Genomic DNA, 60948 nt, shown 5'->3' with positions numbered 1-60948 from the left:
ATGCAATTCTAGAGAGACCTAATAATGTCATCAAATAGTAATGACAGTGCTGGAGACATCAGCAGGCATGTGTCCCATTCCACAGCCTTCTGATATCCCTAGCTAAGATATCCCAAAATAGGTACCTCTTCCATCAGAACCATGTACCAACTATCATCAATACATAACATTCTTAATCAACACAGTATGTATGTAAGCAAGACAAACAACAGTAAAATAACAAGATTTATATTTTAGACATGAATACAGCAGCATATATAAAGAAATACAATTTTTAATAGACACTAGATTAGCATATTTCATGTCTATACAAAAGATAGGATGAGTTGTCCTTACCTGCATATAAGTAAATTGTCCGTAAAAAGAGATCCGTTAACTATTACAAGACTTTCTTTTCAATCAGAGTATACCTAAACAAAGTGTTACGATGTTATATAAGTTAATTGAATCAAGGTGGATGAAAACCAAAAGTCATTTGGTCACTGTTTACCAGCCGTTCGCTTGGGCCGGTCGCTTAAGTTGAGCGACTGCCACTAGTGACCGCCCCAAAAACAGAGAGTTTCAATCCGAAACTCAGGCTTCTGATTACTCGTTTTCAATCTGGATTTCGAGTAATCATGACCTAAGTCTCAAATCTAATACTCCCAAAGCCAAAGGGTGAAGGAAATCCTAGCAATTACCATCATTGGGTTACCCAAAACTCTCCCCTTGACTGGATTATCCTTCTCACGAAAATAGGGTTTCGTTTACGGATAATTCATCTCAAGTAGATTGGAAAGAGAGTCACAATGATCAAAGAGGGTAACCACCATGACGAGGGGATGGGTTAACACTAAATTGACAGACAAAGAGAGTAAAGAATAAAGATAAATTCATTACCTCACGTCAGAAAGTCAGAAAAAGGGAAGGACTGATCTCCAAGTCACTGCCAGCACTTCAGATCCACTTTCGGAACTTCCCCGCAGCCGTCTAACCTCCAAATTTAGCAACCACGAATAAAATATTCGTTACTTATACGAAGGTTACCTTTTATAGAAGTCAGGGGCAAAATAGAGCAAAATCCCCGAAAACAGACCGGGCGGTCGCTCCAGGCGGTCGCTTGGTTTGATCGACCGCCACTAGCAACCGCCCCCATGTAATTTGCCATACAAGGGTGCTTTTGCTAGTGGGTTGATATCTAAGGCCAACCTAGCCCTAAAGAAGAGATGGGGGAGATCTTACCTTCATTCCGAGCATCTCCGAACAACACTTGACTTCCAGAAATCCAAATACCAAGCAAGGCAGGCTCTTCAGACAAAGGATCCAGATCCTTGGGTTCAGGGTATGGATCATGGACTTCTATCTGGACACTCCACAAATTTACCCGACTAGACCTTCGGGTTCTCGGACCTGAAATACGGATCTCGAGTTAGAAATACGGGGGTTGTTACACGACTGGCCAGTAGACCAAGCAGTCGACCAAGCCTGAACAGCAACTTCAGTCAGGGAAATGGAAGGCCAGACTTATCCAAATTGAGTTGGGTTTTCTCCTACAAGTCAATCAACAAGTCTAGAATAGATAAATACCTACGGAACGAGATCGGAAGTGCATCACGTACTTCAACTACGCTTCCCCCCTTCTAAGTGCAGTTTCTCACTGAACACTGACAGTGTATCCAAGTAAGGGGCATCACTGTCAATATCCATAGGCTCTGAGTCATACACCGAATCTTCGATTATGAGGGCCCACAAGTCTCTTCTTCCACTACTCCGGGTCTTCGAACCTACAAACACCAATGGATCCGGGTCAGGGTCAAGGTTAGGAAAGGGCTGGATTTCACACTATTGGTCATCCACAAATAATAGACGGAAAGCTCTCACGTCCTCTCATGGATTGGTTACCGGTCTTAAGCGCCCGTGAGCCCCAGTCTAGCTATTTGCAACCCTACCAATAAATGGCCTCTAACAAGTATCCGCAATGTGATCTATGTCCTCTCACGGATTGGTTATCGGTCTTGAACACCCACAAATCCACATTACTACCATGGGTCATTCGGTCTCAATATCCTTCCGATTCGGGTCTGATACAACAAGGACATCCTAGCCAACACCACTAGACAAGTCCTATGTATGACATCCAATAATCTAGGAAAGCATCAATGGGCATCATCGGAAACATCCCATACTATTCCCTCCAATGTCCAAGGACAGAAATGTCAATAAGATATATAATGTAACATGATCAATCACATATGTAATTAACAAGGATGAACAATCATGATAATCAAAAGAATATATATAACATGGTACTACTGTCCTGAAGTACATACAGCAGTCATATGATGTTAAGAATATAACAAAGAAGGTGAATCTACTAAGTTTCCAACATAGAGGCAAGGTTCACATAATCCGTGTAATTATGATAATAACTGTCCTTACCTTAAATTGAATTGAAGATAATCCCAAGATTAATTAGAATGGTCCCAAGTTTAGTTCTTGCACCCTAGACAATCATAGATGCAATATTAGAAGAAGAATCAAGCAAATTGGAGGTCAAACGATCAAATTGGGCAAATGCAGCAAAGCTGTGTTCAGCTGGTCGACTGGCTGGTTGACTGACTTAGTCGACCAAGCAGTCAACCAAGTGAACAATGTCGGGGCTGACTTGAGATTTTTTATCCGAAACCTATCTTTCGGGGCTCGGATCACTCCGAAATTTGAAAGGAATGTTAGGAACAGTAAATGAAGACTATCTAGCAAAGATTTAACATCAATCAATGGTCTGATTAAAAATCCCCAATTTGAAACCCTAGCTTCTATATGCTAAACATCATGTTCTTTAATAAAATCAATTGTAAATGCAAGGAACATTAGGGAATCAATTAAGGGAATGATAAGCAGTAGATTAGAATCATATACTAATAAGAAATCAGACTTAGCATACTATAGAAATCAGTTTAGGAGATGAAATCATGTTGCTATGAAGAGAATCATGAAAATGCAAGGTTGGGAATCAAAATGGGGAGCATAGCATAGATGGATTGAGAGAGTTTTATGCATTTGCAAGGAGAGAACACAAGAAGAGGTGGTTGCAAGGTTGCAACACCATCTTTATGGTCTCAACAGCAAGAAAGAGAAGAGGTGAGAATAGATTAGAGAGAGAATGAGAGAATACATACCTTGTAGAAGAAATTTGAGAAGAGAGACAATGATTTTTGATAGAATACTTCACCACTACAAAGGAGAGGTCTTAGGAGGGTCTCTCCACGTTCTCAAGAGGCTAAAGGAATAGAATAGGGTTATAACTACAAGGTTCCCTTATGTAGGCAATAAAATAATCCAAAAATCACAATTTTCGCATTTAATAACCAGCTGGTCGACTGGCTGGTCGACTAGCCCAGTCGACCAAGCAATGACAACAACTTAGATCAAGGAAATGGAAGGCCAGATCAACTCAAATTCACTTGGGTTTTCTCCTATAACTCAATCAACAAATCTAGGTCACAGTGTTACCTTCGAATCAAGTCCGAAAGTGCATTAGGTATGTCAACTAATCTCCCCCTCTTCAAGGTGCAGCTTCTCACCAAACACTGACAGTGCATCCAAGTATGGGGCACCATCATCAATGTCCATGGGTTTGGAATCAAACACCATGTCTTCTACTGAGAGGGCCCACAATTGTCTTCTTCCTCCACTTTGAGTCTTCGGGCCTACAAACATCAAGGGTTCCGGGTCAGGGTTAGGCTAGGGCTGGATTTCACAATTTGAGACCTACTCAGAGAAGTATGGTGCTATGATTTAAAGCAGGTCTGCCACTAGAGACTAGCATACACATGACCTAATTTACAAAAACAGAATCAATTGGTCGATTGATTGGTCGACTGGTCCAGTCGACCAATGAGTCGACCAATCAGACAAGGAACTTCAAAACAGGGAATTGAAGGCTCAGATCAAGTCCAAACATCAAGGGGTTTTGCACACACACCTAAAGTGACATACCTAGTAGGTAGAAATGCCTTCGAACCAATACAGAGAGCACTCCAAGTCCATCAACTAATCCGATCTTCATCAGGGTGCAGTTTCCATAAATGGAACATTGACATCAACACTCAAGGATTTCAATTCAGTCACCAAGTCTCCTACTGAAATGGCCCAAAGCTGACTTCTTGCCTTACTTCGGGTTGCTGGACCTACAAACAATAGGGTTTCCGGGTCAGGGTTAGGGCTGGGTTTCACACATATTCTTTCAATTGCTATGATGTGTGAAATGAGAGTGATTTTGATACCCATCGTGAACACATAAAAATCCTGTTGAGAGGAAGGTAACTTGTATATATATTGAGATAGGACTTTCCTTAGAAAAATAAAGGCCCTTAACTTAAGGCGTTGGACCATCTATTGGTTTTGTGGGTCCTTGTTTCTTGGCTAAGAGTTGAGATCAATTTTTAGTATGGCATGACAAAAGTTCTTAGGAAAAAAAAAAAAGAGTAGAAAGTAAAAGTTGAATTCCTTGGAACTGGACAGGGCACTCCGACTCAGGAATCGAGGTAACTTGATCGAAACTCTTAGGAATGAGATTATTGAAAAGAATTCTTACATCACTGTCTATGTGGGCATATGCAAAGCCAAGCTACAAAGTAACTTGGGTTTCTGGTGTATGCTCCACCATGTCATTCAAGCCAACCATAGTGGAGTATAGTAGTGTTCACTACTCAAAAGAAAAGAGAGAGATAAATACAAGTGTCATCAAATGCCTTGGTAAAATTGTTTGGTCAAAAATAATTCAAAACTTTAGTCCTTGGTCCCCTTACTTTATGAGTGGTTTTGTTTAAAGGAGAGGTGTACTTGAAAGATGTAAGGTGAGTCTTTGATTGAGATATATGCTTAGTCTCAAAAATCAATATGGGGTAATAAATTTCAGTGTAGGGGATCTTAAATCAATGGTGAGAAAAATTATCATAGCTATTGATCCTGTATGAGTACTTACCAATTGTTAGAGTTGGAATTTGCAATGTTTTATTTTGAGCTAAATTAGAATTTTGGATGCATATTTTCTGCAAACATCCACGAGAAAACTCGTCCTCTAGGGGTAACTTAGTGGTTTAAAGGCTTGTTGCCCATGCTAAGTATAACCATGATTCCTACGAAAGTGAGTTAGAATATATTTTGTTGCACTAGTTTCTTACCTGCATTTGTATTTTTCTTTAATTTTTGCTTGACGACAAGCTTAGTCTAAGTGTGGGGGAATCTAATGAGTACATTTATGTATGAAATCTTAGGGCATAAAGCATGCATTTTACACACTTAGAGTGGAGCTATCTTGGGTTTTATGTTGTTTTTGCAGATTTTAAGACTTTTCAATATTTAAGCAAATATTTGGAGTTTTGGGTATGATTCATGCAATTTTACATGTCAAGAGGTCCATTCAAATTCTCAAATGCGAAAATGGGCCTGATTTGGAGCATGATGGGTTAGAGATGTGATTATGGGCCAACTTTGAAATATTTAAGAGATAAAGAATGCAAATTTGATCTACGGCTGAGATTATAAATTATCAATCAAATTTACAAAGATATTATTGAGAGAGTCCAAATGGAGAAAAGAGTCCTTGCATACTTCAATATCTTATTTCCTATTTGTGATTTGATTAAAGAAAGAAAAAGAGGGAAAAGAATTATATTCAGATAAGGAAGAAGGAAAAATCCCGTTTTTGGATGTCTTTGTTCAATGTCGATCAATCCCTTCATCGAACGGTCATCCAATGTTTGATCGAGCTGAATTTTGGAGGAGACCTTCATGACTTCTTGATCCTCAAATCCAACGGTGGAATTATGCATTTGATCTCTCTTAAGATAGTTCGATTAATACGCCAAAACCTTAATTGGTTAAGTCAATAGGAACTCCGAGTTATATCCCATGTAAACTTTATAAAAGGAGAGCATACTCCATCAAGGGAGAGGTGTTTTAGAGTTTAGTAGAAGCACTCTTTCTTTTCTCTTTAGTTTATTTAGGCTTTCTCTAGTTTCTTTGATTGCTTTTGTGAGATTTTAATTTCTAGATTGAATGTTTAGGTTTAATTTTTCTATGTAATGTAATGCAATTTCAAGTTCAAGATCAAGTTCAAGTTTCAAGATTCATTTTTCTCTGGGTATAGCAATTGCAGAATGATCTAGATCTGGTTGTTAGGGTTGGTTGAGATTCGAATCGTTTATTCAATCTTTTTTTATTGTTTGAAGTTCAAAGATGCAAGTAAGTAACATTCTTCAATAATCTTCTCTCCCCCCTCCATTCCTGCTTCTATCTACCCCTCAATATTCTTAATTTATGATTTACTTTCAGCATTTATTTGTTGTTCCCTCTTCACTTGGGTTTTTGATTAGAGATGCTTACAATCATGTCTCTCTTTGGTTAATGTTTCCTTTTCCTTTTATTACTCAATTATTTACTTTCAACATTTATTTATTGTTCTCCTTTCCCGTAGGTCCTTAATCAGAGATGCCTACCGTCATGCCTCTCTTTGGTTAAGGTTTCCCTTGTCTTTTATTGCTTTGATTATTTATTTTCTGTAATTTATTTTTTCTCTAATATCCGTTCCCCCGATCGGTGGACTGTAAGCTACGGTAAAGGGTCCACAGTCAAAGTCATTATAATTATACTCCCTTCCCTAGATCTAGAGCTGACACTCGGATCACTTCCCTTTTATTTTTATTTATTTATTATTCGCATTTTTTTCTTACTTTATTAATTATGCATTGGTTATGTTTGCTTTATTTTTTATTTCAATTCGATTGCATTAGATGTATGGATTATGACCGTTCGTTTAGTTTAATTAAGTAATTAACAAATTTGAATCATTGCACTCTCGCATTATCATTAAGAAGTTAATTCTAAAGTGACATATTTCCTTGAGATCGACCCGTTAGCTACACGATACCGTGCTCTTGCGGTTACTTTTAATTTAACAAACAGAGACCACTGATGCTATTGCCTTTCCCTCTCTATGTGTTTGTTCTCAGAAGTTAAAGAAGAATGAAATGTTCGTTTTCCCTTTGTTTTGGGTTTTATAATTGAAATTTTAGAGGTTGGGTCCGATCCGGTCCGGTTGAGTTAGGCTGGGTTTGGTTCGAATCGTTGAACCAAACCCTAATACGGTTGGGCTTCACTGAAATGAGCTGAAGTCATGTGTGATCAACGGCTAGGATTGAAAAATCGGTGATGTAGTTAAATCTGGGCCATACACTGCTCAGTCTACACATTTGTTACGAAGTACTGGGGCAAAACGCTAGAAATAGAAAAGGAAAAGAACGACTAAAATATTTGTATTCATTTTAGGAAAAACCAAAAGTCATCGCTGCAGAGGACTTGAACCCACAAAAGAGTGCCCAGTTCCTCTGTAAGTTTATTCATTTTTCTTTCTAAATGAATAAAAAAAGCACCCATTTAGAGGAGATTTATCAAGCCCATTTCCTTGTTAGAAATGGACCATCCATTTCCTTGTAGATGTGTGACATGTGTTCCAACATCACATCAAATAGTTAAAATCTATTTATAAATCACATCAATCAACTCTTTGATGTGACTTTTAAATGGATTTCAACCATTTGATGTGATGTTGGGACACATGTCACACATTTACAATGAAATGGACCTGATATGAGTCCCCCGTTTAGATGAAAACACTCGACTCTTGAAATGGAAGATGGAGATTTGTTTGGGTATGCCTTCTCTTGTATACACCTTATAATTCAAGATGGGATGAAAAATACCTGATTTAAAAATGGATGGTTGAGATTAGCTCTCACTTATGTCTTCTCTTATATACAAACACCCGTCCAAACCCTAACGAGAGCTCCTCGTTATAAGCATATTTTTTTAGGGCCTGTTTGGTTACATGAGTTTGGTGATTTCAAATATCTATAATCATAAATCACAAAATTAACCATTTGGCTAACCTGAATATAGGGAATGAATCTGTAAATTCATTCGAATAAACTATTTAGTCGATATGATTTTTGTGAATGCACAAATGTTTATCGCTTTTATAGTAGGAGTGAAATCCATAGCTATAAATCTATAGATTCACGTTTTTAGTGTAAAAAGATAAATCTCTAAATTTTATGAATCCATGGATTTTACAACCAAACAGGTATAAATCTCGCATTCATGAAGTAACCATATAGACCCTTTAGAAAAACTAGAAATGCAGCATTGCAAAGGATTTGAACCCATTAGAGAGTGCCCAGTTCCTCTATAAGTTTATTCATTTTTTTTCTTTTTTCTTTTTTCCTGAAAGAATAAAAAGGCACCCATTTAGTTGAAAACACTAGACTCTTGAAATGGATGGTGGAGATTTGTTCTGATATGCCTTCTCCTGTATATACCTTATAATCCAAGATGTGATGAAAAGTACCTGATTTAAAAAAAGGACGGCTGAGATTAGCTCTCACTTATGCCTTCTCTTATATACGAACACCAGTCCAAACCCTAATGAGAGCTCCTCGTTATAAATTTTAGGGTAAAGCTCTAAGTTGAGCCGCTGCGACGTGTGTTATTGCTGCGTCGATCCATTCCGCCATGGGTAAGCTTCACCATCTCGTCTTAGGGATGTCTACATTTGACGAATGTATTATCTTTTCATTGCAGCTGTTATTTGCTCTCTGTTGCTTGGCTATTGTGTTGTAATTAGTAAACAGTAAACCAAGATTCAGCTTTCGGTGCAGATCTTAACTTGATAGAGGAATGGATCTTTTTCTCGTTTATGCTATTTTTTATGATTCATACAGATTGTTCATATTATAATCCGTTTGCCCTTGTCCTGTGGGAATCCAATTTTCTTTCTTTATAGATTCGTTTTGTTCATGGTATTGTTTATCTGTTTGATATTTTAGGGGCTTACAAGTACGTCTCTGAGCTATGGAGGAAAAAACAAAGCGATGTCATGAGGTTTTTGCAGAGGGTTAGGTGCTGGGAATACAGGCAGTTACCTTCGATTGTCCGAGTCACCCGACCTACGCGCCCTGATAAGGCTCGACGATTGGGTTACAAGGCAAAACAGGTAAATCGCCATTTTGTGATTTTCGTGTTCTTTTTAACCGTTCCTTTTATCATTGTTGTATGATTTCTGTTCTCGCTTCCCCTCACCTGTTACTTTAATTTCGTCCTTTTTCTGTTTGGTTATAAAATGCATAAAACAGTCAGATTAAAGCTATCGGCCAGGGAGTTTACAAACTTATGTATGATTTTGGTTTGACAAGTGTTCTCTGTTGTTGTGCTATTTTGTGCTTTTGGACCAACTTGTATTCACTCTACATGCATCTAGGCTATTATGCTTATTTCTGTACATTTATTGGTTCGCTGTGCAGATACTCTACTTGTGGTTTTAATTCTTAAATGTTATGCTGTAACTACTCCTATCGTCTGTTTTTAAATGTCGATTGTAGGCATATCATGGTGAGTCCAACAACTTTGTTCACTCCCTCACACACTTATGAATTAGAATTATAGAAGGTTGTTGCACACACCAATCATAGGGCTTGATTAGTAGGGTAGAGGTGTTTTCAAAATGAAGATTGACATATGCTGGGCACTCTGGGAGTGTTCCCTTGAATTATCTAAACACTGATTTGATTTCCAATGGGCTCTACAGTATTGCATGTGAACTCATCCAGTAAACTATACCAAATCTACCTTTGACATTTGAAGTAATGCAAAGCACCCCCTGCTGAATTCAAATAGCGATTGAACTTCCTAAACTCATCTTTTCATGGGATACCAATAATGTGAATGATTTTGTTTCGTTGTCAGTCTCTGTATAGGATGTTATAATACCTCTGCATTCCAGGTGAAGTAAAGCATTGATGCCTTCCACCACCACTCTTTGCTACCTTGTTTTTCTTGTTCTACAATTACCTCTCCCTGCTAGTAGAGTTAATTTCTCTGCTTCCGGTTTATAAATCCTTTGCATTTTTTGTTTTGATTTTGTCTAATGGTCAAGGTAAACCTTCTTCCAGGGATATGTTGTATACCGTGTTCGCGTTAGGCGTGGAGGGCGTAAGAGGCCTGTACCAAAGGGTATTGTGTATGGAAAGCCAACAAACCAGGGTATCACCCAGTTGAAGTTTCAGCGGAACAAGCGTTCAGTTGCAGAGGAACGCGCTGGTCGCAAATTGGGTGGGTTGAAGGTCCTCAACTCCTACTGGATTAATGAGGTTTGTATAAACACATCTGGATCTCTCTCTTATACAAAGATAATTTCCTCTGATGCTTTGTAAGTAAATGTAGCTTCTTACCTTAAGTTAGAAATGTCTAGTTCGTAACATATGCCTATTCTTCCGTGTAGGATTCAACTTACAAATACTATGAGGTAATCCTTGTGGATGCTGCTCACAATGCTATTCGTAATGACCCAAGAATCAACTGGATATGTAAGCCTGTCCACAAGCACAGGGAGCTTCGTGGGCTCACTTCTGCTGGAAAGAAGTACCGAGGCCTCCAGGGAAAAGGACACTTACACCACAAGGCACGCCCATCCCGAAGGGCAACCTGGAAGAGGAACAACACCCTCTCCCTCCGTCGTTATCGTTAATTCCAGTGATATTACTTGTGCATTTTGGTCTGTTCTCGTATTCTAATCTGGAGGCTATAAGTTGTGGGGCTTGTTGACTTTGTTTTGGGGAGAGGAAAATTTTGAGTTTAGTGCCCTTGAACATGCACAATATACTTTTCATTATTTTCAACCTAGTTGCAGACAGATTTCAGTTGCTCGAATCCTTGATTTTTTGTTTTGCAGTATCGCATTTCGTAATTAAAAGCAAAAAGCGCTTTACATGTTCCTTCTTTTTGCATGGGATTTTGTCAATTATATGAGAGGAAAAAAAAAGGGGATGTATAAAAACCTTCGGCATCATTCATTTACAAAAATTTCATGATGCCGTTTGGTAATCTTACCCATGGTGTCTGCAATGGCAGCGATGGCATTGACGGCCTGTGTAGAGTAACAGTATCCAATAGACAAGGATCCTCAGTGAGTGGGGCGTTTCCACTGATGATGGTAAACCTGTTCACTTGGACGGCTTATTGCCTTACCGTCTATACTGAAACAGAAAATGTAGCAATTACTATTCATAATATGATTTATTATGTGTCCTTTACGTTTCAGTGGCTACAACATGCTCTGTTGGTGCCTTTGCTTTACTTCTTCACCTGCCATAGACAATTGTATTCTTTTTCTGCAGTAACCTCCTTGTACCCTCAATTGATACAAGCACTTTTCACGGCCCTTCAGCTTCTCCCTCTTGTCACTGCTTCAAGGGTTATTTAATGCAGATCTTTTGAAAGTACTTCTCAGTGGTGATGGATATGCAACCATGCTTGCTGTTGGAGTGAAATAAGACTCAAAATTATGTCTAGGAGCTGGTATTATTGAAATCCTGGATGTAGTAGTGCAGATGAATGCTCTACCAGTCTTGGGTGGTGTTTTCTTTTTCGAAAGGGATTGCCGAACCAGCGGTGGTTGATTTGAACTTGTCTGGTAGTTACAAATGCTGCTGTCCTGTTATTTTTGTGATTGCTTGCTGTCTTGCTAGTTTTCTGGCTCTACCACGGTCCCACCTGTATAAATATCATGCTGTATTAGCTTTCACTGAATCTTTGATGTGCATATTTCTATTGACAAAACAAGATCTTATCACATTGATACTTACTGAATTGGCAGTGGATGACCCCAAAAAGAGGACCAAGAAATCAGGTGCTAAAGAAGACCAATTTTGCTGAGGTCCTGCATAATTAATGCGCAGGACCGTCAAGCGACATGGCTCGCATCATCTTTCTATTAAAATAATGTAAACAACCTGTTAAAGCTGCTTTTAGGGGACAGTTCGGTCCAATGACGCTAAACCGGTTCGAGTTGGGCGGTTCGACTTTCTCTTTTGAGTTGTAGTATATGTTATAAATACATTTTATAAAACACAACATACATACAATTGTTTTATACCTTTAACAAAATACAATTGTATACGATACGATATGATTTCAAAATGAATGACAAATACGTTTTCAAATTTGAATCACAAAAGCGTTTGTTTTCTACAGTTTGTGTTTCAGTTCAAAATCAATAGCCCCAAATCCATTTTTCATGTATTAGAGGAGAAGATGAAGACGAAGACGAATTGGAAGGTTCTAGCGTTGTTGAAGAAGAAGTTGCAGAGGAGCATTTCCCAATTTAAGAAGTTCTAGCGTTGTTGAAGAAGAAGTTGCGGAGGAGCATTTTCCAGTTTGATAGGTTACAACGTTCTTGAAGAAGAAGAAGCAAACCTAAAAGCTTCAGTATTTCATTCATTTGAAAACTCATTTCGTTTTATACCCAGCGTTTGCTTGATTCCAAGCTTTGGTCGCAGATCATTTTATGTTAAACACAGCTTTGGATCGAAGCTTTGACAGAGAAGAAGAAGAAGAAGTAGCTTGAAGAAGTGGCTTGAAGAAGAAGAAGCCGTAGTTTGGGTTCTCGTTCCAGCGTTCTGCTCTTAAAGAAGAAACACGAAATGGTGCTATTATTCTCTCCTAAAATGCTCCTGGTTTATATTATTCACATCACTTCTTGCTCATTTTGTCATTTACCCTAATTTCAGGAGACGTTGTGATGTTGAAGAAGAAGAGGAAGACAACGATGGGAGTTAGGTTGGAATCGAGTCGTACGCGGTTGAGTTTTCATTGAGTGGGGAGCTTCTGGTTTTGGACTCTATGAAAGTAAGATTTACCGGTGGGTTTTCTGTAATGACATCTGATTTTTAATATTTCTGTTGAAATCATTATTTTATTATTTGCTTAAGTGTTGAATTTATAGCTTTCCATTCGGTTTCTGATTAGATTGGGTACAGATTTTTTGGCAAAGGTGATTTGTTCCCAAAGTCTGTTGTACAGGTTGGTTTTGTTGAACACAATAGCTTCACTCGGGCTTTTTATTTTACTAATAGAGAATACCCTGTTTCATATTTTTGGAAATTAATGACGTTTCCCTTTTTCCTAAACCTATGCATCTTCAAAGACAAACTTTGCATTTCATGATCTCCTTGATTCATAAAAAAAAAAAAATCCCCTACTTGCCTTATCTGAATTTCGTGTGTTGCTCAAATTCTATGGCATAGTCCATTTTGATTTCATCCCTCAGACTTGTGCTCTCAGTTGGATTTCTATGATATTGTTAAACAACCAAAACATAAGTAAGAAGAAAATTTGTTTGAAGCAGTTCCATTGTACAACAATAAGAGGTGAGTAATCAGCACCATTTTTTGTTTATTAATATGTTATACATCATTCACCTATTTCCTTCTTTTTAGTTGATCCTATAACCTCCTAAAGCATGCTAACCTAGTGCCATATAGTTGTTCAACATTTCAGGCTTTTGATATTTTATTTTTTCCCCATCATTAGTAGTTCTTTCAATGGTGATAGTAGTTGGTTGTAATTAGAAAGCATTATCTCTATTCTCAAAGTCATGGTTATATGCATAGTTTGTATAAACATTCTGGAAGTAGTGGACAAGAAACAATATGGTTGGTTGTAGGTTTGTCCTAATGGTGGTAAAGAGTGTAATTACAGACATGCTCTTCCTCCTAGATATGTATTAAAATCTTAAATGAAAGCTTTGTTAGAGGAAGAGGCTGAAAGGCTAAGAAGATATCGATTGAGGAAGAGATAGAGAATCAAGTAGATGGAATATTATTTCTGACAATAGTTTACTGTTCTATCCTGAAATTTGGATTTTAGTAAACTAGTTCCGAGTAGTGTGATATTTTGGTAGTAGTGTTCAAAACTATGGTTGAGCACTCCCTCTTTGAAACCTTACATTTTTTTGGTGTCTTTTGTAAGCTCCAAGGGCTCGAGTCATGTGAATGAAAAGTTGAAATGCGCTCTCAGATTATAAGCCTAACATTGTACTTGGAAATTGGAATTTGATTTCTACGTTTAGGTAAAATATGTTGGAGAACAGTGGGATAATACTTTTGTTGCTGTGGCTATTTGCTCTATCATGAGTGCAGTATTATCTGACAGAAGCTTCACTCTTTTTACAATTGAAATATTTATCGGTTCTAATTTGTTGGTTTCCTATGAAATGTTTTTTTGCATTTAATATGGTGCTGTTTTAGCCTTGGCTTATTAAAACATTTCGTCCGTGTTTAAATTAAATGGTTTCGTGCTCAGTCAGGAGATAATGTTCTTATAATAATTGGAGCTTTATGTTAAATCCAAAGTTGGTCAGGCCTATGTGGCTGTAGGGGCCATTCCATATGATATATATAATCTGATTCTATGGTTTGTACAGACTTGTGGTGGGGAATGATTTTTGAATTAAAAATATAAGTTCCTATAATCATGTATGGATTAGTATTTTGTGAATTGTGGTGGTGTAAAACCCAGCCCTAACCTTGACCCGGAAACCTTGTTATTTGTAGGTCCAGTGGCCCGAAGTAAAGTAAGAAGTCAGCTTTGGGCCATCCCAGTGGAGGACTTGGTGTCTGGCTTTGAATCCATGAGAGTTGATGATGAAGTTCTATTTATGGAAACTGAATCTTGATGAAGATCGGATTAGTTGATGGACTTGGAGTGCTCTCTATCATGGTTTGAAGGCATTTCTACCTATTAGGTAAGTCCCTTGATATGTGTGCAAAACCCCTTTAGGATTGGATTTGATCTGGGTCTTCAATTCCCTGTTTAGGAGTTGCTGTCTGCATTGGTCGACGATTGGTCGACTGGACCAGTCGACCAATCCACTCGACCAATGGGTGCTGTCTTTGGCAATTAGGTCTTGCTTGCTCTATTTAAGTCCAATCTCGAGTCTACTTCGTATTTTTTGCCTCAAAACTCTTTGGAACGAACCAAAGACCTCTGCAAGTCATCTCCCTTGCATCCTTGGTGTTTTTCTTGACGGATCTTCGTCAAAACTCTTCCTTTTGCATCAAAGGTATGTCTACACTCTCTTCTTCTCCTCCATCTCTGTTTTTCTTTCCTTTTTGAGTTGAGACAGTAGAGGAGATGCTGCATTCTCTGTTGCAAACATCTCTGGACTTGTCTCTCATGATTTTCCTAAGGATTAATGGCTAATGCAATGATCTTAACCATGATCATTGCAAGCTTTTGAAGGAATCATGATCAAATCATGATCTCGTCTTTGTTTATCTTTTGATTTGAATTCTGATCTCCTTAGATCTACTATATCGATCATGTTAGTAGTCAATTGCTGTGTTTTCTTTTCATGATCCATGATCTATCAATCTCTAGTTGTTTCTCTTCTACCATACCATGTTTTCTTCATGAATCATGATAATTACATATATGGTAGGTTTTGTTTCCTTATTTAGATTTATGCTCTTAGGTCTATTTTCTTGAAGATCTAAGTATGCTGTTCATGATACCTTTACCTGAATCAATGATTCATTCTCCTATTGTTCTTGTCTTTGATTTCTATCTTGAATTCTTCAAGAACCATGATTGATCTAATTATGGTAACTTTTTGTTTCCTAATTTGTATCTTGATGACTTGATTTGATTAGTGTTTTGAGATCCCCTATATGTTAGGATACTACTAATGTAGTTTACCCCTTGATTAGTACCCTTTTGAACCACCAAATTCGGATTTTATATCTCAAAACTCTGATTTTATAGGCTACTGTCTGCATTGGTCGACCGATTGGTCGATTGGACCAGTCGACCAATCCACTCGACCAATGAGTACAGCAACTCCAGAATTGGTCTGCTTTGGATGTTTTGGTATCTTTTCTATTAGGGATCTTTCCTAATATGTTGTATACACTTGTTTAGGACCTTCTTCTCAAGTTTGTCAAGATCTTACTTGATTTCTTAGGATTCCTTTGCGAGTTATAAAAGGTAAGGATGGTTACTTCTTTAACAACATAAATTGCATATCTTAGTTTCTATATTTGAATCTCGTTAAGTTATTTCTTTAATTAGATTCTTATAATGTTATACTACTGTAGTACTGTCTTGATATCAGTAGCATTACTTATTTATATTGAATTGACTCATGTATGATTTACTTACCAGTTATATACAAAGTGATTGTAATTATTGATTTCTTTCCATATATGAAGTTACCATATATGTGATGTTATGAATTGATGCTTGTGTATGCTTAAGTATGGTTTGGAAAGGAGAGGTGTCCTTTTGACACTTCTGTCCTTGGACAACTAAGGGAATATTATGGGATGTTTCCGGAGATGCCCTCTGGACACCTTCCTAAACTGTTGGATGACATATCTAGGACTGTCTAGTAGTGTTGGGCTAGGATGTCCCGTTATGTCAGACCCTAATCGGAGGGGTATTGAGACCGAACGACCCGTGGTAGCAATGGGGATTCATGGGCGCTCAAGACCGGTAACCAACCCGTGAGAGGACAGGAATCACATTGTGGGGGCCATTTATTGGTAGGGTTGCATATGGATAGACTTGGGCTCACGGGCGCTCAAGACCGGTAACCAACCCGTGAGGGGACGTGAGAGCTTCCCGTTTACCATATGTGGATGACCAAGTAGGGTTGATGAGTCCGTAGTCGGGGACTATGAGGACTCTAGTGTGAAGGATACCGAAAGGGATCGTCGGGGACGAGGAATGGACGTATCTGGATCTGACTTGATGTAACTAAGTAGAAGACTTGCATTTGGCTAGGCTTTACCCTGACATGCGCCAGTACTTAGACCAATGGTGATGTGAGAGAGCGGTGACCTATACCCCCAGCCATGGAATGTCCCGAGGGATGCCGGACCCATTACCAACTGATGATGAGTGATTGAGACTTTCCTAAAGAAGTACGGTGCTATGACTTAAAGCATGTCTGCCAATAGAGACCAGCATATATAGAGTTAGATTCATACATTCATAGTTTGTCTCATACCATATTGCATCTATGTTTGTTTTGTAATCCTGCCATTTATGTTATTATGGATTTAACTGCCTTACTGAGTTTCTTTGAAACTCATTCCTTTATTGTACAATGTTTGTTAGACTATTCTACAGGTTCTGAATATCATGACGGCCCATATGAAGAAGCGCAAGGAGAAGAGGCATATCTCCAGGAAGGTGATTGCGGTTACAACAATTACACTGAAGATCCCGCGAGTGGTTATGCTCCGTACAATGCTTAGTCCGACCATAGAGTGGAAGCGCCCTTGTGCTATTTATGAGATTTATACTTATAGGGATGTTGTCTATAAGATTGAGAACAATTTAGTTACCTATTGTACTTGCTATTGGGATTAGATTCTATCTTGCTTATTCTCTTTTAGAACTACTTTTCCGCTGGTTGTAGAGTGGGATTTCGCCTCACTTTACTTATCTGATTTAGACACTCTGATTGTATCTAGTACTCTGAGTTATATATGATTCATCTTTTTCTTATTTGGATCTATGGTTTATCTTCCGCACTTTTATTATTTATTGTTCATGATTATGTTATTGTTTATGTGGGAGGTTGATTACTCGATACCTGATCTTCGGGCTGTGGATCACACTCTCGGGTATGCCAGATAGGGTACCGGCTGGGAGGGTGTGACAGGTGGGGAAGGGAGGCATTATATTATCTGCATCATTGCACTAATTTAAGGATATTGGTTGAAGACTTTCGATGATGTTTGGCAGTTTGTATTGTTTGATCATATTTGTTTTGTTTTATTTTGACATACTTGATCATCAAACCTTGACTTAAGAAAGGGGTTAGTATTGTAGATCTCCATATTTGAGTCACTGTTGTGCTTGATGAGTTGTCAATTTGGTGCAGTTGTGTTATTCATTTGTTTAAATCATGGGCGGATGCAATTGTGAAGAGCAATCTTTCATGTTAATGGAGCAACCCACTCCATTATGCTACTATGGGCAAGGCAGGATGTTGCTGCTGACTTCAAACACAACAAAAAATCCTGGTCGCAGATTTTATAGGTGCCTAAATGGTGAAAAGCATCCACATTCTTTTCTTTGGGTAGATAAGATGTGTGGTAGTGAAACAGCGATGTACATACATTCTAGAGCTTCAACGTCATATGACATTGTGAATAGTAAGAAGGAGGTGAGATCGCCAATAATATATGACGACCAACTAGGCAATCAGCTGAATTTCGGTGCTACATGGCGAGCCCCTACTCATCAAGTGCACAATCAATCAGTGTTGGCCCAAATCACAATGTTGTATCATCTAGTATTGTTCTTATGTGTTTGGGTTTTTTTACTTTCTTGTTATGTACTTTATTCAACAAACATGTAAAGGCCCTACTTTTGTAGTATTGTAAGCTAGACAAGAGGACAATGGTCAAGTGGTTGGGTATTACATATTTATTGTTATGTACTGTATCCAGTTTAGACATACAAGAATTAAAGTTTCTTAGACAACCACTGTCCTTAATGTAAGGCACCACTTTTAGTGTCATTCGGATATAAGGCTCATTCTGCTTGTTTGTTGATTCCTGTATTTGGCTGTTCCTTACTGTATGGAAGCTTACGAACATTGAGAAGATACAGGCTAATGGCTACTGATAGTCATCATATCACACTAATGGGTCCAACTGATAGTGAGGTTGCAGATGATTTATTTTGATCAATCGACCTTGTGACAGCAAGAGTGAGCTGTAGTTCAGGTGACTTTAGGAGCTTAGGCAATCTTGTTCTTGGAAGGTCTTATCGCAAAATCTAGTATGGCAATCCTTTCTTGAGACCTATAGTGTACACATTTACTATCCACTCATATGCTCAGTTAATTTGAGCAACCAACCACTGTAATGCTCACTGAAATTTTAAAATGAAGAGTTACATTCATTGTGACCAAGGAAACATATGTCCCTCATTGTTTTATTCAAATTAGTACCACCATTCATATACAAATTTAATGTGCATTAAAAAAATGTGAAGTATAGTCACTCATGTATGAGCGCAACATTCTATTCCTGACCAACCGCACATGCTCAGAACGCTGACAACATTCTATTCCAATCATGAGTGGTGGGCCTTGTAAGCCACCTACTTCCTATAATCAAACAACAAATATGTAAGAATCACTCTTAATTAAAATAAATGAGCAATACAGAAAGAGATCCGTACATGCATTTAGCTTAGTTGATCAATGATCAGCACCCTGACCAATATGCACTGAATTTTGGGAGGAAGGTACATGCTGTATAATCCAACAACAAATAGGTAAGAATAACTTTGAAATATAAATAAATGAGCAATACAAAAAGAGATCCCTACATGCATTTACCTTAGTTGAAGAATGATCAGTAGTTACACCATTTTGTACTGAATTTTGGGAGGAAGGTATATGCTGTATAATCCAACAACAAACAGGCCTAAGATTAATTATGAAATGAGGTAAAATAGATGTACAATACAAAAGGTGTGTAAATGCATTTACCTGAGTTGACCATGTATTAAAACCCTCAAACATTGACAAATAATCAGACTCTGGCAATGTTACATCAATGGAGCCCTATCCTTCTACTAGCCTGACAGACCTCTTCTTTTGTGTTTTTTTATGCCAGGGCTTCATTCTTTTTCCTAATCCCCTTTTGTGAGACTCTTTTGGTTTTAACTGTAAATTTCGGTAGGCTTCACCATTTTCTTCCGAGGGATGCTCAGTAGGTTGCACAACGTCTACATCTTCGAGCTCTTTGAGAATCCCATTTACATGCTTACATGGTATGTTATAACCAACTTCTGTTTCACATGCTTGGTTAATGACTTTCAAACATGTCGTAGTAATCAGCCTACTTCGCTGTAAGCAACTTAATTTCCCATCAACGTCATTCCTTGCCTCCCCATCTCTTCATGTACTGACAAGTACTGTTAATTCTCGGACTGATCTTCTCCATCTCATAAAAAAAATATTTGATTGGGATGCACATGAGTTGGAGAAAATTGAGCACCCTTAAGATATGGACACAAAGGATCCCAACAGTCTCAAATTTCTTACAACTACATGTTAGGCTTTCTTCTACTGTATTATGCAATACTGTGTATGCCTTACTTGTATAAGAACCAGTCGCATTTGCCTTCAAAATCACATATTCAACATAAATACTTGAGACATTCTGGCTGTTGATACCGTGACGATCCACCAATTCAAACTCGTTCAAAAATTGTTTGAATATAGTTGGGAGTATATAACCGGTAAGCTTGAATCAACATAGGTTTAAACCTATGTGCACCTCCAAGAACCTCATTTCGTGCATCAAATTCATTTTTCATTTCATTTGCACGTTTTGCCTCCACAACATCCTTGAAATGTCTCATAAACCTTACAAGATCTAGTTTGCGTCCAAAACATTGTTTCAAATCAGCATTCAAACTTTCAGCCAACTGTGTGCTCCTCACACCTAGTGTGAAACAGTCCTTCATGTAACAATAAGCCCATTTTTTTCTTATTTCATATGTTCTATCTAGCCAACCAGTGTTTACAACCCCATGATTTTCTCTTAAATTCCTCAATGCATATTCAAATTCCTCAACTTCTGTATAATTGTAGATGCATTTGTACAAAATTCTGGAGAATTGTGACTTCTCACTCATCAAATATCCATGGTGTTTCTTTGCATTTTGCCAGAGATGCCAAGTGCACAATGCATGGAGTGTATTAGGTGCAACCTCAGTTAGTGCCCTTGACATTGCAGCGTCCTAATCAGTGAAAATTGTCTTTGGCTTCTTGTCACCATTAACTCCAAAGAAAGTTTGAAATAACCATTCAAATGACTCAGTTGTCTCATCATAAAGCAAGGCAGCTCCAAAGATAACCATAGATAGTCCTATGATGATTAAATCCCACAAACACAGCCAACGGTCTATTTTCTTTGTTTGTGCAGAAAGTAGTATCAAACACAACTACATCACCAAATAGTTGATAATCACATTGCATCTGTGGATCAGCCTAAAATACATTTGTCAACTTATCCTCATTGTCCATTTGTATGGAATACACAAATGCATGGTTTAAATTTCGTTGATTGCCTAGATATAACATCAAGCTCCGGCATCCCCATATGCCAAATCACGTTGCCGTTTGCTATTCGAATAATTTTGCAAGTCTTTCTTTGTGAAACCTAGATTTTCATTGCCCCCTGCTTGCAAACCCATCAAATTATATGTCAATATGGTCCCCAATCCAGTTCTGTCTGCCATTTCTATTTCTGTGGCTTGGTAGTTGATATTGCACGCTGGGAGCGCAACAAATGTGCAACTTCTTCAATCTGAAGAGCATGGTTGTGTTCCTCACAAAATTTATCAATTAGTAATCGTCCATCATTATCTTTTTTGACAATCAACCTTGCTAAACAACCAGTTCTATTCTCAGGACGTTGTCCTTTGACTTCTACTTGTTTTTCTCTTTGATGTCCTTCTTTACTACACACGTAACACCGTTGCACGATGATAGTTTTATCTATATTGCACCTGTGCAAATAATTTTTCCTAATCCTGAACCCAATCATATGTGCATACTTGTTATAACAGTCATATGCTTCTTTAAAAGATGTAAATTCCATGCCTATTCGAGGTGTCACATTGGCATCCATGTCCACCAATTTTGACACTTCACTAGAAAGACACATTTACAAAACTTAGTTATGAAAAACAATTTAACATTATTCAAAAACAAAGATGAAGCCAACAAACATTATGAGATGACAAAAATTTAACACAAACTTTCCATTGCATCGGACTCATTCGTGATCAAATCGATGAGATAACAGGAATTTGGCATCCGATCACACATTGATCTAGTAGTACGCATGTATACAAGGCTGAACATTTTGACAGCTTTGTCTTACAAGAACTCAAACAAGTTGTCCCATTCTACTGCATAAGCCTTTTCTGTTCTAATATAATATCTCAGTTGTTGCTTTCTAAACTAATAAAAATCTATTGTTGATCTCCTTCTTGCTTTTTATAACTAATAAAAATCTACTGTTGCAGGGTTCACCAATGAAAACCCATGCTGTACTGCAAGCATGGAATCTCTGCAATGCCTAAAAGACTTACCACCTTGCTTACCACCTTGCTTGGGTAGGAGTAGACATACCTACTAGGATGAAGTTCATCCAACACTGAGGGTCAACATGGTGATTGAAGCGGGTTGCTTCTATGACAGATCTTTGTGTTTACAACATCAATGCAGCAGAGTTATATACATTTGATTCAAAACAATTTACAAATAAAAATATAGAAAAAAATACCAAACCTTAAACACAAACAACCGAAAGAGGGAATAGCCTCGGAAAACATAGTCTGACGAACTGATACACACATATATCAACTGAACTTAATCACATATTAAAAAAATAATTGTTTTCACAACGCAGATACTCTTTAGAGGAAAAAGTAGGAAAAAAAGGGATCAGACTCACCAAATGCACCACTTGATTGGAGCTCAGCTGATGGACCTTACTTGCACTATTGCGCTGCTTCAAATCTTGAGGGCAAATGGAATATTGAGATTCGATTGGAGGGGTACTTGAAGAATCGTGAGGGAGAAATGTGGGAGCCGAAAATATATCAGAGACTTATTTGCGTCGAAGTTTCATCCAAATCGAGAGTGACAGACGAAAAATCAGAGAGGTTCAACGAACTGTTTTGCGTCAACGAAGAACAAATAGAGTCAGCTAACCAAAAACCTAGAGATTGAATCGATTCAAGAGACAAAGAGAAATCAGATCTTGAATAGGGACAGAGAACGAAAAAGTTGCAGGTTTCAAGCCTTTTTGGTTTCGCGCCTTTCTGTTTCATTATGTCTTTCCGTAGCTGACCAGGCGTCATTCCTTCCGCAAGGGTGGTCCTGACTTTCCATGTGTCAGGCTGAAGTAGCCAGGCTTCCGATGCCTAATAATGCTTTTCGAATGTGATTAACAAAAGTTATTATGCAGATTGAAGATTATAAATTTGCGGAGAAGCTAGTCAGCCAATTACTAAATGACAACAGGTTTGATAAAAAAAACATGAAGAAAATCTTATAAAAGATACAAAATTCAATGTTCAGATACAAAATAAGAAGGAGATAGATAGACCAATACATTAGAAAAAGATTGACTTAAACAAAATAAAGGATTTCTTCAAGTATTCTTTCCAAAACATTAAAACATCAGATATTTGGGTCAGCAAGAGCGTTATTAGCGGGAGAGTCATCATCAACTGGCTCATTATTTTTGTTGGATGCTGATTCATCGTTGGAAGCACCATCCTTGCTTGAACTTGACGTTTCTCCCTCTTCAGAATCTTTATCTTCATATTCTTCTTCACTTTCTTCATTGTCCCCTTCAAGATCATCAGAGTCAGGATATTTCAGATTTCTAAGGTCAAAGAATTTCCGGGAGGGGAGAATCCCAGAAGGAAGCAGCTTGAAGTCAACACCAGGACAAATTTTAAGAATTTTAGAGAAGATTTGATCGGAACAAACCTTCACCATATTTTTGCAGATTCCAAGAAAGACTGGATTATCTCCAGCTTCTTCAATTGCTGATGTAACTGTACTCAGAACAACTTCATGTTCATCTTGAATTCTTTTCTTTTCTAATTCAAATTTTTTCCTCTCTAACTGAATTTCTTCAAGCATAACAATCTTGTCCTTAACAGTCTCATCCAAAATAAAATTCAAATTTTCCTTCTCTTTAGAAACCAAATCTAAAGAGACTCTGAGATTATCCTTCTCCATAGAAGTCTCACAGAGGGTCAATCCCAATTGGTTTTTTCTGACACTCTAAATCGGATTTTTCCTTTGAAACTGAATCAAAGGCTTTCTGCAGACATTCATGTTGTTGCTCCAAATCAGACTTCAATTTATCAATCTTCTGGAATTTTTCCAGAATCTCATTTCTTTCTTTCTCAAACCCTTTAGACCAAGGAATGGCCCTTGCTAATTTTTCTCTCAGTTCATCCCTCTCAAGTGTAGCAAGTCTGGCCCTTTCCTGACCATCGTTCTTCAACATTTCAATCTGAAGAAGTTCATCCTTATGATTTAGAACTGAGGCCCTTAAATTTGACACTTCTTCCTGCAGATCAGTGCATAGATCAGAACAGATTTTAAAATCACTATGTAAAGCATCTATATCGGAACATAGTTCCATTTCTTTGAAATGAGTAGCGTCTAATTTTCTTTCTAATGATTTCAAGCTTTTTCTCAGTTCTTCTACCTCATCAATCAATTCAAACTACCGCTTTATGAGACTGTCATTTTCCAAAGAAAGAACCTTCTCTCTTTCCAACACTTCGGAAAAGGCATTAAAGGCAGCAGCAAAACATCTGCATTCAAAGTGATGAAGAGTTAACAATATAAAAGAAAAAATAAAAACCAAAATTCAATCAATCAATCTGAATAAGAGAAAATGGAAATTCATTCCTTACCCCCAGGCATGTGAGTACAGAACAGGATCAGTCATGCTGGATGTCTCTATTTTATCTCGAGGAATTCTGCCTTTTGTTCCCCATTCACGTGCTACTTCCCAGTTCCAGTTAGCCATGTGATTTTCCTTCAAATTCCAAACTAGGTTAAAGTGATCCCTTGAATCAGCATCAGTCTAAGCATCATCTAATTGCTCGGTACCAATCGGATGAGGATTGGCGGGTTCAATTACTTCATGGGGGTTAACATCAACAACAACATCACTAGAAGGAACTTGTATGTCAACAACTTCAGCCGCAAAATTTACATGCTCCTGATGACCATTGGGAGGATCAACTTGGATAACTAAAACATGGGGAGCAGCATTTAATGCATCGTTATTAGGGACATTTGGGACAATCTCTTCAACAACATCGGGCACAACATTGATATCTAGAATAATATCTTCAACAACAGGGACAGGAAAAATGAAATTTGGAACAACTGGATGATCACCAAGTACTGTATCATTGTCGGGAACATCCATTGGGATATTTTGTTCATATTCATCTTCATGAGGCGGAACAGAACTATTCTCACCAAACAATTGATCAGCCACTTGATCGATGATATTACCTGCAACATGTGTACCAATTTGTTGAGCCATTTTCTCCAGCTGATCAATAAAGTAACTAGAAAAGTTCTCACCTTGATTTTCGGAGTCAACTGTATTTTGTGAGGGGGCAGCAGTAATATCATGGGGAAGATGAGGTGACATGGAGGCAGTAAACGCCTCATTCCCAGCAGAAATTTTAGGATCAATGGCTTCTTCAACAACTTTTTCAACTGAACTTTCTTTCTTAATGGGTACTATCTCAGGGGATACTTCAATTGGGGGAGAAACAGAGGATCTTTTTCTCTTGCCTTTTTTGGCAGTATGTAACTCTTCACCAGAAGGACCCATGGAGTGAAGTCGACTTCTCAAGGTCCTTGATATTTGAATCGGAGTTTCAGTAGGGACAACTTTGACAAACCCAATATCAGAATTATTAGCATCTTCATTTCTTTCAACCTGATCCGGCTCCTGCCGATCAGATGGAATTTTCTTGTCAGCAACATCTTTTTTGGGGCTTTTGGTTTTCTTCTTTGAAGTTTTCTTAACATCTTGCTTTCTTTTCTTCCCTGACTTTCTTGACTTGGATTGAGGTTTCTTTTCAGATTTGTTTTCTTCGAAACAGCCTTTTCGGAGTTAAGAAACATTGGGAACTTGGTATACATTGGTTCCTAAGGAAAAAAAAAATGTAAAGGTGCAAAACAAAAAATATTTTATATTAAAAAAAATTCAAAAAATTTAAAAACAATTTCATTGTATACCTGGTAGAAGACCATGGCTGGCAAGACCTGCATCAATTCTTAGATCGACTGGTTCTCTAGTTGGAATTAAATCCAAAGTCTCTTGGTCATACTCATTAAGTTTAGGATGCTTATTCAAGGGAAGAAGAGAAATCAGAGAGTGCAAACACCATCGGGAACGATAATTTCGATTAGGAATGGCACAGAAAAAATACTTTTCTCGCCAGTGTTTGTTGTCACGAGGGATGGAGGAATTAGTAAAAATTCGGGTTTCTGTACCCAACTCATTTGCAATACATGTTCTTCTGGCGAAGTGGATGTAACCATGCTCATGGGAAACTTTCAGAGTATAATAATTTCTGAAGAGTTCTATAGAAGGGAGACGCCCCATTTTCGTCTCCATTCTACGAATAAAAGCAAAAAAGTTGTAAACCAATCTCCAACTGTTTGGAGTAAGTTGACAAGGACAGACGTGGTAGTAGTCAAGCAGTGACTGAACTATGGGAACCAAAGGAACTCTAAAACTAGACTCAAGATGGTCAAGGTAAACAACAATAACTCCAGGTTCTGCATCATATGGACGTTCAGAGGATCCAGGAACCCATACCTTAGCATCGGAGGGAAAGTGATAATCTTCTAAGTATGAAGACAGATGCGATTTTTTAAGCTTACTTGGATACCACTCCGGACCAGCATATCTTGGATCTTTCTTCTCTACAGACATATTTACAGGTGTGTAAGGAACGATATCTTCATAATGAGCATAAAGAGTGGGTTTCCGGTCTAAGGGGACTTGATCAGACGAGAAAATAGTTAGGGTTTGCTCTGTTTGATCAGCATTTGAAGGATTATTAGGTCGGTTGGAAGTCTTGGTGCTTGAAGGATTACTTGCACAATCCATGTCAAATGAGAAAAGAGAAGAGTAAAGATTCGAAGAATGTAAGTAAGAGCAGTAAGAGCAATGCAAATGGCGGATGAATACAATTTGTTTTCAAATGAGCGAGAGCATAACAGTGGATGAATAAATATAAGGACGACGTAAGGCGAAGGAGGAAGGAGGTTTCTTGAAAAATTGGAGGGAAGTATACGATGTTTCAGATCAATGGCTATATCTATTCGTACTCGATGCGTGGAGTCAATCAGTTGATTTAAAAGCATTGCCTCTAAACACGTGGATGATATAAAAGGAAAGAAGAGAGATATGATAACCGCAGGTTGGGAAAAATTTTAATTTATGTTCAAACGGCGCAAAGGAGGATAACGTCAAAGAAGACAAAAAGTAAAATTGAAGACAGAGAACAAAAAGGTCTGACAAATGAAGATTTTGGCTGATCTTATAGAGATCTGTGGGTTGAGCACAGTAATCTATGGTTAGGGTTACGAAGCAATGATGGATCGGCTCCCGATAAAATTACTGTTTTATATTCATAAATAAGGGATGGATCACCCATCAACGTTCGAGTTAATTATAACGATTAAGTCTAAGGTTGCAGTATTTAAAATATAATTTATTTTGGAAATTACAGGGCGTTGATCAAGTAAATTTCTGCGACGTGGAGAGAATATTAAAAAGTCTGATATGTGGAGAAAATATTTTCTTAACAAAAACGACGAAATCTACAAGATCATGAGGTGCACAACATTCTGGAATTACCTAATCATTTATTCAAACCTCCTGACCAGACTCTCAGATAAGTTGAACCTGATCAGCAGGGGGCTCATGTTGTCAATAAAATACCCCAACCTCGGTTCAAGGTGGTTCACTCCGGTCTAAATCTAAGATTATCAGTTTAAGTCCATTCAATAAAGCAGTCTCTGGGTTCACCCAATAGCTAAGAAGAAGGCCTAATCATGGTGGATGCTACTCAACCAACCATTAAAAGACAGAAAGGAGGTTATATTACAAAAGACAATAGATTAATTGATAAAGAAAAAGGAACAAAGGGGCAAGATATATTAATATATCAGAAAAATACTGAAACTGACTTTTTCTAAAACCAAAAATAAAAGAAAGGACTTTCAAGTATTCTATTCAAAGTTAAATATCAAATATTTGGGTCTGCAGGAGTATGGATATCATCTTTCTTGGATGGTGATTCATCGCTAGAATCACCATCCTTACTTGAACTTTTGGTTTCTTCCTCTTCAGAATCATTATCTTCATACTCTTCTTCACTTTCTCCATTATCCTTTGCATAATCCTCAGAGTCAGGATGCTTCAAATTATTGAGATCAAAGAACTTCCGAGAGGGAACAAACTCAGGAGGAAGCGATTTAAAATCAATGTTAGGACAGATCTTGAGTATCTCAGAAAAAATCTGATCAGAATAGACTTTCTCTACAGTCTTGCAGAACCTTAGGAAACTTGGGTTGTCTCCTGCTTCTTCAACTGCACTGGTAACAGAACTTAGGAGAAGTTGATGTTCACCCTGCATTCTTTTCTTCTCAAGTTCAAATTGCACTTCTGCTTCTTTTTTCTCTTCATGAAACTTCACAACCATGGAAGTCTTCTCTTTTACACTTTCTTTCCAGGCAACAGCTAATTTATCTATTTCCATAGATACTTCCTTGTAAGAAGTCTTTATATTGTCCTTCTCCAAGGACATCTCACTCAGAGCCAAACTCAACTTGTCTTTATGGAATTCCAGATCATTTTTCTCCTTCGAAAGAGAATCAAATGCTTGTTGCAGCAATTCATTTCTTCTTTCAAAGTTCAAATTCAATTTCTCCACTTCTTCTAATTTGATTTTAAAATCTGCTGTTTCTCTTTCAAAACCTTGGGACCACACAATTGCCCTTGCCAACTTACCTTGAATTTCATCTCTTTCATGAGTGGCAAGTCTGGCCCTCTCCAATGCATTATTCTTCAGCATCTCAATCTGCAAGAAGTCTTCCTTATATTTCATTAACGAATCCTTTAAACTTGAAACTTCTTCCTGCAGCAGTGCATAGATCAGAACAAATTTGAAAATCATCTTGCAAATTATCTATCTCAGAACATAATCCTTTTCTTTGAACTGAGCAGCCTCTAATTTCCTTTATGAGGATTTCAAACTATTATTGAGTTGTTGTACCTCATCATTCAATTCAAAAGTACGTTTCATCAAATTGTCATTTTCCAAAGACAGATTTTTCTCTCTTTCCAAGACCTCAGCTAAAGCATTGAAAGCAGCACCAAAGCATCTGTAGAAAAAGTGATAAAGACTCAGCAAAACAATGGATAATGAAAGGAAATTTATCTTAACAAAAACGATAAAGGTTTAGTTTTTACCCCCAGGCATGTGTGTAAAGCCCATCATCAGACATGCCAACAGTCTCTCTTTGTCACGGGGAATTCTACCCTTGGTCCCCCATTCACGGGCAACTTGCCAATTCCAATTGGCAGTATGATTTTCTTTCAAACCCCAAACAGACTGAAAATGGTCACCCAGAGTCAGCAACAATTTGGACATCTTCTAATTGGCCAGGGCCAATTGGGTGTGGGTTCACAGCTTCAAGCACATTATCAGGATTAACATCTACAGCGGCGTCATTAGAATCTACTTGAATGTCAACAACTTTAGCCGCAATGTTCTCTTCGTCCTCAGATCCAATAGGAGGATCAGCTGGCATATCAAATTCAGGGGGAGCAGCATGAACAAAATCTTCATTTGGCGGAGCAATCTGTGCATTCTCTTCACCAATATAAACAACAATGTTTATGTCTGAAACAACATTGTTAAAAACAGGGGTAGGCAAAGCAGGATCATGTATAGGGGGAGCAAAAATAGGGGTAGGCAAAGCAAGATCATGTATAGGGGGTGCAAAAACAGGGGCAGGCAAAGCAGGATCATGTATAGGGGGAGCAAAAATAGGGGTAGGCAAAGCAGGATCATGTATAGGGGGAGCAAAAACAAGGGCAGTCAAAGCAGGATCATGTATAGGGGGAGCAAAAACAAGGGCAGCTAAAGCAGGATCATGTATAGGGGGAGCAAAAACAGGGGCAGGCAAAGCAGAATCATGTATAGGGGGAGCAAAAACTAAAACAGGATAATCATCAGCAACAACATTTTCATTTTGAGGAATATCCTTACGGATATTCTCTTCATAAACAAATTCAGGAGGAGGAGCGGGAACAAAAGTGTTCTCATCAAACACCAGATCAGCTATTTGTTCAATAATATCACCTGCGGCATTAGCAAGAATTTCTTCAGCCATATTCTTCTGATTTTCAAAAGAATTATCAGGGATTTCCTTACCTTGATATTCATTATCAACCATATTGTTTGGGAGAACAGAAACATCATAAGGTAGCATGGGTGACATAGGAGGAGTGAACACTTCATTCCTAGAACAATAAACGGGCTCACCAGTCTCTTCAGCTACATTGTCGAAGTTCCAGCAGGAAGGGGAAACCCCTAATTTTTCTTTCTTTCTTTTATTGGAAGCTGATACCTTGTGGCTTGAAGAGGGACCTGCTGAGTTCCGATTACATCTTAGGCTTCTGGAGGTTCTTGAGGTTCTTGTTCGAACAACAGGGTTTTTACTGTCAATCATTTTGACAAACTCAATATCGGGCATTTCTTCATCAGCATTTTCTTCAACAATTTCTTCTTGTACCTGGTCTACCTTTTGCTGACCAGATGGACATTTTCTCTCAGCAGTCTTCTTAACAACCTTTCTCTTGGGGGAATGACGAACATCAGAATGTTTTCTTTTCTTACCTGACTTCTCAGGTTTGGAATCATGCTTCTTTTCTTCTGAAGCAACCTTTCGGAGTTCATAAATGTTAGGGATTTGATAAACATCAGTCCTTGTAAAAGAAACAGAGGTCAACAAAAAAAAACAAAATTTATAGTATTAAAAAAGAAGAAGAAGAAGAAGAAAAAACCTCTCTTATGTATGTACCTGGTAAGAGGTTGTGAGTTGCTAATCCAGCATCAGTCTTCAGTTCTGTTGCATCAATGGATTTTCCAGACGGGATCAGGCTCCATGTTTCCTGATCATATGCACTCAGCGTAGGACACTGGTTTAGAGGACGAAGGGATTCCTTTGTATGGAAACACCATCGAGAGCGGTAATTGGGAATGGGGACGGCACCAAAAAAAAAAACCTTTCTCTCCATTTCTTGTTGTCATGAGGAATAGAGTAGTTGGTAAAGATTTTGGTTTTCTTACCCAACTCATCAGCAATACAAGTTCTTCAAGCAAAATGGAGATAACCACGCTCACGGGAAACTTTGAGGCTGTGAAAATTACTAAAAAGTTTGATAGATGGGGTGCGGCCCATTTGACGGAAGAAGGCAAAGAAATAGTAAACCAACTTCCAACTGTTGGGAGTAAGTTGAGAAGGGCAGACGTGGTAGTAGTCAAGTAAAGACTGGACAATCGGATTCAGAGGAACTCTAAATCCAGAATCAAGGTGATGGAGGTAAACGGCAATAACGCCAAGGCTAGCATTATATGGACACACAGAATGTTCAAGAACCCATAACTTGGCATTAGAAGGAAAATGGAAATCTTGATGGTAAGACGACAGGTGAGATTCTTTGACCGTAGTTGGATACCATTCTGGTCCAGCATGTCTGGGGTCCAACTTTTCTTTGGTGGTGTCCAAGGGAACATAAGGAGTTATTTCTTCGTCCACAACATACGGAGCAGGGCTATCAACATTAACATCTGTAGGCGCATTCACTTGTTCGAGGTGCTGGGGGCTGAAGAATTGATAGAGGGATCCATGAAGAAGAAAGAACAACAACGGAGGCTCAGGAAATGAAAACAAAACACAGGAAGGATGATAAAGGAGTTGCAGAGGAATGCAGTTTGAGTATGAAGAAAAAATAAGTAGGTTATGGCCCAAAAGCGGATGACAGAGAGTAAATAAATACGAAGATGAGGTGACATAATGAAAAGATTCTTGAAAAGTGGAGGGAATATACGATGCTTCAGATCGACAGCTATAACTGTTAGTAATCGATGCTTGGGGTTTATCGGTGGATTTGGAAACATTGCGACCAGACACGTGGATAAAATAAAAACGATTAAGGAGAGCATTACAATCGTGCGATGGGAAGCAAATAATATTTATTGATCAAATGACGGAGAAGAAGATAACGTCAAGGAAGCTGGACAGGTGCATTAATGAGGTGATTTGATTTGGGGCGGCTGACCACTTCAAGAGGCATTATGGTTTGTTCTTTTAAAACATATTGAGATCAGCGTCTAAATTGATGACAACTTGGGAATCCGAATTACAATACAATTTTTGAAAATGCATGATTTCTGGAAATAATACGAAAGGTTGAAGGATAAAAAATTTGCCACGTGGGGAGTAAAACTTGATGACGAAGAATAAGCGCATGAAAGCAGCTGAAACTTTAAGAGTCAAAAGTACAGAATGAACGGTTCTGATTGAACTCAACTTCTATTGATTAATATTTCCGAAGTTGATATGAATTGAACGATACTGATGACCTATAGTACTGAGGATTGGGAATTTTCACAAACGGTACAAAATATAGAATATTATGAAGTCATGTGAAGGAAAGATTTAAACCTCCTGACCAGACTCTCATACAAGTTCAACCTGATCAGCAGGCTTGTGGGTTCATGCTGTCACTAAAATATGGTCATCCTGGTTATTCCCATTATACACATATCCCGTATTTTGTCCAAATCTTCTACGAGATCAAGCATCATCTGGCCCCGAGCTCCAGCCCGTCAACTTAATTCAAACTTCCAAAAATAAAAGACACAAGATCCAACCTACTCAAAATAAATAATTTCAAAAGCAAATACGTGTTTCAAAAAGAATAAATAAATCATACCGATGCGTCCAAAATCTGCTCAGCCCTTAGATCTCCTTGTGATGACCTGCAAAATGAAAGCGTCAGATGTGGCCCGACCGCTTGGGTCGGGAGTCCACCTCCGTAGGCTAAGTCAGTTGATGAACTTAATCACAAACGGCTCTGCTAGAAGCACAGAGCTAAGGAATGAAGAACTGGGAAAGTGATTTAGATCGTAAACCTCTGATAGTTTACGTCTACAAGTGTGTATGTGGATCTGAGTCCTCCTCACCTCGTAGGAAAGTAAGGTTTATAAAGAGTGTACCTTCGAATCTCCTTCGTTGGATGCACTCGAGCCTTCTTCGGGTAGTCGTTGGATCTTAACAGTTAGATCCATTGAGCGATAGACTTCTACTAGTTTGAACTAGTAGAGGACTCCTGAGATAACCTCCAGGTTATTCGATGATTATCCCTTCGATAATGATAAGTGACAGCCGCCAATTTGTGCCTGCCGTCATTAGGGTAATGAACCTAATCCATAAGTCGGATTAGGGCGTGCTTGTAGCTGATTTAGTTTTCTTCCTCAGCAAGCTATCTTCGGGATCCGGTTTGCTCGGAAGCGAGTCGATTCCCTCCGTCTCAACCGGGGTCGAGGGTCAAACCGAGTATGAACCCGGTTCGATCATATTTCCTCCGTATCACGAGCTCCCTAGACCAAGCGTTCGGTCGATCCCGAGGGCTTGGTTTTTAACTGGGTTCTTCGTCAGGCAATAGTCTCTGCGTATCCCACTAAATGTCATATCACATTTAATGCGGTGGTCACTTTTCCTCGAGCGTTGTGAGGGCAATGCCACGCGTTTCTTTGTAGTCGATCTAGCGTGGCTCATGTAACCCAAGCGACGGTTTCCGAACGCCTGTTTTGGATTCGTGAGTTCAAACTTTCAAAACGTCTTCTAATCTCGACCATTGATGCTGAATCAATCTCGATCGTTCAGATCCCCGAACACTCGTGCGGGTGCTTAAAAGCGGTTCGTTGTCTTCGTAGGTTTCATTCTGCTTGTCTGGAATTTGAACATTTGTCGTCTTCTTCGCGCCTTCTCGCTCTCAAGCCTTTGCTTCACTGAATCAGTAAGTTTACTGATCCTTTTGCAAACTTTAAACTTCCTGTCTCTAGTCTTTTTTTTTGTACCTTACTGAAACTAGTAATGGAGGATAATAGGGTTTCTTCTTCCCTGGTACCCAGTGTCAGTAATAGTAGTGGCAATGAGGATTTTGCACTTCCTTCCGGGTTGATTGTTATAACAAAACCTAATCCGACTCCTCGCGCGAATTTGCTGAAGTTTCCCAAAAAAGTTTAGGGAGAAAAGCCGAAACTTCATCCGCCCTTCCTGAGTCTGGATCTTCCAAGACTCCTAGGGTGACTCTCGAGTCTTCTAGGCAGCCAAAACAAACCTCCAGGTCTAATGGCGGACTTGACTCTGTTCCCTCCGCTTACAGGGAGGAAACCCTCCTTTCAACAATCCAAGGTTTTGATTTTCCTTCTTCTTATCATATTAGGGCTCCCCATTCTGATGAGAGGGTTGATTCGACCCTTCCGGGCGAGTTTTCCCTGTACATAGATGCACTGGAAAGCGGGGTTCGCTTTCCTTTTTTCAATCCTTTGTTTTCAGCCATTCTGTATCACTGGGACATTTGCCCTGGAATGCTCCTTCCCAATAGCTGGCGTCTCATCGTCGGCTTCTTGGGTTTGTGTTTTGAACTTGGCGTTACGCCATCTCTTTCTCTTTTTGTGCACTTTCATCTTCTTTCTATCTCCCATCCTCCCGGCTGGGTTTTTCTCTCCAAACGCAATAAGGTTGAACTTGATTGGAGGGGCAGCATTCTTGCCAAAGGAACTTGCCCTTCCAACCACAAAAGATGGCGCGAAAGATACTTTTTCTGTCGAGCGCCTCAATCAGATCTCAACTTCCCAACCGTCTGGAAACAGTGTACTTCCTATTCTGAAAGTAACCGGGGCCTTCCCTTATCCAAAGAAGACGAGGCAGCCGTCAGGAAGATCAAATCAATTCCATGGTATCAGGAGATACATGGACTTGAGGTGGAGTATTACTCCATCCTTCAGTACTGGGGCTTGGCTCATTGTGAGCTTCTAACCATCATCCTTCAAATTTACTAAAGTGATATGTCTTTTCATAATTCTGACTCTTGTTCTTCTTTGCAGTGCCTCCAAGAATGAACCCTGAGAACCTGTGGGTGAAGGCCGCTAGGGCTGTTGTGACAGCTGAGCAACGGTCGCCCAGAGCCTTAACCACTGATCAAGAAGCTTTTGTTCCCTCTCCCGACCCTTCTTACAAGGGTATCAGGAACATCAGGCCCGTGGTTGATGCTTCGGGTAAAGGGAAGAAACCGATGGTGGAGAGGTCAAATGTCTCCTCCTCTGCTCGAACCAAAAGGAAGCATGATATAGTTGATGCTTCCTCCCATAAAAAATCCAAAAATTCCGAAGATTGTGAGGAGGTCTTCACCCCTCAGTGGACCTTAAAGCTGACTGATAGGGTGACACAAGACCCTGAGAAAGCTGCAGAATGGAGCTCCCTCAGTCTTATACCTTCTGATCGTCGGGAATTTGAAGCCCTGGACGATGATGCCCTTGTTAGTCAGTCCACAAGGTACCGGTCTTCCTGCTTGTTCATTTTTTCATAATTTCTTATGACTTCTTCTGATAATCTCCTCTTCCCCAGGAATGCCGTGTTGAGTTTTTATCAGCACATGGAAGCATTGGGCCGGGTTGGCCGCAACGGCTCCTTGCTGCAGACCTGTGAAGAGAATTTGGCTAAGGCCAACTCTGAGATAGACCGGCTGTCGGCAGTTGCTAAGGAGCTGCAGAGAAAACATGAAGAGGAGATGAACTCCCTAAAGAAGGCTCTCGACTCCTCAACGGCTCGTGCTGTTGCTGCCGAGCGCAAGGCTAAGAAGCAGAAAGCAGCTGCCACATTGTTTGATGACAGACTTGAGTTTAAGTGTGCAGAGAAGGAAGAATACTTGAAGCTGGCGATTCCTAGCAAGCCTGAGCATATCAAGCCGGAGCTTCGAAAGGATTGTGTTCGGAAGTACCTGAACAGCGTACCTTTCTCCAAACTGCTGGGTGCCTTCAACATCCAAGCTTACCATTTGGGGCAAAATGACGTCTGGGAAAAAATTCTTGAATCCAACCTTTCCTTCGATACAACTCCCTTTCGTTAGGTGCGTCACAGAGAGGTCTTTGGGAAGTTAAACATGGATCTCCCTGATTGGGCTCGGGAAGAGGATGATCCTTTTCCAGCTGACCCAAAATATGAGGAATATCTTGCTGATGAACTGCCACTCCAAGAGGAAAAGTCACAGACTGAGTCACAGGCTACTGCTGAAGAGGACTCCGACAACGAAAATCCTGAGGAAGGCTCTTCTCAAGATCCTGGGAAAGGCTCTCCTATGCAGGACTCCTCGGGCAACAATGAGGAAGAAGCTTAGGGAGTTATCCTTTTTTTTTTTTTGTAAAGATTGATCCTCCTTATTAATGAATAGATACTTCTTCCATGTTTGCCGTAAAATTTCCTATCAAAAGCTTGTCTTGAATATCAAAATATAAATGATAAAACTTATCACTTAACTTCGCATTCCTCGACGAATGATAATCTTGTAAAGATATCATGAAGAGATGTTTTGGAAAGATGCCTTAGCCTTTATTCTTCCTTACTTCTTCATTTATTGCAAAGTCCACACGTTTCCCTTCTACTATCTACGAAGTCCAAACGTTTTCTTGCTCTGGTATACCATTCACTGTGAAGAGGACTCCGACAACGACAATCCTAAGGAAGGCTCTTCTCAAGATCCTGAGAAAGGCTCTCCTGTGCAAGACTCCTCGGGCAACAATGAGGAAGAAGCTTAGGAGTTATCCTTTTTTTTTTTGTAAAGATTGATCCTCCTTATTAATGAATAGATACTTCTTCCATGTTTGCCGTAAAATTTCCTATCGAAAGCTTGTCTTGAATATCAAAGTATAAATGATAAAACTTATCACTTAACTTCACATTCCTCGACGAATGATAATCTTGTAAAGATATCATGAAGAGATGTTTTGGAAAGATGCCTTAGCCTTTATTCTTCCTTACTTCTTCATTTATTGCAAAGTCCACACGTTTCCCTTCTGCTATTTGCGAAGTCCAAACATTTTCTTGCTTTGGTATACCATTCACTATTTCCAATGAATTGGTAATACATCCATTATCTAAATGGTAGTGCGACGGCTGGAGGTATTCTCGTATCAGGTGCCTATTTCCATGTGGCCTCCTTTTGACCGTTGATCTCACTTGTTGAGGATTTCGAAGCGTTTTTTCGATCTGGGCCGTTGGTTGCCTTTGGCTCTCAACCGTCGTCTTAATACCTGAGGCTATTTAAAGCCTTTGAGGGTACTCTCCATCTATCTTGCTATCTGCAAGTTAGATTTGCAAAAGCGACATTCTGTCCTCCTGCTTGCTTCCGTATTCCTCGTACTCCAACAATAACTCTATCATCTTATGAACAAGTGAGCTTTTTGCTATCACCAATCTCTTCTCCTTCCCCCTGAGTAAACTTCGCAGTAGTAATACTTGAGGTTTATTTAATGGGTATTCTGAGTAATTCATATATGACAGAGAACTAGGGTTTTCCTTCATTTCTTGTGTTGTTGGTTTTTTGTACTGATACGGCTTTTTCTATGTACACAGTGGCTCCCAGAATCGATCCGAACTTTATCAGAGCGAAATCTTGTAAGAAAATCTTTCCATCGGCGGCGGTTGGGGCCAGTGAGGTGGTTTCATCTGGTGAATCCTCTAAACGTAAGGCGATTGCTGTTGGTAAATCTTCAAGTCAGATTCCCATAGCTTCTACTGATGTCACCCCTACGTCTCTTCTGCTTGAAGTGATCGCTTGTTCTTCCCAGGAAGATCTTGATCACTCCGTTGTTGATGGCGCTGCTTAATTTTTCAAGCCAAATGGCATGACTTTGTAATAGTAGCTTTCACGATCAGTCATGAAAGCCGTGAACTTCTCATCTTCCTTATTCATAAGGATCTGATTATACCCTGAGTAGGCATCCATGAAACTTAGAGTTTCATATCCTGTAGTCGCATCTATCAAGAGATCAATCCGAGGCAACGGATAGCAATCTTTAGGGCAAGCCTTGTTGAGGTCTGTGTAGTCTGTACACATCCTCCACTTCCCATTTGCCTTCTTGACCATTACCACGTTGGCTAACCAAGTTGGGCATTCAATTGGTTCTACGAAACTAGAATTCTTCAGTTTTTCAACTTTGCCCCGAACGGCCTCGTATTTTTCAATGGAGAAATTTCTCCTTTTCTGGATAACTGGTTTCACCTTTGGATCTATCTAGAGTTTGTGCTCTGCTACAGCCCAATCAATTCCTAGCATGTCTTCAGCAGACCATGCGAATACGTCACTGTTTTGTTGAAGAAAAAACTTCAACTCTTCCTTGAATTCCTCCAGCTGCTCTGACCCGATATAAGTAATCTTTTTCTCATCCTCGGTACACAGTTGGATTTGCTCTAGCTTTTCTACTGGCTCGGGCCTTTGCATTTCTGCTTCTTCCCGATCATCTCGAACTTCTATAGGTAGGGCAGTCACCTTCCTCGGGCCTTCCTATTCTTTTAAATAGGCAACGTAACATTGCTGAGAGATCCTCTGGTCAGAGGAAACTTGACCAATTCCCATGTCAGTCGGGAATTTTATCTTCAGGTGTTTCATTTAAACAATAGCACCTATCTTGGACAAAGATGGTCGTCCGAGGATAACATTATAAACTTGAAGTTCCCGAACCACCAAAAAATTGATTCGGACGGTCGCTTCCTTGGGAAAACTTCCAATAGATAAGTCCAACTGGACAGATCCTTCCGCTACTGCAGATGATCCTACAAAGCCATATAAATGCGTGGATGAAGGCTCCATCAAGTCCTCATCCACCCTCAGCTTTTGATACACTTCATAAGAAATTAGGTTAGCTGCAGACCCTGTATCAACTAAAACTCTATGCACTTCTCGGCGCGCAATCTCTACCTTGATGACTATGGCATCATCGTGAGGTAGACAAACGCCTCTTTCATTCTCCTCGCCAAAGGTGATAGAATCTTCACCATTTGGCCTCTTCCGCTTCTGCGTCTCTCCGGTTCCGACAAATTTAGATTTGGTCTTTAACCTCCAGAGTGATTCGGGTTCTGGACCTCCGAAAATTGTAAGGATCGGTGATTGAGTAGCATCAATCACCTTCTTGCCTTTCTTAGACTTCGGAGCCTCCTTTGATCGTTCTAAACTAACCGAACGATCCCTTTTAGGGGCAGCCTCGCGTGGCTCACGTGGCTCCTCCCTTCTTCTGCTAACAAAATTGGACAAATGTCCCTGATATATTAATCTCTCAATATCAGCTTTTAGATGATGACAGTCATTAGTATAATGACCATAATCTTTGTGGAATCGGCAATATTTTTCTTGATCCTGCTGCTCTCCAGGCTTCAAAGGAATTTTGGGTGGCCACTTCAGAATATTTTGCCTTTTGATGATATTCAGAATATCAGCCCGAGGAGCATTCAATGGAGTATACTCACTTTTACCGGGAGATCTCTGCCGCCATGCCTGAGGTTTTCCAACCCGATCGCAAACATTCTTTTTTGGCTTCTGCTTTTGCTCAGGAGCCTTCTGTTCCTTAGTGGAGGCTTTGTTGTCTCCCTAACGTGCATCTAAGATCTCCATGACTTCAGCCTGCTTTTGGCATCTCTGTACCAACTCAGCATAAGTTGCAGGCATATCCTGTAGTAATAACTCCAGGAGTCTTCGGTTAGTGAGTCCAGTGAATAGAGCAGTTTTGGCTACTTGCTCATCCAAATTCTCTATCTCCATCGTTACTCTGTTGAATCTTTTCAGATACTCTCTGATTGATTCGCTCTTTCCTTGTCTGATGGTAAACAAGGTTTCTTCCATTTTCTTGACCTGGATTCCACTCTGGAAACGCCCTATGAATTTGCGCGCCAAATCATCAAAGTTTACGATCCTTCCAAATGGGAGGTTCGAAAACCACTTTTGTGCTGCTCCGGTTAAAGATGAACCAAAAACCCTGTAGAGAATTTCATCAGAATTACCTGCAACTGCCATGGTCTGTTGGTAATAGCCAATGTGGGCCGTAGGATCTCCAGAGCCATCGAATGTAGAAAAGGTAGGCAAACGGAAGTTGTGGGGAAACTGATATCCCACAATTGGCTTGGCAAAGGGGGTCTTCCGAATAACTAAATAAATATCCTCGGTTATCCTTCCCCTGGCCAACTGCCCTAGTTTCTAATTGATGTTGGCCAATTCCTGACCAATATGAGTTGAGTGATCTTCAGCATTATGATCATGACCTCGAACAACAAGATCTTCACGAGCTATCCGATCATCACGAACGGCCCGTCCGTCACGAACATTCCGCTCATCGCGAACTGCTCGATCATCACGAACGGTTCGTCTAACAGTCGGTGAGTGAGTTCTCACCCCTATATCCAACCTTGTATTTGAATCGGTCGTACTTTCCTGTGGTCTGTCAAACCGATCGTCCCGCCTAGGTTGATCGTCAATCCTCCTAGGCCCTCGGTCACCTTCACGAAAGTTCTGACCGAAATTCCGATCTTCAGTCAATCTTTGATCACGTGGCAATACACGCCTCCCTGAATCGCAATGATCAGGTTCTTGCGGTAATACCACTCGTCTGGTGAGCATGCAGAGTGCTTGACTCACCTCCAAGAGTTGAATCTTTACCTGATTCAATTGATCTTGGAATGTCTCTGGAGGATTATGTCCTCCCTGACCACCATCTACTTCAAGAGGTGGTAGACTTCTCTGGGGAATATCCGGGTTATTCTCTCTAGGAATTTGAACCCGGTATCCCCCTTAGATCTCCTTGTGATCTAGTCACCATGGCTACAAATCCCGCCCAAATGATGTGTCCAAAATCTGCACCCTTAGATCTCCTTGTGATGACCTGCAAAATGAAAGCGTTAGATGTGGCCCGACCGCTGGGGTCGGGAGTCCACCTCCGAAGGCTAAGTCAGTTGATGAACTTAATCACAAACGGCTCTGCTAGAAGCATAGAGCTAAGGAATGAAGAATTGGGAAAGTGATCTAGATCGTAAGCCTCTAATAGTTTACGTCTACCAGTGTGTATGTGGATTTGAGTCCTCCTCACCTCATAGGCAAGTATGGTTTATATAGAGTGTACCTTCGAATCTCCTTCGTTGGATGCACTCGAGCCTTCTTCGGGTAGTCAATGGATCTTAACAGTTAGATCCGTTGAGCGATAGACTTCTACTAGTTTGAACTAGTAGAGGACTCCTAAGATAACCTCCAGGTTATTCGATGATTATCCCTTCGATAATGATAAGTGACAGCCGCCAATTTGTGTCTGCCGTCATTAGGGTAATTAACCTAATCCATAAGTCGGATTAGGGCGTGCTTGTAGCTGATTTAGTTTTCTTCCTCAGCAAGCTATCTTCCGGATCCGGTTCTCTCGGAAGCAAGTCGCTTCCCTCCGTCTCGATCTGGGTCGAGGGTCAAACCGAGTATGAACCCGGTTCAATCATATTTCCTCCGTATCACATACCAACGTTTGTTTACTGAGACAAAGTTCCTCTACTACATCAGCTGTAAAACGATTTGGTAAAGTACTGAATGTAATGTGGCAACCTGAAATCCAGACAAAGTTCCTCTACTACATCAGCTGTAAAACGATTTGGTAAAGTACTAAATGTAATGTGGCAACCTGAAATCCACCAACTTCTAGTAAGACACACCAGACTTGGGAAACAGACAATAGAAGTAGCAATATACCTGATAGTCGAAACTAGTCAGTCTGATGAAACAGAATCATTCCGTTCAAGTACCTTCAGAACGGAACCATTCCGTCTCAACTATCTGATCAGTTTGATGAAACGGAATCATTCCGTTTAAAATAGGTTCAGAACAGAACCATTCAATTTTACCAAGTTTGCATAAACGCTATCGCATTCATACATACCAAACCTTCATATCTTCATAATTTTTTGGTAAATTAGAATAACAACTATACATATCAACTCTTTATGTGAAGTATTTTTGTATTGGAAACCCCAAATAAAAATAAAAAACTATCCCATAATTGAGCAACCAATCACTGTTATGCACATTGAAATTTTCAAATGAAGAATTACAATAATATGTATGGTCTATCATTGTTTTATACAAATTTAAAGGGAATAAAAAATGTTTCAATATGAATGTCATGTTTCAATTATTTGTTTCATCAGACTGTAATTGTCATATGAAAGGTTGATATGACAAATTAAATAATTGGATGTCTACAACATCATATATAGAAGCTGTGGTTCAGCAAATTGCTGATGGCTTAAGTTCACTACACCAGCCCAATATTATTCACCGTGACTTGAAGCCTGACAAATGCCTGTTCCTGAATGAAATCCACAATTTGCCTTTGAAGATTATGGACTTTGGTTTGAGTTTGTTGATGACTTCACTGACCCAATTGTTGGAACGTTTGCTTCAATTGATTATGTCTCAGCAGAGACTTCATCACGTCAGAATTTTACTTTTCCTCCTTTCTGGGTAAGCCACATTCTTCAAATAGACCCCAACAGCTCAAGAGGTAATGTCTGAAAAATTCATGTGAAGTATAGTCGATATTCATGCACAAACTAAAATTTAAAGACATTAATAAACTTAAAAGGAATCCTAAATGAATCTTTATTGAATATTAATTGATAGTTTACAATTATAAAGAAGAATACGATGCGGATTGAAACACATAAAACCATACACCATCTTCATACATTCACTCCACTACAGTTGAAGTTTAACTCAAGAACAAAGCCATGAGCTTTCTTTATATATATATATACCAACCATGTGAATTTCAAAGGTTACCATTTTTGAGATCACACCAACCGCTTTCTTGTTCATGGAGATGTTTATTTCATGCTGACTGGGATTAGACCTATTTAGGTTCTAATCTTACATTTATTTGTGTCTTCCAATAAACACAGAAGTATAAAAGATGGATCAGTTGAGATGACGATTGATAGGGGGATTCTCCATAGATGGTTTCAAGAAATAAATGTAAAATTAAAGGAAAAAGAAGGTTCTTAAGACTATGATGCAAAGGAAAACATCAGTATTTGTCAAAAGTACTGATTTAATGAAATGAAGTCTGTGAACAAGCACCCACTGTATCTAAGCCCTTGCTAATATATAGTGTCTTCACTGCATATATATGGCAAGCTTTAGCTAAAACTCCATAACGCTTGAATCCATTATAGCTAAACCAGATAAAGCTATAATCCATCAATATTAGATAAAAAACTATTATATGATGATCCATCAGATGCACTAGATGGATAAATAAAAGATGCATTCTATAAAAAGAATTCAACTTACAACAATAACTACAAACATTCATGTGTAAAGACAGAAAATACCAGAAAAAGGGCATGGAAAATTTTACAGGATATGTTCAACAAAGCAGATCAGAAAAATTAAAGTATCAGCCTAACAAGCAGATCAAAAAAAGGGCATGGAAAATTAAAGAGCAGCTTGTATGTTTCCTTTTTTATACTCAAGCTTTCCTAACAATGCTCTAGCCTCCTGTGTACAGAAAATGTATTTGAGCTTCGTAACCGAATTATAGATAGAAAGCATTTGAGCTTCTTGACCAAATTCATAGAACCAAAAGACATAGGAATTAGTTTCTCATTCATAAGCAATGGTAAACTACCCATTAGTTTAAGAAACTAAGATTTCAAAAGACAACCAATTTTGAAATTTTTTGTTGGGAATAGAATGTTAAAGATGAAGGACAGAAGGTTAAAACTAAACAGCGCCACAATAAAAAACTGAAGATGGCCAAGAATATAGCCGAAGCTTTTAAGACCGCGATTCACTTATTTCTGAGAACCAACAGATAACACTATAGCTAGGAACTAAGCACAATGATTATTGAGATATCCCATACAAGTAGCTGTAAAGGTCCAGAGAATATAGAAAACAAATGCATTGACCACCTATAGTCTTCTCGATATGACCATACTGATCTTACACCATGCAGCAGTTAACGAATCCACAACGTCAACTAAATAACCACAAACAGGCACAACCCCAACTCATTGTATCATCTAATGTGGAAAGCAAAAAGGCACTTTCCCCTATAAAAGTAAAAAGGCACTTTCCTCTATAAAAGTAATCTTTCAAATATAGCATACAATTGTATGAATATAAAACAATTGTATCTATGCAGCAGTTAACGAATCCACAATGTCAACTAAATAACCACAAACAGGCACAACCCAACTCATTGTATCATTTAATGTGGAAAGCAAAAAGGAACTTTTCTCTATAAAAGTAATCTTTCAAATATAGAATATGGTGAATTGGTTAACATGTGTTTTCTATGCCGTTCTCCGAAATCAGAATGACATTCACATAGTCAAATCTCAGCAAAATCAAAACGCAAGAAAATGTGCAGTAACAAACCTCATAGTTCAGACAGTTGGTTTCACGAAGGGATGATTCAGCCTCTTCAATATTGCTAGTATCTGGCTTCTGCTAACTTTCACCAGTTCGAGAGAGTAGAGACTGGCTGAATAGTTTCTGGTGGCCAACGAGTCAGATGAGGGAACCATTTCATCTGTTATTATCTGCTCTCCGGAACAAAGGCATTTCACCATCCTCCCCAACCCTGCTCTAACACCACTTCTCTAATTTCTCCATTTGTCACGTCCCATTATGTTTCATTAGAGTGGAGGGTTTTCTGATCATCTCAATTGTAGAAGACCCAAATCAGCCCCGATGATTTAGGTCGAAGATAACATAATCACAGGTTCACTTATTGGGAAAAATAAGATGATCGACACTCTGTAACATGGCAAAATTCAAAATTGCAAGAATAACAAGTGAGACAAGAGATATAACAATCGAATCGGAGACTCCATTTCCAGTTAGAATAATAAAATAGAGAAGACAACATTTCACCACTCACCCATATAAATAAGAAACCACGCAGATCTCCTTTCTATATATATAAATTTTTTTTCCCTGAAACAAATTTAAATAATCCTATAATAGTTCAAATTCAAAGCGTCAACACCAGAATTAAATAGTCGAAACTGCCACAGACTCCAGAAATCAACAAAATCATTAGAAATCCCACACCGTCAACCCGACCATCCTAAGTAAAGCAGACGAACCATGGGGATATCCTAACCAAACTCAGTTGAATTTTGCACAAGCCCAAATGCTGATTTTCCTCAAAAACCAGACCAGAAGAAGTGACACTAAAACCCTAATTAATTAAAACTAAAACCCATAAGAGATCGCAACCATAAAGAAATCGAGCCCACATGACATGAAAACCCACACCCATTCCTCCACTTCCTCCCAAAAAAAAATTTAATACGGTATCTTCTTCGGAAACCTCTTTGATTGACCAGGAATCTAAAGCTTCAAGAACTCTTCTTTCTATTTCCTTCTTTATCAGAAAATTCTCTTCTTTAGATCATCTTTAGGTAGTTCTCAACTGTTCACAACTTGTAATTCTTGGTAACATTTCGAATTCTACGATAAAAGGGAACAACTGCAAGGAAAGATGGAAGAACCGAAGAGGGACACCAGAACACTGGAACTTTACCTCAAACTAGGGCTTCTATCTTCTGCTTCAAGATTCTTCTTCTCCTTCGATCAAAAATTGGGAAGCGACCTGCGACTGAAGTTGCTGCATCCTGCTTCAAGCTATACCTCTTCTGCTTCGATCAGAACTGGGAAGCTTTCAATTCGTCAAGCTGCCGCAACTGTTTCGGTATGGCTTCCAATTCCTTTTTGTCCTCGTCAAAATTCATCTGCATCACAGTCGCTACACTTTGGGGCTTTTGATTTTCAAATTAAACACGAATTGTTCACTTACCGCTTTTGTTGATTTTGAAAAAGTATTTGTTTGATTTCAAAATCGATGGTGTAGCAAAGCAAATAAAATGAAAAATCGAATGATCTCTATCTCTTCAGTTTCAACTTCCTGCTTTTGCTTCTTCTTCTTCTCCAAAACGTCAGAGCTCGAAATCGTTCACAAACGAAATGAGGGTTGGGCGGTGAAAGAATGGGTTTTGTGTTTTTCAAAACATTTTGAAATTCAAAATTAACCCGCCGCATGGGTTTCCTATCGTATACAATTGTATTTTGTTAAAGGTATAAAACAATTGTATGTATGTTGTGTTTTATAAAACGTATTTATAACATATACTACAACTCAAAAGAGAAAGTCGAACCGCCCAACTCGAACCGGTTTAGCGTCATTGGACCGAACCGTCCCCAAAAAGCAGCTTTAATAGGTTGTTTACATTATTTTAATGGAAGGATGATGCGAGCCGTCCGATCTAAAATTGAAAGAAGACAACCTGTAGTGAATGATCAATCACAAGATTTCAGAATCATGATCGCTCATTATGGGTAACTTGGCATCATCAGAGAGATTTGACTGAAGTCCAGTTTTAGTGCTAGGGTGTAAGATGTCTATTGTAATTTGTAGCAGTAAGAAAAATTGTGCAAGGAAATGGTTTTTATAAATGTTCATGTTGGAAACATAGTAGACATTATGCATCCTCACTATAATTTGAAGTTTTATCTCCCAGTAAGCTATCGAGCGAAACACATACCTTCCCATGCGTTTTAGTTGCATGTGTTGGAGGATTTCAGGTTGTCCTTGGATCTAATTTTTGATGTATGGCTTAATTTGAGATTAATAACACAATGGCAATATTAATTTTGTAGGTAAATTCTATATCTCTATTCTAGAAATAGAAGGGAGAATAATCCTTACCTGAATTCGCTTATACCAATATAGAAATATTGCAGCGGAAGTAAATATGATTTCACGTTCTCGTTTCTCCACGAAATCGTTACCGGTAAAATTCCACAATCACGAGGAAAGGGAATAGATTTTACAACCTAAATGCCGTGTGGATGGAAGAAAGCGGAGACCAAGACCAAGGAGAAGAAGATCCACCAAAGCCTTTGTCCTTCCCGCGTTTCTTGGAGAGGGGGAGAGAGAAAACCGCATTTTGGAAAAATCTCACTAATGGGTAATACCATAACTTTTTTTAGTTGTGTAGTGGTTACCAAAATATATAATCCTATATTTTGTAACCGCTTAAAAGTGAGTTTTCAATTTTTCCCTTGGGCGTATTATTATTAATAAATGCCAACATCTCCCACTTGCATAAGGGCAAGTGTTAATCTCTCTGTCATACTGTGTCCCAGAACACATGATATCCCAGATATACATATTTTGATCTCCTTAATATGTATCCCAGATACATAGACCACTTGTGTCCCAGACACCAACATCCACAAGTCATACTAGAAAATGGGTTGTGTGACCGCTGATATATTTGCACTCGTGAGCCCCAAACTAGAAACCTTCCTAGAAGGCCAAAATGACACATCAGTCAAAGAAACACATCAAATAAGCATTATTATACCACAGTGTCCTAGGTTTATTCAAACTCACCAGACTAAAGGTATCTCGATCCCTTTGAGAGATCACCTTCTTGTCCTTAAAATGTTCACTTGTCACATCCTCCCAGCCGCTACCCTATCTGGCATACCCGAGAGTGTGATCCACAGCCCTAAAGATCAAGTTTAGGAACGATCATATCCATTTCGCACAATAACATAATCAAAAGCAAGAACAAATCATAATGTTCTAGTAATTTATAATAAAAGTCAAGAAAGGATCTCAGAAGGATCACTATAGAAAATCAGAGTGCGGAATAACAAGATACCAAAATCAAAAGACAACTATAGAGTATAGCGGAATTATACCCTACAAACACATGCGGAAGGTAGATCGAAATCCAAATAAGGCTCTAAGCTAATACAAGTAAAGTAAAAGATAAGTCTAGAAGAAACAAAAGAAATCTAATCCACATCTTCAGTCAGCTCTTATTGTTCTTCAGTCTTCATCTTCTTCACCTTGTGCTTCCTCATACGTACCGTCAAAGAAATCCAAACCTGTAGAGAAGTCTAACAACAGATTGTACAAAAAAAGGAATGAGTTTCGAAAGAAACTTAGTAAGGCAAGTTAATCCATAACAACATAAATAACATGGAAGCAAACCATAACAAGATGCAATGCAATATGAAACAGATAATGTATGAATGCATCTAACTCTATGTATGCTGGTCTCTATGGCAGACATGCTTTAAGTCATAGCACCATACTTCTTTGGGTAGGTCCGCTCACATCCTCAACCATTTAAGATATCTTGGATTCCCTCACCCATTTAAGGTATTCTTGGGCAGCCGGTTGGTAATGGGTCCTTCATCCCTCAGGACAAACCATGGCAGGGGGTTAAGTCAACACACTCTCTCACAACCATTTGGCAAAAGTATCGGCGCATGTTAGGGAAAAGCCTAGCCCAATGCAAGTCATCTAGTCAGTTATATCAACTCAGTTCCAGATACGTCCATTCCTCGTCCCTGACGATCCTTTCTGGTATCCTTCGCACTAGAGTCAGCGTATCCTATGGCACCGACCAACTCGGACTACGGACTCATCAACCCTATTGGTTATCCACATATGGTAAACGGGAAGCTCTCATGTCCTCTCACGGGTTGGTTACCGGTCTTGAGCGCCCATGAGCCCAAGTCTAGCCATATGCAACCCTCCAATAAATGGCCCCCACAATGTGATTCCCGTCCTCTCACGGGTTGGTTACTGGTCTTGAGCGCCCGTGAATCCCCATTTGCTACCACGGGTCGTTCGGTCTCAATACCCTTCCGAATCGGGTTTGATATAACAGGGGTGTATCCTAGCCAAACACTGCTAGACATCCCTAGGTATGACAACCATTGATTCGGGAAAGTGTCGATGGGCAACCCCGGAAACATCCCATACTATTTCCGATAATGTCCAAGGACAGAAGTGTCAAAAGGACACTTCCCAATCCCAAACCAAACTTAAGCAAACACATTCTCAGATCAGTCATGACATACACAACCAGTAGTTCATCATATAAAAGAGAATTTAAAAGCAACATCAGATTAAGCAGTAATAAGTAATTCATATAACATAAACAATGAAAAGATGATATAAATAAGTGCTACTGTTCCCACAGTAGGAGATCAGAATTAAAATACAATAATAGTAGGTAATCTCATAGTTTCATAAAGTAGAAACCAGAGAACAAGCAATCTATGTAGTTAAGGAATCAACTGTCCTTACCTTGATTATCACCGAAGATAATCCAAAGATCAAGGAAAGAGACACCAAACATGGCAAATAAATCCCTAGCAAGCATAGATACAACATTAGGAAAGATACCTAAAAGATCAGAGAGCAAACAAATCAAATCGAGCGAAAATTGAAGCTACTGACTTCATTGGTCGATTGATTGGTCGACTGACCCAGTCGACCAATCAATCGACCAATCCAGTTAGTACGGGATAGTGAAAACTGTTTTGGCCATAACTTCTTCGTTTGAAGTCGGATTGATCTGAAATTCGAAGGGGAACTTCCTAGGATGTATTAGAATCATATGGGAAGATAAAATCATCAAGTCATGGTAAAAATATGGGTTCTTGATTTAACCCAAGAAATTAGGGTTTCAACCTTTATGGCTCTCATGAAAAGGTTATGATCACAGGAAGAAAGGGAATGGTTGCAATCAAGAACATAATAAGAAAATCTTGTTTAGGTTAATAGAAACATTATGGGAAGATAATCATGGTCAAAAGATGGGTTCTAACTCATTCCAGAGGCTTAGGAGGCATAGGAGGCGAAGTAATCCCGAGATTTGAATTAAATAGAGGAGACGGGACCAAATTGGTAAATTCAGACACCATTGGTCGATTGGATTGGTCTACTGGTCCAGTCGACCAATGAGTCGACCAATCAGGACAGCAAGGTTCAAACAGGGATTCGGAGGGCTATACAAAGTCAAATTGAGTGAGGTTTTCTTCTACGAGTCAATCAAGAAGTCTAGTTTCCAGAAATACATTCGGATCAAGAATTGGAGTTCATTAGGTTCACCAACTAGGCTCATCTTCTTCGATGCGCAAGCAGGATTGACAGACATAGTTCAGCAACTCCGGACAGGGATTTGGAAGGTTATATGGGGTCAAATTGAGTGAGATTTTCTCCTACAAGTCCATCAAGAAGTCTAGTTTCGGGAAATATAATCAGATTGGGCACAGGAGTTCATTAGGTATTTCAACTAATTCACCCCTCTTCGGTGCGCAGATTCAAAACTAACACTGACAATGCTCTCAAGTGAGGGGCATCATCGACAATGTCCATGGGCTTGGGTTCCGACACCAAATCGTCAACCAAAAGGGTCTACAAGCAACAAGCTAAGATCAAATCAAAGTCCAACTTTAAGGTCAAACATTTAAACTAACCCTTCTTTACCCAAAACAGATAGGGTGCCCTGGCTAGGTTTGGGCTGGATTTCACATTCTCCCCCCCTTAAAATAATTTCGTCCTCGAAATTGGAAGAGAACTAGGTTTCGGCAAGGGTACTTTCCTATTATCTTGGCTTCCTTTTCCCAAAGTCCACGGAAAACAAATAACAATAAGTCTTATGTAAGGAGACAAAGAATATATCTGACATGCTTTGAAATCAAATTGAAAGTATGATCATGGCTTCATGAAGATTTCACAAGGATCATGGCGAAGATTAATATGAAGATCATAAAACTTTAAGAATGAAAGGAGATTGTAGAAGAGATGGTTGCAAGGGTCAATATGTTGCAAGGATGCAACATCTACTTCAAAATCTCAATCTCATAGAATAAATCAGATCAATACAACACAAAAGAGATTACAATTCTTTGATTGAAGAATAGGAGATGAAAAGCTTGAAGTCTTGAAACAATTAGAAGGAATAACAAACCATGAAGATCACACTTGATTTCTCTTCGAAATCATCATGTGGAGAATTTACAAGGTTATAGAGTGTATGGAGATCCACTCTAGAACAGCAGGGATAGAAGGATCAGTCATGGGAATGATTTAAGATCATCCTCCTATCAAAGGGAATGTAAGGCACAAGAAGAAATTGTGGAGATAATAGATCAACTTTGGGGTAAACTTCTACCAAACGAAACTAGGCAATTCGTACAGCAGAGAATAAATCGAACAATGCATATGGTATGTATGCATTTAGTACAACAGCAAGGTTAGGAATAGGTGGGATCTCACATCACTACTGTAACACATACAGTTGGTGCTAGCAAACACTTTTAGGGTGCTGTTGTGAATAAAATACCCCAATCTCGGTTCATGATGGTTCGATCCGGTCTGAATCTAATACGAGTCGATTAAATAAAGCAATCTATGGGTCTGCCCAGGAACTATGAAGAAGGCCTAATCATGGTCACCCAATCCTATGCTATGATCCGACGGTCACAGTTAAAAGCAGAACAAGCGGGAAATCTATATATAAAGGAACAGTGAACTCATCAGAGGTAAGTCTCTCAGATCAACTTGAACACTGATACATTCTAATTTCACTCCATAAGAAAACCTCAGAAGCTCTTTCGAGCTCGAGAGCATCGTCTTCATCATTCTGACTAGACCGTCGGAGACACGATGCCGATCAAGACGATCGGCTCCATTTCTCACTGGTGTTCTATTTTTCAGGAATGAGAGATTGATTGAGGATCAAGCAAGCTAGATCGAGCCAGATCTGAGTTGGTTTGGTGCTGAAACCGCGATTCAAGATCTCCAGCAAATTTAGCGCCAACATTTTGGCGCTGTCTATGGGAACACAAGCTTTAACAAGTTCAGAACAGAGGTCATGGCTCAATCTCCTGAGCAAGAGGAGACATTGCTGGTTGAAATGGCAGAGGCAAGCCAAAGGGAGCCGAGAAGGATCAATCCAAAGAGAGGGACAAAAGAAATAGTTCCAACACTGCAAATTCCAACAATGCAGACTCGGCAGAAGCAGAGAATGATGGAAGATCGTTCGCCTCATCTTGCTGAAATTTCTGAAAGATAGGAGAAACAACTTGTAGATACACTAGTTGCTTCTCAATTAGAGCCAGATCTAGGTCAAATCGCTGCTTGATTTGAGGGTATGCAGCATCAAATCCTCGAAACGCAAAATCTGATGAGATCGTTCATCAAACAAGTTGGAGTTCAACCAGAAGGAAGAGTTCTGGTCTCGCCTGCTAGAAGATCTCACACTCTTTCCTGAGTTGAGGTGATTTCTGTACCAAATCCTCAGATGCAAAGGTCGAGAGAAAATCAAAGGAGATCAATTCTCAGAGAAGGATCAGGAGAGAGTGTAGATCCAAACTACATTACTCTGGAGTCGGAAGATAATTATCGTCTAAGGATGATTGTTTAAGCCAAATTCAGAGTAAAAAGAGTAAAACTCTTGGAGATCGGAGAGATAAGAAAGAAACAGGGAAATCGGAAGGCGGTAGATCTGAAGTTCATGGATCTGAAATCAGTAAGAGATTTCGTATCCTAAGCGATCAGATTCAGCGATTGACGAATAAAGACAGTGGAGAAAAGGTGGAAGAAGCAATCAATCAAAATCCATTTTCCAAAGACATTATGTCAGCACCATTGTTGCATAACTTCAAACTTCTGGTGTTTACAATGTACGATGGAAGCTCATATCCGTTGGAACACCTAGCTCAATTCAATTATGTTATGATGTTGGCAGGCAACTCTGATGTTTTGAAATGTCGATCCTTTCCATCGTCTTTGAAAGGTCCGGCAACGACCTGGTTTTTCAGTCTGCTACCGGATTCAATTGGAGATTTCAGAGACCTGACAAAGATATTTCTATCAAGATTCCAGAGCAGCATGAAAAGTAGCAAAACAGTGGATAACTTGGTTGCAATTCGCCAGAAGTCAGGGGAATCAGTTCGAAGTTATATGAAGAGATTCAATCAAGAATCGATTCAGATAAAGAACCTGAATGAAGTGGTGGCTTATGATGCTATGTTCATAGGTTTGACAGATGATCATTTGTTGGAATTTCTGATTATGAACAAGTCGGCGAACATTGCAGAATTGACAACACGATGTAATCAATATGCTAACATGAAAAATATTCTTCAAGCCAAGAAGGAGACTGATGGCGATGGGAGCAGAAAGAAGGAAGATGGAGCTATGCGATCTGATCAGAGAGATTGAAGAAATAGCAGAAATTACCCGAGGAATGTTCCTGATTGTCAAATTAGAAGAGATATTCCAAGACCATTCCCAGAGAATTATACTCCTCTTAATACTAGAAGATCAGAAATTTTGATACGAATCCAACATCAGGGATTTGTGGCCAGCACCGATGATAGCAAAAGCAAAAGAGCAAAATCCAAATAGATACTGCAGATTTCATAGAGATCATGGTCATGATACTGACGATTGCAGAATTCTGAAGAATGAAATTGAGCGATTGATCAATCAGGGGCAGCTAGATCGATATGTCCAAAGGCGAAATGGAGGACACCAGAGAGATGCTACTGATCAACCAAGAAGGTGGAATAACCGGACACCAGCATAGGAGGACCAAGCGAAAAGAGATGAAAATGCCAAACATCAGGAAAATCAAAGGGTTCAACAGAAACAATCTCCAGTCATGATCATTTTGGGGAGTTTGGATTTAAACTCAATTTCAAAGTCTATAGCTCATGCCAGGTATGTCAATACTGTTGAATCTCATGTTATTCCCAAAAGAATTAAGAAGATGAGGGAAATAGTCTTCACGGAGGAGAATATGGATGGAATTCAAGAACCACATGATGATGCCATCGTTGTTGTCATTGAGGTGGCAAACAGAGACATTCACAGGGTTTTAATTGATCAGGGGTCTTTTGTAGACATTATGTCTTATGAAGCCTTTCAACAGTTGAAGATGGATACCGTGAAGATAAAACCTTGTGGAACAAGGTTATTTGGGTTTTCTGGAGAGTCTACTTTAGTAGAAGGGACTGTGGAGTTGACAATAACGTTGGGAACACATCCACAGTAACTACAGTTACTAAATTTTTGTTGATAAAGAATTTGTCGGGTACAATATAATTCTGGGAAGGCCAACTTTGAATTCTATTGGAGCTGTGGTTTCGACAAGGCATTTGAAAGTGAAATTTCCAACTGAAGGAGGCATTGGAGAATGCAGATCTGATCAGAAAACTTCAAGGCAGAGCTATACAACTTTCTTAAAAGATTCCAAGTCACAAGGTAAGGCTCTTGCCCTTACTATTGAAATTATGGATAATAGGGACGAGGAAAAACTTCAGAGAGGAGAACCAGTGGAGAAATTAGAAAAATTTTCTTTTGATCTCGAAAATCCAGATATACCATGATTGGGGCTGATCAAACCAATCAGGATAAAGTCTTGTTGAAATAATTTCTTCGAATAAATGCGGATGTCTTTGCTTGGTCAACACAAGACATGCCAGGCTTGAGCAGGGAAGTTGCGTAGACTATCTCTGGATAGACAATACTGCTAAACCTGTAAAACAGAGAAGGAGAAATTTCTCATCAAGAAAATATGATGCAATCAAAGTTGAAGTGGAAAAGCTCAAGAAGTCAAAGTTTATTGAGCAAATTGAATGTCCCAAATGGTTGGCAAATGTTGTAATGGTGAAGAAACATAATGGCAAGTGGAGAATATGTGTGGGTTATACTGATTTGAACAAAGCTTGTCCCAAGGATTGTTATCCTTTGCCGTGGATTGATCAGTTGATCGATGCCACATCAGGTTAGCAAATGTTAAGTTTTATGGATGCCTATTCTAGCTATAATTAGATCCTTAAGAAGGAGGACCAATCTCATACGGCATTTATGACAAATCGTAAAAGCTACTGCTACAAGGTTATGCCTTTTGGATTGAAGAATGCTGGGGCAACATATCAAAGAGCAATGAATAATTGTTCACTGATTAGATTGGGAGGAATATGGAAGTTTATGTTGATGATCTTCTAGTAAAAAGTCAATTCAAGTCTGATCATCTCACTGATCTGAAGGAATGCTTTGATGTACTCAAAAGGAATGGAATAAGACTTAACCTTGAGAAATGTGCGTTTGGAGTTACATCTGGAAAATTCCTGGGTTATATGGTCACACAGGGGGTATTGAGGCAAATCCAAAAAAAATTAAGGCCATTCTGGATATGTCACCACCCAACAATATGAAGGAGATCCAAAGTTTGACAGGGAAAGTTGCAGCATTGAGCAAATTTATATCCAGATCTGGAGATAAGTGTGCACCTTTTTTCAAGGCGTTGAAAAACTTAAATGCACTAAATGAATTCAGATGGTTAGAGGACTGTCAAAATTCATTTGAAGAATTAAAAAGAAGGCTAACTAGTCCGCCAGTTCTATCTCGGCCAATATCAGGAGAAGCCTTGCAGATATACTTATCTTCTTCGAAGGTAGCAATGAGTGCAGTATTAATTCAGGAAGAAGGTACGGTTCAAAATCTTATCTACTTTGTAAGTCATACATTGTTAGATGCAGAATCTACATATCCAGAATTTGAGAAACAAGCCTTAGCTTTGATATAGCGGCCATAAAGCTTAGGCCCTATTTTCAAGCTCATCCAATTATTGTTCTTACTAATTGGACTTTAAAGAAAATATTGTATAAACCTGACCTTGCCGGGAGAATGGTGTCATGGGCAGTAGAATTGATAGAACATGATATAGACTATAAACCCAGTACTGCAATAAAAGCACAAGTCCTGGCTGACTTTATTGCTGAAAGCATTTCACTGCCGGAAGATCAGGGAAACTGTAATGAGTTATCTGTTGGCTAGGTTCTTCATGTGGACGGATCAAGTCATTCTCAGGGATCAGGAGCAGGTATGATTTTACAAAGTCCATCCGGATTTGTAATTCAGAGTGCTCTTCGATTTAATTTTCGTACTTCAAATAATGAGGCTCTTATTGCGGGGTTGCGGTTAGCCAAATCCCTATTTGTGCAAAACATCAAAGTTAAGAGAGATTCTGAACTAGTGGTCAGCTAAATTATAGGAGTATATGGGGCAAAAGATGATAGGATGATCAGTTATCTTAAGAAGGCACTAGATTGTAAAGGGTGGTTCCAACAATTCTCAATTATGAGGATACCCAGAAATTAGAACACAATGGCAGACTCTCTGGCAAAGTTAGCATTGGCAAAATTTACTTCTCTGCCACAGGTTGTGTATATTGAAGAGTTGGATATCCCAGCATATTTGGAGCCAGAGATAATGGAAATTGTTATAGAAGTGTGTTGGATGGATCCTATTATATAGTACCTTAAAAAGGATGTTCTCCCTGAAGATAAAGAAAAGGCTAGAACGTTGAAAAGAAGAGCTGCAAAGTTTAGTTCTAAAGAATGAACTGTTGTATAAAACAATAATTTTTGGGCCACTTTTGAAATGTTTAGGATCATCTGATGCACAATATGCCTTAGTAGAGGTCCATGAAGGGATCTGTGGGAGTCATCTAGGTGGAAAAGCCTTAGGCTACAAAATTTTGAGACAAGGATTCTATTGGCCACGGATGGAAACTGAAGCAATTGAATACGTAAGAAAATAATGCCAAATTCATGCTTTGATTCAGAAGCAACCTGCAGAACAGTTGACCTCAATTCTCAATCCCATTCCATTTGCAATGTGGGGGATGGATTTACTTGGTCCATTTCCTGTTGTATCTAGAGAAAGAAAATTTGTGGTAGCTACAATTGATTATATTACAAAATGGGTGGAGGCAGAAGAAGCTTTGGCCACAACTACAACAAATCAAATTGAGAAGTTTTTCAGAAATAAGATCATTTTTAGGTATGGTCTGCCTAAGGTCTTGTTAACAGATCACGACACTCAGTTTGACAATGAAAGGTTCAAAGAATTCTGCACAGACTACCACATTGAGTACAAAAATTCTTCTGTGGCTTATCCTCAATGCAATGGGCAGATTGAGATAACTAATAGAACTCTCTTACAAGGAATCAAAAGAAGATTGGTGAAGCAAACAGTCTATGGGTGGATGAATTACCTCATGTGTTATGGGCATACAGAACTATAGTCGAACACCAACAAGTGGAGACACCTTTTAAGTTGGCTTACGAGTCAGAGGCCTTGGCTCCAGTAGAGGTGATGGTTGGGTCAGAAAGCTCATAAAAGTTTGATCCAGCAACCAATGAAGAAGGACTGAGAGTGAATCTAGAGTTTTTGGATGAGGTTAGGGAAAAGGCTCAGTATCGAAATATAGAGTATTAGAGGAGGACAGCAGCATACTATAATACTCATGTCAGGCCTAAATCTTTTAAAATTGGAGACTTAGTCTTGAGAAAAAAAATCAGCATCAGACCCGAGAAATTGTGGAAAGCTTTCCGCAAACTGGGAGGGACCATATGTGATAACAAAGGCAGTAAGCAAAAACACATATTGAAGCAGAATTTCCTGATATTTTTGAAGGATTTATTTCTATCAACTGTTATCACTTAAAGATTCTTCTTCAATCGTGCAAAAGATCTTCTTCATCAAACCAGCCTTCTGATCATGCTTTCCGAAGCTGATCCAGGATCATTCCTTCCAAGGGTGATCCCGACTTTCCGAAGTCAGGCTCTTGTAAGCCAGCCTTTCGAGGCCTGATTATGCTAGGTGATCACGGATTATTCCTTCTGAGGGTGGTCCAACTTTTCGTAATTCAGGCTCAAGTGCCAGCCTTCCGAGGCCTTGTCATGCTTTCCGAAGCTGATCACGGATCATTCCTTCAAAGGGTGGTCCCGACTTTTTGTAAGTCAGGCTCAAGTAGCCAGCCTTCCGAGGCCTGGTCATGCTTTCCGAAGCTGATCACGGATCATTCCTTCCAATGGTGGTCCCGACTTTTCGTAAGTCAGGCTCAAGTAGCTAGCCTTCCGAGGCCTGATCATGCTTTCCGGAGTTGATCACGGATCATTCCTTCCGAGGGTGGTCCCAACTTTCCGTAAGTTAGGCTCAAGTAGCCAGCCTTTTGAGGCCTGGTCATGCTTTCCGAAGCTGATCACGGATCATTCCTTTCGAGGATGGTCTCGACTTTCTGAAGTCAGTCTCAAGAAGCCAGGCGCCTTCCGAGGCAGCCTTTCGAGGCCCGGTCATGCTAGCTTAATCAAGGATCATTCCTTCCGAGGGTGGTCCCGACTTTCCGTAAGTCAAGCTCAAGTAGCCAGCCTTCCGAGGTCTGATCATATTTTCAGGAGCTGATCAAAAGGATTTCTTACAAGGAGAATTATACTGAAGATTCTAATCAAAGTTGCTAAGATTCTCTTCAACTGCTATCTAAGGACAGAAAGTTTCTAATCAGCTATTATCTCGTCAGCCATTTCTCTTATTTCGCGAAGATAAAAAATTATAAATTCTAGTCAAAATTGGACGAGAATTTCATGTTTCACAAAGCAAATTGACAGTCAAAAGAGATTATCTTATAAAGGAGAAAAAAAGAAAAGAAAGGGAAATTCTATTGATCAAGAAAAAAGAAGATCAGAAAGATCAACAGAGCCAGAGCTAGAACATCAAAAGGTTTACAAAAAAAAAAAGGGAATGTCAAAAACAAAGGAAAACATTTTTCTAAATATCTGGGTCAACTAGAGGATTGTTGTCAGCAATAGGATTTTTGTCATCTTTTGGAAAAGGCTCCTCATCATCATTGGAAAAATAACTATAGCCAGAGTTGGCAATTTCTTCTTTCTTAGAATCTACATCTTCGTTCTCATCTTCAGCATCTTCTGAAGAACTCTCAGAACCAGGATGTTTTAAGTTCCCGAGGTCAAAAATTTTTCTGGAAGGAAGAAACTCAAAGGGAAGCAACTTGAAGTCAACATTAGGACACATTTTTAGAATTTCAGAGAAGATCTGATCATAGCAAACCTTCACCTATAATATTACCTGCAGCATGTGTAACAATTTCTTTAGCTGATCAAGAAAGTAACTAGAAAATTCCTCACCTTGATTTTTGGCTTCAACTGTTCTTTGTGAGGGGGCAGCAGTAATATCATGGGGAATATAAGGTGATATGGGGGCAATAAAAGCCTCATTTCCAACAGAATTTTCAGGAGCAATGGTTTCTTTAGCAACTTTTCCAACAGATTCTTCAACAATTTTTTCAACAGAACTTTCTTTCTCAGTGGGTATTTTCTTAGGGGATACTTCAATAGGAGGAGAAACAGAGGATCTTTTTCTTTTGCCTTTTTTGGCAGTAGGCAATTCATGACCAGAAGAAGGACCCATGGAACGAAGTCTACTTCTCAAAATCCTCGTTCTTTGAATTGGAGTTTCACTAGGGACAACTTTAACAAACCGAATATCAGAATTATCATCATCTTCATTTCTTTCTGTCTGATCCGCTTCCTGCTAATCAGATGGAATTTTCTCCTCAGCAACATCTTTTTTGGAGCTTTTGGCTTTCTTCTAGGTAGATTTCTTAACATCCTGATCATTAAAAGGACGAGGGATGGAATGCTTTCTTTTCTTCATTGGCTTCCTTGGTTTGGATTCGGGATTCTTTTCAGATTTCTTTTCTTTTGAAGCAGCCTTTTGGAGTTCAGAAATATTGGGAACTTGGTAGACATCAGTTCCTATGGAAAAAACAAAGGTCAAAGTGCCAAAAAAAAAAAAAATCATTGTATACCTGGTAGAAGACCATGGTTGGCAAGACCTGCATCAGTTTTCAGATCAGCCGCATCAATTGGTTTTCTGGTGGGAATTAAATCCCAAGTTTCTTGATCATATTCATTAAGTTCAGGACACTTATTCAAGGGAAGAAGAGAACTCAAAGAGTATAAACACCATCGGGAACGATAGTTTGGACTGGGAATGACACAGAATAAATATTTTTCTTGCCATTATTTGTTGTCATGAGGGATGGAGGAATCAATAAAAATTCGAGTTTCTTGACCCAACTCATTTGCAATGCATGTTCTTTGGCAAAGTGAATGTAACCGCGTTCGCGGGAAACTTTCAAAGTGTAATAATTTCTGAAAAGTTCTATAGAAGGAAGATGCCCCATTTTGTGAATAAAAGCAAAAAAGCAATAAACCAATCTCCAATTGTTTGAAGTTGACAGGGACAAACATGGTAGTAGTCAAGCAAGGACTTAACTATGGGGACCAAAGGAACTCAAAACCCAGACTCAAGATGGTCAAGATGAACAGCAATAACCCTAGGTTCAACATTGTATGGACGATCAGAAGGTTTAGGAACCCATACCTTAGCATCAGAGGGAAAGTGATAATCTTCCAAATAAGAAAGCAGGTGAGATTTTTTCACCTTAGTTGGATACCACTCCGGACCAACATATCGTGGATCTTTCTTCTCCTTAGAAGTATTTACAGGTGTGTAAGGAACGATAACTTCATCATGAGCATAAGGAACGGGTTTCCAGTCTGAGGGAACTTGATCAGAGGAGAAAATACTTAGGGTTTTCTCTGTTTGATCAGCACTTGGAAGAGTATCAGGTTGCTCAGAAGTGTTGGGTGCCGAAGGAGTAATCGAAGAATCCATGGCAAAAAAGAAAAGGTAAGAATGAAGATTCGCAGAATGTAAGTAAAAGCAAGAAGAGCAACGGAAATGGTGGATGAATATATCTTGTTTTCAAAGGATACAGACAGATTATGAGCGAGAGCAAAAGGCAGTGGATGAATAAATATAAAGGACGAAGTAAGGCGAAGGAGGTTTCTTGAAAAGTGGAGGGAGATATACGATGTTTCAAGATCAATGGTTATAACTATTCGCAATCGACGAGTGGAATCAATCGGTGGATTTAGAAGCATTGTAGCTGAACATGTGGATGATATAAAAGGAGTTGGGAGAGATATGATAACTGTACATTGGAAAAAAGCAAAATTTATGATCAAACGGTGCAAGAGAAGATAACTTCAAAGAAGACAAAAAGTTATATTTAAAAAAGAATAAAAAGGTTTGATTGATAAAGATTTTGGCTGATCTTCAAGATGATTTGGGGGCTGAGCACAGTAATCTTATGATTACGAAGGATGGTTCGATTTTCGAGAAAACTACAGTTTTATATTCTTAAATAAGAGATGAATCATGGATCAACGCTCGAGTTAATGATGACTTGGAAACCTGAGGCTGCAGTTTTGAAAATCGTATTTTTTTGGAAAAATTACAAGACATTGATCAAGTAAAGTTCTGCCACATGGAAGAAGTATTAAAAAGACTAATGTGGGATATCAAGAGTCGACATTTAAAGAGAAAAATATGGAGAAATTTTTTTATTTTGGTTGAATGATTCTGATGAAATCTACAAGATCATGAGGAGCATAATATTTTGGAATTACTTGGAAGAAAGATTCAAACCTCCTCACCAGAGTCTCATACCAATTCGACCTGATCAGTAGGCTTGGGGGCTCGTGTTGTGAATAAAATACCCCAATCTCGGTTCATGATGGTTCGTTCCGG

The 60948-nt window shown here is 39.1% G+C and overlaps 2 protein-coding genes across 2 annotated transcripts; one reads left to right on the top strand and one right to left on the bottom strand.

The window, feature by feature from the left end:
• Nucleotides 1–8474: 8474 nt before the first annotated feature.
• On the top strand, nt 8475–10811 carry LOC149007454 (large ribosomal subunit protein eL15). Its single transcript, XM_089166921.1, has 4 exons — nt 8475–8557; nt 8868–9034; nt 9990–10187; nt 10319–10811. The coding sequence occupies exons 1-4, from the start codon at nt 8554–8556 to the stop codon at nt 10562–10564; spliced, it is 615 nt and encodes a 204-aa protein (XP_089023047.1). The 5' UTR covers nt 8475–8553; the 3' UTR covers nt 10565–10811.
• Nucleotides 10812–21152: 10341 nt separating this feature from the next.
• On the bottom strand, nt 21153–21578 carry LOC149007453 (protein FAR1-RELATED SEQUENCE 5-like). The gene has a single exon (XM_089167066.1). The coding sequence runs from the start codon at nt 21576–21578 to the stop codon at nt 21153–21155; it is 426 nt and encodes a 141-aa protein (XP_089023192.1).
• Between the last annotated feature and the right edge of the window lie 39370 nt (nt 21579–60948).

This window comes from Hakea prostrata, chromosome 8 (assembly GCF_041222555.1).
Source record: "Hakea prostrata isolate BN-2017 chromosome 8, UWA_Hpros_2, whole genome shotgun sequence".
In the NCBI taxonomy this organism is placed as follows: Eukaryota; Viridiplantae; Streptophyta; class Magnoliopsida; order Proteales; family Proteaceae; genus Hakea; species Hakea prostrata.
This window is presented reverse-complemented; position numbering and strand designations above follow the sequence as displayed.

What these genes read in the sequence shown, in the direction of transcription:
- LOC149007454 (XM_089166921.1), top strand. An exon ending in TGGGTTACAAGGCAAAACAG is followed by an intron (nt 9,035 to 9,989) that starts GTAAATCGCCAT and finishes ACCTTCTTCCAG; the next exon opens with GGATATGTTGTATACCGTGT. An exon ending in ACTCCTACTGGATTAATGAG is followed by an intron (nt 10,188 to 10,318) that starts GTTTGTATAAAC and finishes TCTTCCGTGTAG; the next exon opens with GATTCAACTTACAAATACTA.
- LOC149007453 (XM_089167066.1), bottom strand. Translation starts at nt 21,578, where the DNA reads ATGTGTCTTTCTAGTGAAGTGTCAAAATTGGTGGACATGGATGCCAAT.